A 51,348-nucleotide genomic window follows, 5' to 3' on the forward strand; every position below is an offset into this window, starting at 1 on the left:
TCTGGGCGTATTATTCTTCTTTTTCTTCTTTTTTTTCGTCTAATGCATACCCCATCAGTGCAGCAATGCTTATTCAATACCGCCAGCAGATGGAGACACTGGGGGATAATTTTCTAAGGATTTATACTGATTTTTCCTGTCTGAATTTGTCGCACAGAAAGTTGCAGGCCAAATATGTGTGACATTTCTGCGACTTTAGCTTCTAGAGCATTTTTACAACATTATACATAGGTGCTGAATACATAAAAAGCGACTGTTCAGCGACAGACAAGTCGCATCGGCTGAAAGTAGGCCAGAATGTCAGTCCATGTTGGAGCAGGTTTAGATACAGTCTAAAGCATAGATCTCAAAGTCTGTGCACAGAATTTAGCAAGGGCCTCGCACCTTCTGATGCATCAGGTAGGTGCACAATAGCATAGCCTAACCCTCTGTACTTTGGTCTATATTGATGCGGGACATAGACAGCCAGCTGATGACCAATCCATTAGTGCAATGGATGGCTGGAAGCATTTGTCTTTGCCTTTGCAATACCACAGAAGCAATGCATGGTCAATGTACAGCAATGACACACCTGTGTGAACAGCCAGGAGACCCCCCCCCCCCCCATGTTATGTTACATAGTTACATAGTTAGTACGGTCGAAAAAAGACATATGTCCATCACGTTCAACCAGGGAATTAAGGGGTAGGGGTGTGGCGCGATATTGGGGAAGGGATGAGATTTTATATTTCTTCATAAGCATTAATCTTATTTTGTCAATTAGGAACATTCAGCACCCACCCGCTATCAAGGCAGCTGCCTATCATGTCATGCCCTACCTGCACAGGTGTGCTGGCTACTCAAATGATCCAATTAAGGAGGCCATTTAGTCAGCAGCAGCAGAAGTCCTGTGCCTGGACGCTCCAACAGGGGCCAGACACAAGCAGAAGCAGAAGCAGCAGAAGCAGCAGCAGCACCACCTTTTGTTTTTTGGCTGCAGCAGCAGCAAGGCCCACAGGGCTGGCTAGCTGGCTAGCCAGCAAGCAGGTAGCAATGAAAGTAGGAATCTTTCTTTTTAACCCTGTAAGGGGGTGGTGCACTGTACCCGAAGATACTGCCATATCGGGTCAATGCATAGGGCGACGGAAGCAAGCTTCGAAATCGGCCCCCGTTCTCAAAAATCCATTTAATATATGGTCCCCAGATAGGGGACGTATCAGATATTAAACTGATAAGAACAGATACTACACTTGATCTTAGCCAAAAGGCCGAGAAGCGATAACCGTGAAAGGGGCGGGCCCAACAAGGTCCCCTTCATGGGCACTATCACTGCTTGCTGTCAGGGAGGCTGCCAGACAATTTTCCATGCACACTCTGGGCTGGGGGGCAGTCAACCACCAGTACACACAGCAGAACCTAAACCCATACCATTATTGCTAAGCAGCAAGACAGGGGCCCATTGCACTCCCACGGGGCCTTTTTAAATGCAATCCATAACCCGGATTTGCCAGGAACCCTTCTTACTCCTCCTACTTGCATGTGACACTGGGCTTAGGATCTGCATAGGAAACACACACACAAGCACACACCTACCTTTGTTGCCTGCAGATGCCTCCTTGGCTGTCCCCAAACGGTATCAAACCAACACCCACGGGAAGCTGTAAGCATAGAGGACATGCCTGCACCCCATTGGACTTACCTGTGTGGGTTAAATCCGGGTTATTTGACAACCTATGGCGGTGATGGTTCTGCTCAGGCAGAGCAGTGCTGATGCTCCTCATAAAGCTGTCGCTGCTGTGAAGGTTCTAGGTGACATCACAAATCCCTTTGGTTACATACACAACAAAGCTGGGTTGTTGTTGTTTACACTCTGCAAGGCCTGTGGAAGTGAGTGACATCATAGCACTGTAGTTCTGAGGGTTCAAGATGGATGCAACAATCTCCTGTTGCTTCTATGAAGGCCGTAATAGACGACATCACCAAACAGCTCCATAGTCACATACACAGCAAAGGAGAGATGTTGTTTACACCTAGTGATGTCAGTGGTATTGAGTGACATCACAGCACAGTGCTAAGGCTCCTGGGCCTGGACACAGCAGCGGCTGCAATATCTCAACGGAGAATACGTTTATATCTATGTGTGTGTGTGCGCATATATATATATATATATATATATATATATATATATATATATTTCTCCGCCGAAATCACTTTTAAACCCATTTCCACCTTTTTTTCCCTTCTCTTCCTCTTACTTTTTTTTCACGTTTTTTTACGTTTTTCTCCTTTTCGCCTCTTTTCTGGGCGTATTATTCTTCTTTTTCTTCTTTTTTTTCGTCTAATGCATACCCCATCAGTGCAGCAATGCTTATTCAATACCGCCAGCAGATGGAGACACTGGGGGATAATTTTCTAAGGATTTATACTGATTTTTCCTGTCTGAATTTGTCGCACAGAAAGTTGCAGGCCAAATATGTGTGACATTTCTGCGACTTTAGCTTCTAGAGCATTTTTACAACATTATACATAGGTGCTGAATACATAAAAAGCGACTGTTCAGCGACAGACAAGTCGCATCGGCTGAAAGTAGGCCAGAATGTCAGTCCATGTTGGAGCAGGTTTAGATACAGTCTAAAGCATAGATCTCAAAGTCTGTGCACAGAATTTAGCAAGGGCCTCGCACCTTCTGATGCATCAGGTAGGTGCACAATAGCATAGCCTAACCCTCTGTACTTTGGTCTATATTGATGCGGGACATAGACAGCCAGCTGATGACCAATCCATTAGTGCAATGGATGGCTGGAAGCATTTGTCTTTGCCTTTGCAATACCACAGAAGCAATGCATGGTCAATGTACAGCAATGACACACCTGTGTGAACAGCCAGGAGACCCCCCCCCCCCCCCCCCATGTTATGTTACATAGTTACATAGTTAGTACGGTCGAAAAAAGACATATGTCCATCACGTTCAACCAGGGAATTAAGGGGTAGGGGTGTGGCGCGATATTGGGGAAGGGATGAGATTTTATATTTCTTCATAAGCATTAATCTTATTTTGTCAATTAGGAACATTCAGCACCCACCCGCTATCAAGGCAGCTGCCTATCATGTCATGCCCTACCTGCACAGGTGTGCTGGCTACTCAAATGATCCAATTAAGGAGGCCATTTAGTCAGCAGCAGCAGAAGTCCTGTGCCTGGACGCTCCAACAGGGGCCAGACACAAGCAGAAGCAGAAGCAGCAGAAGCAGCAGCAGCACCACCTTTTGTTTTTTGGCTGCAGCAGCAGCAAGGCCCACAGGGCTGGCTAGCTGGCTAGCCAGCAAGCAGGTAGCAATGAAAGTAGGAATCTTTCTTTTTAACCCTGTAAGGGGGTGGTGCACTGTACCCGAAGATACTGCCATATCGGGTCAATGCATAGGGCGACGGAAGCAAGCTTCGAAATCGGCCCCCGTTCTCAAAAATCCATTTAATATATGGTCCCCAGATAGGGGACGTATCAGATATTAAACTGATAAGAACAGATACTACACTTGATCTTAGCCAAAAGGCCGAGAAGCGATAACCGTGAAAGGGGCGGGCCCAACAAGGTCCCCTTCATGGGCACTATCACTGCTTGCTGTCAGGGAGGCTGCCAGACAATTTTCCATGCACACTCTGGGCTGGGGGGCAGTCAACCACCAGTACACACAGCAGAACCTAAACCCATACCATTATTGCTAAGCAGCAAGACAGGGGCCCATTGCACTCCCACGGGGCCTTTTTAAATGCAATCCATAACCCGGATTTGCCAGGAACCCTTCTTACTCCTCCTACTTGCATGTGACACTGGGCTTAGGATCTGCATAGGAAACACACACACAAGCACACACCTACCTTTGTTGCCTGCAGATGCCTCCTTGGCTGTCCCCAAACGGTATCAAACCAACACCCACGGGAAGCTGTAAGCATAGAGGACATGCCTGCACCCCATTGGACTTACCTGTGTGGGTTAAATCCGGGTTATTTGACAACCTATGGCGGTGATGGTTCTGCTCAGGCAGAGCAGTGCTGATGCTCCTCATAAAGCTGTCGCTGCTGTGAAGGTTCTAGGTGACATCACAAATCCCTTTGGTTACATACACAACAAAGCTGGGTTGTTGTTGTTTACACTCTGCAAGGCCTGTGGAAGTGAGTGACATCATAGCACTGTAGTTCTGAGGGTTCAAGATGGATGCAACAATCTCCTGTTGCTTCTATGAAGGCCGTAATAGACGACATCACCAAACAGCTCCATAGTCACATACACAGCAAAGGAGAGATGTTGTTTACACCTAGTGATGTCAGTGGTATTGAGTGACATCACAGCACAGTGCTAAGGCTCCTGGGCCTGGACACAGCAGCGGCTGCAATATCTCAACGGAGAATACGTTTATATCTATGTGTGTGTGTGCGCATATATATATATATATATATATATATATATATATATATATATATATTCTCCGCCGAAATCACTTTTAAACCCATTTCCACCTTTTTTTCCCTTCTCTTCCTCTTACTTTTTTTTCACGTTTTTTTACGTTTTTCTCCTTTTCGCCTCTTTTCTGGGCGTATTATTCTTCTTTTTCTTCTTTTTTTTCGTCTAATGCATACCCCATCAGTGCAGCAATGCTTATTCAATACCGCCAGCAGATGGAGACACTGGGGGATAATTTTCTAAGGATTTATACTGATTTTTCCTGTCTGAATTTGTCGCACAGAAAGTTGCAGGCCAAATATGTGTGACATTTCTGCGACTTTAGCTTCTAGAGCATTTTTACAACATTATACATAGGTGCTGAATACATAAAAAGCGACTGTTCAGCGACAGACAAGTCGCATCGGCTGAAAGTAGGCCAGAATGTCAGTCCATGTTGGAGCAGGTTTAGATACAGTCTAAAGCATAGATCTCAAAGTCTGTGCACAGAATTTAGCAAGGGCCTCGCACCTTCTGATGCATCAGGTAGGTGCACAATAGCATAGCCTAACCCTCTGTACTTTGGTCTATATTGATGCGGGACATAGACAGCCAGCTGATGACCAATCCATTAGTGCAATGGATGGCTGGAAGCATTTGTCTTTGCCTTTGCAATACCACAGAAGCAATGCATGGTCAATGTACAGCAATGACACACCTGTGTGAACAGCCAGGAGACCCCCCCCCCCCCCCCCCATGTTATGTTACATAGTTACATAGTTAGTACGGTCGAAAAAAGACATATGTCCATCACGTTCAACCAGGGAATTAAGGGGTAGGGGTGTGGCGCGATATTGGGGAAGGGATGAGATTTTATATTTCTTCATAAGCATTAATCTTATTTTGTCAATTAGGAACATTCAGCACCCACCCGCTATCAAGGCAGCTGCCTATCATGTCATGCCCTACCTGCACAGGTGTGCTGGCTACTCAAATGATCCAATTAAGGAGGCCATTTAGTCAGCAGCAGCAGAAGTCCTGTGCCTGGACGCTCCAACAGGGGCCAGACACAAGCAGAAGCAGAAGCAGCAGAAGCAGCAGCAGCAGAAGCAGCAGCAGCACCACCTTTTGTTTTTTGGCTGCAGCAGCAGCAAGGCCCACAGGGCTGGCTAGCTGGCTAGCCAGCAAGCAGGTAGCAATGAAAGTAGGAATCTTTCTTTTTAACCCTGTAAGGGGGTGGTGCACTGTACCCGAAGATACTGCCATATCGGGTCAATGCATAGGGCGACGGAAGCAAGCTTCGAAATCGGCCCCCGTTCTCAAAAATCCATTTAATATATGGTCCCCAGATAGGGGACGTATCAGATATTAAACTGATAAGAACAGATACTACACTTGATCTTAGCCAAAAGGCCGAGAAGCGATAACCGTGAAAGGGGCGGGCCCAACAAGGTCCCCTTCATGGGCACTATCACTGCTTGCTGTCAGGGAGGCTGCCAGACAATTTTCCATGCACACTCTGGGCTGGGGGGCAGTCAACCACCAGTACACACAGCAGAACCTAAACCCATACCATTATTGCTAAGCAGCAAGACAGGGGCCCATTGCACTCCCACGGGGCCTTTTTAAATGCAATCCATAACCCGGATTTGCCAGGAACCCTTCTTACTCCTCCTACTTGCATGTGACACTGGGCTTAGGATCTGCATAGGAAACACACACACAAGCACACACCTACCTTTGTTGCCTGCAGATGCCTCCTTGGCTGTCCCCAAACGGTATCAAACCAACACCCACGGGAAGCTGTAAGCATAGAGGACATGCCTGCACCCCATTGGACTTACCTGTGTGGGTTAAATCCGGGTTATTTGACAACCTATGGCGGTGATGGTTCTGCTCAGGCAGAGCAGTGCTGATGCTCCTCATAAAGCTGTCGCTGCTGTGAAGGTTCTAGGTGACATCACAAATCCCTTTGGTTACATACACAACAAAGCTGGGTTGTTGTTGTTTACACTCTGCAAGGCCTGTGGAAGTGAGTGACATCATAGCACTGTAGTTCTGAGGGTTCAAGATGGATGCAACAATCTCCTGTTGCTTCTATGAAGGCCGTAATAGACGACATCACCAAACAGCTCCATAGTCACATACACAGCAAAGGAGAGATGTTGTTTACACCTAGTGATGTCAGTGGTATTGAGTGACATCACAGCACAGTGCTAAGGCTCCTGGGCCTGGACACAGCAGCGGCTGCAATATCTCAACGGAGAATACGTTTATATCTATGTGTGTGTGTGCGCATATATATATATATATATATATATATATATATATATATATATATATATTTCTCCGCCGAAATCACTTTTAAACCCATTTCCACCTTTTTTTCCCTTCTCTTCCTCTTACTTTTTTTTCACGTTTTTTTACGTTTTTCTCCTTTTCGCCTCTTTTCTGGGCGTATTATTCTTCTTTTTCTTCTTTTTTTTCGTCTAATGCATACCCCATCAGTGCAGCAATGCTTATTCAATACCGCCAGCAGATGGAGACACTGGGGGATAATTTTCTAAGGATTTATACTGATTTTTCCTGTCTGAATTTGTCGCACAGAAAGTTGCAGGCCAAATATGTGTGACATTTCTGCGACTTTAGCTTCTAGAGCATTTTTACAACATTATACATAGGTGCTGAATACATAAAAAGCGACTGTTCAGCGACAGACAAGTCGCATCGGCTGAAAGTAGGCCAGAATGTCAGTCCATGTTGGAGCAGGTTTAGATACAGTCTAAAGCATAGATCTCAAAGTCTGTGCACAGAATTTAGCAAGGGCCTCGCACCTTCTGATGCATCAGGTAGGTGCACAATAGCATAGCCTAACCCTCTGTACTTTGGTCTATATTGATGCGGGACATAGACAGCCAGCTGATGACCAATCCATTAGTGCAATGGATGGCTGGAAGCATTTGTCTTTGCCTTTGCAATACCACAGAAGCAATGCATGGTCAATGTACAGCAATGACACACCTGTGTGAACAGCCAGGAGACCCCCCCCCCCCCCCCATGTTATGTTACATAGTTACATAGTTAGTACGGTCGAAAAAAGACATATGTCCATCACGTTCAACCAGGGAATTAAGGGGTAGGGGTGTGGCGCGATATTGGGGAAGGGATGAGATTTTATATTTCTTCATAAGCATTAATCTTATTTTGTCAATTAGGAACATTCAGCACCCACCCGCTATCAAGGCAGCTGCCTATCATGTCATGCCCTACCTGCACAGGTGTGCTGGCTACTCAAATGATCCAATTAAGGAGGCCATTTAGTCAGCAGCAGCAGAAGTCCTGTGCCTGGACGCTCCAACAGGGGCCAGACACAAGCAGAAGCAGAAGCAGCAGAAGCAGCAGCAGCAGAAGCAGCAGCAGCACCACCTTTTGTTTTTTGGCTGCAGCAGCAGCAAGGCCCACAGGGCTGGCTAGCTGGCTAGCCAGCAAGCAGGTAGCAATGAAAGTAGGAATCTTTCTTTTTAACCCTGTAAGGGGGTGGTGCACTGTACCCGAAGATACTGCCATATCGGGTCAATGCATAGGGCGACGGAAGCAAGCTTCGAAATCGGCCCCCGTTCTCAAAAATCCATTTAATATATGGTCCCCAGATAGGGGACGTATCAGATATTAAACTGATAAGAACAGATACTACACTTGATCTTAGCCAAAAGGCCGAGAAGCGATAACCGTGAAAGGGGCGGGCCCAACAAGGTCCCCTTCATGGGCACTATCACTGCTTGCTGTCAGGGAGGCTGCCAGACAATTTTCCATGCACACTCTGGGCTGGGGGGCAGTCAACCACCAGTACACACAGCAGAACCTAAACCCATACCATTATTGCTAAGCAGCAAGACAGGGGCCCATTGCACTCCCACGGGGCCTTTTTAAATGCAATCCATAACCCGGATTTGCCAGGAACCCTTCTTACTCCTCCTACTTGCATGTGACACTGGGCTTAGGATCTGCATAGGAAACACACACACAAGCACACACCTACCTTTGTTGCCTGCAGATGCCTCCTTGGCTGTCCCCAAACGGTATCAAACCAACACCCACGGGAAGCTGTAAGCATAGAGGACATGCCTGCACCCCATTGGACTTACCTGTGTGGGTTAAATCCGGGTTATTTGACAACCTATGGCGGTGATGGTTCTGCTCAGGCAGAGCAGTGCTGATGCTCCTCATAAAGCTGTCGCTGCTGTGAAGGTTCTAGGTGACATCACAAATCCCTTTGGTTACATACACAACAAAGCTGGGTTGTTGTTGTTTACACTCTGCAAGGCCTGTGGAAGTGAGTGACATCATAGCACTGTAGTTCTGAGGGTTCAAGATGGATGCAACAATCTCCTGTTGCTTCTATGAAGGCCGTAATAGACGACATCACCAAACAGCTCCATAGTCACATACACAGCAAAGGAGAGATGTTGTTTACACCTAGTGATGTCAGTGGTATTGAGTGACATCACAGCACAGTGCTAAGGCTCCTGGGCCTGGACACAGCAGCGGCTGCAATATCTCAACGGAGAATACGTTTATATCTATGTGTGTGTGTGCGCATATATATATATATATATATATATATATATATATATATATATATATATATATATTCTCCGCCGAAATCACTTTTAAACCCATTTCCACCTTTTTTTCCCTTCTCTTCCTCTTACTTTTTTTTCACGTTTTTTTACGTTTTTCTCCTTTTCGCCTCTTTTCTGGGCGTATTATTCTTCTTTTTCTTCTTTTTTTTCGTCTAATGCATACCCCATCAGTGCAGCAATGCTTATTCAATACCGCCAGCAGATGGAGACACTGGGGGATAATTTTCTAAGGATTTATACTGATTTTTCCTGTCTGAATTTGTCGCACAGAAAGTTGCAGGCCAAATATGTGTGACATTTCTGCGACTTTAGCTTCTAGAGCATTTTTACAACATTATACATAGGTGCTGAATACATAAAAAGCGACTGTTCAGCGACAGACAAGTCGCATCGGCTGAAAGTAGGCCAGAATGTCAGTCCATGTTGGAGCAGGTTTAGATACAGTCTAAAGCATAGATCTCAAAGTCTGTGCACAGAATTTAGCAAGGGCCTCGCACCTTCTGATGCATCAGGTAGGTGCACAATAGCATAGCCTAACCCTCTGTACTTTGGTCTATATTGATGCGGCACATAGACAGCCAGCTGATGACCAATCCATTAGTGCAATGGATGGCTGGAAGCATTTGTCTTTGCCTTTGCAATACCACAGAAGCAATGCATGGTCAATGTACAGCAATGACACACCTGTGTGAACAGCCAGGAGACCCCCCCCCCATGTTATGTTACATAGTTACATAGTTAGTACGGTCGAAAAAAGACATATGTCCATCACGTTCAACCAGGGAATTAAGGGGTAGGGGTGTGGCGCGATATTGGGGAAGGGATGAGATTTTATATTTCTTCATAAGCATTAATCTTATTTTGTCAATTAGGAACATTCAGCACCCACCCGCTATCAAGGCAGCTGCCTATCATGTCATGCCCTACCTGCACAGGTGTGCTGGCTACTCAAATGATCCAATTAAGGAGGCCATTTAGTCAGCAGCAGCAGAAGTCCTGTGCCTGGACGCTCCAACAGGGGCCAGACACAAGCAGAAGCAGAAGCAGCAGAAGCAGCAGCAGCAGAAGCAGCAGCAGCACCACCTTTTGTTTTTTGGCTGCAGCAGCAGCAAGGCCCACAGGGCTGGCTAGCTGGCTAGCCAGCAAGCAGGTAGCAATGAAAGTAGGAATCTTTCTTTTTAACCCTGTAAGGGGGTGGTGCACTGTACCCGAAGATACTGCCATATCGGGTCAATGCATAGGGCGACGGAAGCAAGCTTCGAAATCGGCCCCCGTTCTCAAAAATCCATTTAATATATGGTCCCCAGATAGGGGACGTATCAGATATTAAACTGATAAGAACAGATACTACACTTGATCTTAGCCAAAAGGCCGAGAAGCGATAACCGTGAAAGGGGCGGGCCCAACAAGGTCCCCTTCATGGGCACTATCACTGCTTGCTGTCAGGGAGGCTGCCAGACAATTTTCCATGCACACTCTGGGCTGGGGGGCAGTCAACCACCAGTACACACAGCAGAACCTAAACCCATACCATTATTGCTAAGCAGCAAGACAGGGGCCCATTGCACTCCCACGGGGCCTTTTTAAATGCAATCCATAACCCGGATTTGCCAGGAACCCTTCTTACTCCTCCTACTTGCATGTGACACTGGGCTTAGGATCTGCATAGGAAACACACACACAAGCACACACCTACCTTTGTTGCCTGCAGATGCCTCCTTGGCTGTCCCCAAACGGTATCAAACCAACACCCACGGGAAGCTGTAAGCATAGAGGACATGCCTGCACCCCATTGGACTTACCTGTGTGGGTTAAATCCGGGTTATTTGACAACCTATGGCGGTGATGGTTCTGCTCAGGCAGAGCAGTGCTGATGCTCCTCATAAAGCTGTCGCTGCTGTGAAGGTTCTAGGTGACATCACAAATCCCTTTGGTTACATACACAACAAAGCTGGGTTGTTGTTGTTTACACTCTGCAAGGCCTGTGGAAGTGAGTGACATCATAGCACTGTAGTTCTGAGGGTTCAAGATGGATGCAACAATCTCCTGTTGCTTCTATGAAGGCCGTAATAGACGACATCACCAAACAGCTCCATAGTCACATACACAGCAAAGGAGAGATGTTGTTTACACCTAGTGATGTCAGTGGTATTGAGTGACATCACAGCACAGTGCTAAGGCTCCTGGGCCTGGACACAGCAGCGGCTGCAATATCTCAACGGAGAATACGTTTATATCTATGTGTGTGTGTGCGCATATATATATATATATATATATATATATATATATATATATATATATATATATATTTCTCCGCCGAAATCACTTTTAAACCCATTTCCACCTTTTTTTCCCTTCTCTTCCTCTTACTTTTTTTTCACGTTTTTTTACGTTTTTCTCCTTTTCGCCTCTTTTCTGGGCGTATTATTCTTCTTTTTCTTCTTTTTTTTCGTCTAATGCATACCCCATCAGTGCAGCAATGCTTATTCAATACCGCCAGCAGATGGAGACACTGGGGGATAATTTTCTAAGGATTTATACTGATTTTTCCTGTCTGAATTTGTCGCACAGAAAGTTGCAGGCCAAATATGTGTGACATTTCTGCGACTTTAGCTTCTAGAGCATTTTTACAACATTATACATAGGTGCTGAATACATAAAAAGCGACTGTTCAGCGACAGACAAGTCGCATCGGCTGAAAGTAGGCCAGAATGTCAGTCCATGTTGGAGCAGGTTTAGATACAGTCTAAAGCATAGATCTCAAAGTCTGTGCACAGAATTTAGCAAGGGCCTCGCACCTTCTGATGCATCAGGTAGGTGCACAATAGCATAGCCTAACCCTCTGTACTTTGGTCTATATTGATGCGGGACATAGACAGCCAGCTGATGACCAATCCATTAGTGCAATGGATGGCTGGAAGCATTTGTCTTTGCCTTTGCAATACCACAGAAGCAATGCATGGTCAATGTACAGCAATGACACACCTGTGTGAACAGCCAGGAGACCCCCCCCCCATGTTATGTTACATAGTTACATAGTTAGTACGGTCGAAAAAAGACATATGTCCATCACGTTCAACCAGGGAATTAAGGGGTAGGGGTGTGGCGCGATATTGGGGAAGGGATGAGATTTTATATTTCTTCATAAGCATTAATCTTATTTTGTCAATTAGGAACATTCAGCACCCACCCGCTATCAAGGCAGCTGCCTATCATGTCATGCCCTACCTGCACAGGTGTGCTGGCTACTCAAATGATCCAATTAAGGAGGCCATTTAGTCAGCAGCAGCAGAAGTCCTGTGCCTGGACGCTCCAACAGGGGCCAGACACAAGCAGAAGCAGAAGCAGCAGAAGCAGCAGCAGCACCACCTTTTGTTTTTTGGCTGCAGCAGCAGCAAGGCCCACAGGGCTGGCTAGCTGGCTAGCCAGCAAGCAGGTAGCAATGAAAGTAGGAATCTTTCTTTTTAACCCTGTAAGGGGGTGGTGCACTGTACCCGAAGATACTGCCATATCGGGTCAATGCATAGGGCGACGGAAGCAAGCTTCGAAATCGGCCCCCGTTCTCAAAAATCCATTTAATATATGGTCCCCAGATAGGGGACGTATCAGATATTAAACTGATAAGAACAGATACTACACTTGATCTTAGCCAAAAGGCCGAGAAGCGATAACCATGAAAGGGGCGGGCCCAACAAGGTCCCCTTCATGGGCACTATCACTGCTTGCTGTCAGGGAGGCTGCCAGACAATTTTCCATGCACACTCTGGGCTGGGGGGCAGTCAACCACCAGTACACACAGCAGAACCTAAACCCGTACCATTATTGCTAAGCAGCAAGACAGGGGCCCATTGCACTCCCACGGGGCCTTTTTAAATGCAATCCATAACCCGGATTTGCCAGGAACCCTTCTTACTCCTCCTACTTGCATGTGACACTGGGCTTAGGATCTGCATAGGAAACACACACACAAGCACACACCTACCTTTGTTGCCTGCAGATGCCTCCTTGGCTGTCCCCAAACGGTATCAAACCAACACCCACGGGAAGCTGTAAGCATAGAGGACATGCCTGCACCCCATTGGACTTACCTGTGTGGGTTAAATCCGGGTTATTTGACAACCTATGGCGGTGATGGTTCTGCTCAGGCAGAGCAGTGCTGATGCTCCTCATAAAGCTGTCGCTGCTGTGAAGGTTCTAGGTGACATCACAAATCCCTTTGGTTACATACACAACAAAGCTGGGTTGTTGTTGTTTACACTCTGCAAGGCCTGTGGAAGTGAGTGACATCATAGCACTGTAGTTCTGAGGGTTCAAGATGGATGCAACAATCTCCTGTTGCTTCTATGAAGGCCGTAATAGACGACATCACCAAACAGCTCCATAGTCACATACACAGCAAAGGAGAGATGTTGTTTACACCTAGTGATGTCAGTGGTATTGAGTGACATCACAGCACAGTGCTAAGGCTCCTGGGCCTGGACACAGCAGCGGCTGCAATATCTCAACGGAGAATACGTTTATATCTATGTGTGTGTGTGCGCATATATATATATATATATATATATATATATATATATATATATATATATATTTCTCCGCCGAAATCACTTTTAAACCCATTTCCACCTTTTTTTCCCTTCTCTTCCTCTTACTTTTTTTTCACGTTTTTTTACGTTTTTCTCCTTTTCGCCTCTTTTCTGGGCGTATTATTCTTCTTTTTTTTCGTCTAATGCATACCCCATCAGTGCAGCAATGCTTATTCAATACCGCCAGCAGATGGAGACACTGGGGGATAATTTTCTAAGGATTTATACTGATTTTTCCTGTCTGAATTTGTCGCACAGAAAGTTGCAGGCCAAATATGTGTGACATTTCTGCGACTTTAGCTTCTAGAGCATTTTTACAACATTATACATAGGTGCTGAATACATAAAAAGCGACTGTTCAGCGACAGACAAGTCGCATCGGCTGAAAGTAGGCCAGAATGTCAGTCCATGTTGGAGCAGGTTTAGATACAGTCTAAAGCATAGATCTCAAAGTCTGTGCACAGAATTTAGCAAGGGCCTCGCACCTTCTGATGCATCAGGTAGGTGCACAATAGCATAGCCTAACCCTCTGTACTTTGGTCTATATTGATGCGGGACATAGACAGCCAGCTGATGACCAATCCATTAGTGCAATGGATGGCTGGAAGCATTTGTCTTTGCCTTTGCAATACCACAGAAGCAATGCATGGTCAATGTACAGCAATGACACACCTGTGTGAACAGCCAGGAGACCCCCCCCCCCCCCCCCCCCCATGTTATGTTACATAGTTACATAGTTAGTACGGTCGAAAAAAGACATATGTCCATCACGTTCAACCAGGGAATTAAGGGGTAGGGGTGTGGCGCGATATTGGGGAAGGGATGAGATTTTATATTTCTTCATAAGCATTAATCTTATTTTGTCAATTAGGAACATTCAGCACCCACCCGCTATCAAGGCAGCTGCCTATCATGTCATGCCCTACCTGCACAGGTGTGCTGGCTACTCAAATGATCCAATTAAGGAGGCCATTTAGTCAGCAGCAGCAGAAGTCCTGTGCCTGGACGCTCCAACAGGGGCCAGACACAAGCAGAAGCAGAAGCAGCAGAAGCAGCAGCAGCACCACCTTTTGTTTTTTGGCTGCAGCAGCAGCAAGGCCCACAGGGCTGGCTAGCTGGCTAGCCAGCAAGCAGGTAGCAATGAAAGTAGGAATCTTTCTTTTTAACCCTGTAAGGGGGTGGTGCACTGTACCCGAAGATACTGCCATATCGGGTCAATGCATAGGGCGACGGAAGCAAGCTTCGAAATCGGCCCCCGTTCTCAAAAATCCATTTAATATATGGTCCCCAGATAGGGGACGTATCAGATATTAAACTGATAAGAACAGATACTACACTTGATCTTAGCCAAAAGGCCGAGAAGCGATAACCGTGAAAGGGGCGGGCCCAACAAGGTCCCCTTCATGGGCACTATCACTGCTTGCTGTCAGGGAGGCTGCCAGACAATTTTCCATGCACACTCTGGGCTGGGGGGCAGTCAACCACCAGTACACACAGCAGAACCTAAACCCATACCATTATTGCTAAGCAGCAAGACAGGGGCCCATTGCACTCCCACGGGGCCTTTTTAAATGCAATCCATAACCCGGATTTGCCAGGAACCCTTCTTACTCCTCCTACTTGCATGTGACACTGGGCTTAGGATCTGCATAGGAAACACACACACAAGCACACACCTACCTTTGTTGCCTGCAGATGCCTCCTTGGCTGTCCCCAAACGGTATCAAACCAACACCCACGGGAAGCTGTAAGCATAGAGGACATGCCTGCACCCCATTGGACTTACCTGTGTGGGTTAAATCCGGGTTATTTGACAACCTATGGCGGTGATGGTTCTGCTCAGGCAGAGCAGTGCTGATGCTCCTCATAAAGCTGTCGCTGCTGTGAAGGTTCTAGGTGACATCACAAATCCCTTTGGTTACATACACAACAAAGCTGGGTTGTTGTTGTTTACACTCTGCAAGGCCTGTGGAAGTGAGTGACATCATAGCACTGTAGTTCTGAGGGTTCAAGATGGATGCAACAATCTCCTGTTGCTTCTATGAAGGCCGTAATAGACGACATCACCAAACAGCTCCATAGTCACATACACAGCAAAGGAGAGATGTTGTTTACACCTAGTGATGTCAGTGGTATTGAGTGACATCACAGCACAGTGCTAAGGCTCCTGGGCCTGGACACAGCAGCGGCTGCAATATCTCAACGGAGAATACGTTTATATCTATGTGTGTGTGTGCGCATATATATATATATATATATATATATATATATATATATATATATCTCCGCCGAAATCACTTTTAAACCCATTTCCACCTTTTTTTCCCTTCTCTTCCTCTTACTTTTTTTTCACGTTTTTTTACGTTTTTCTCCTTTTCGCCTCTTTTCTGGGCGTATTATTCTTCTTTTTCTTCTTTTTTTTCGTCTAATGCATACCCCATCAGTGCAGCAATGCTTATTCAATACCGCCAGCAGATGGAGACACTGGGGGATAATTTTCTAAGGATTTATACTGATTTTTCCTGTCTGAATTTGTCGCACAGAAAGTTGCAGGCCAAATATGTGTGACATTTCTGCGACTTTAGCTTCTAGAGCATTTTTACAACATTATACATAGGTGCTGAATACATAAAAAGCGACTGTTCAGCGACAGACAAGTCGCATCGGCTGAAAGTAGGCCAGAATGTCAGTCCATGTTGGAGCAGGTTTAGATACAGTCTAAAGCATAGATCTCAAAGTCTGTGCACAGAATTTAGCAAGGGCCTCGCACCTTCTGATGCATCAGGTAGGTGCACAATAGCATAGCCTAACCCTCTGTACTTTGGTCTATATTGATGCGGGACATAGACAGCCAGCTGATGACCAATCCATTAGTGCAATGGATGGCTGGAAGCATTTGTCTTTGCCTTTGCAATACCACAGAAGCAATGCATGGTCAATGTACAGCAATGACACACCTGTGTGAACAGCCAGGAGACCCCCCCCCCCCCCCCCCCATGTTATGTTACATAGTTACATAGTTAGTACGGTCGAAAAAAGACATATGTCCATCACGTTCAACCAGGGAATTAAGGGGTAGGGGTGTGGCGCGATATTGGGGAAGGGATGAGATTTTATATTTCTTCATAAGCATTAATCTTATTTTGTCAATTAGGAACATTCAGCACCCACCCGCTATCAAGGCAGCTGCCTATCATGTCATGCCCTACCTGCACAGGTGTGCTGGCTACTCAAATGATCCAATTAAGGAGGCCATTTAGTCAGCAGCAGCAGAAGTCCTGTGCCTGGACGCTCCAACAGGGGCCAGACACAAGCAGAAGCAGAAGCAGCAGAAGCAGCAGCAGCACCACCTTTTGTTTTTTGGCTGCAGCAGCAGCAAGGCCCACAGGGCTGGCTAGCTGGCTAGCCAGCAAGCAGGTAGCAATGAAAGTAGGAATCTTTCTTTTTAACCCTGTAAGGGGGTGGTGCACTGTACCCGAAGATACTGCCATATCGGGTCAATGCATAGGGCGACGGAAGCAAGCTTCGAAATCGGCCCCCGTTCTCAAAAATCCATTTAATATATGGTCCCCAGATAGGGGACGTATCAGATATTAAACTGATAAGAACAGATACTACACTTGATCTTAGCCAAAAGGCCGAGAAGCGATAACCGTGAAAGGGGCGGGCCCAACAAGGTCCCCTTCATGGGCACTATCACTGCTTGCTGTCAGGGAGGCTGCCAGACAATTTTCCATGCACACTCTGGGCTGGGGGGCAGTCAACCACCAGTACACACAGCAGAACCTAAACCCATACCATTATTGCTAAGCAGCAAGACAGGGGCCCATTGCACTCCCACGGGGCCTTTTTAAATGCAATCCATAACCCGGATTTGCCAGGAACCCTTCTTACTCCTCCTACTTGCATGTGACACTGGGCTTAGGATCTGCATAGGAAACACACACACAAGCACACACCTACCTTTGTTGCCTGCAGATGCCTCCTTGGCTGTCCCCAAACGGTATCAAACCAACACCCACGGGAAGCTGTAAGCATAGAGGACATGCCTGCACCCCATTGGACTTACCTGTGTGGGTTAAATCCGGGTTATTTGACAACCTATGGCGGTGATGGTTCTGCTCAGGCAGAGCAGTGCTGATGCTCCTCATAAAGCTGTCGCTGCTGTGAAGGTTCTAGGTGACATCACAAATCCCTTTGGTTACATACACAACAAAGCTGGGTTGTTGTTGTTTACACTCTGCAAGGCCTGTGGAAGTGAGTGACATCATAGCACTGTAGTTCTGAGGGTTCAAGATGGATGCAACAATCTCCTGTTGCTTCTATGAAGGCCGTAATAGACGACATCACCAAACAGCTCCATAGTCACATACACAGCAAAGGAGAGATGTTGTTTACACCTAGTGATGTCAGTGGTATTGAGTGACATCACAGCACAGTGCTAAGGCTCCTGGGCCTGGACACAGCAGCGGCTGCAATATCTCAACGGAGAATACGTTTATATCTATGTGTGTGTGTGCGCATATATATATATATATATATATATATATATATATATATATATATATATATTTCTCCGCCGAAATCACTTTTAAACCCATTTCCACCTTTTTTTCCCTTCTCTTCCTCTTACTTTTTTTTCACGTTTTTTTACGTTTTTCTCCTTTTCGCCTCTTTTCTGGGCGTATTATTCTTCTTTTTCTTCTTTTTTTTCGTCTAATGCATACCCCATCAGTGCAGCAATGCTTATTCAATACCGCCAGCAGATGGAGACACTGGGGGATAATTTTCTAAGGATTTATACTGATTTTTCCTGTCTGAATTTGTCGCACAGAAAGTTGCAGGCCAAATATGTGTGACATTTCTGCGACTTTAGCTTCTAGAGCATTTTTACAACATTATACATAGGTGCTGAATACATAAAAAGCGACTGTTCAGCGACAGACAAGTCGCATCGGCTGAAAGTAGGCCAGAATGTCAGTCCATGTTGGAGCAGGTTTAGATACAGTCTAAAGCATAGATCTCAAAGTCTGTGCACAGAATTTAGCAAGGGCCTCGCACCTTCTGATGCATCAGGTAGGTGCACAATAGCATAGCCTAACCCTCTGTACTTTGGTCTATATTGATGCGGGACATAGACAGCCAGCTGATGACCAATCCATTAGTGCAATGGATGGCTGGAAGCATTTGTCTTTGCCTTTGCAATACCACAGAAGCAATGCATGGTCAATGTACAGCAATGACACACCTGTGTGAACAGCCAGGAGACCCCCCCCCCCCCCCCCCCATGTTATGTTACATAGTTACATAGTTAGTACGGTCGAAAAAAGACATATGTCCATCACGTTCAACCAGGGAATTAAGGGGTAGGGGTGTGGCGCGATATTGGGGAAGGGATGAGATTTTATATTTCTTCATAAGCATTAATCTTATTTTGTCAATTAGGAACATTCAGCACCCACCCGCTATCAAGGCAGCTGCCTATCATGTCATGCCCTACCTGCACAGGTGTGCTGGCTACTCAAATGATCCAATTAAGGAGGCCATTTAGTCAGCAGCAGCAGAAGTCCTGTGCCTGGACGCTCCAACAGGGGCCAGACACAAGCAGAAGCAGAAGCAGCAGAAGCAGCAGCAGCACCACCTTTTGTTTTTTGGCTGCAGCAGCAGCAAGGCCCACAGGGCTGGCTAGCTGGCTAGCCAGCAAGCAGGTAGCAATGAAAGTAGGAATCTTTCTTTTTAACCCTGTAAGGGGGTGGTGCACTGTACCCGAAGATACTGCCATATCGGGTCAATGCATAGGGCGACGGAAGCAAGCTTCGAAATCGGCCCCCGTTCTCAAAAATCCATTTAATATATGGTCCCCAGATAGGGGACGTATCAGATATTAAACTGATAAGAACAGATACTACACTTGATCTTAGCCAAAAGGCCGAGAAGCGATAACCGTGAAAGGGGCGGGCCCAACAAGGTCCCCTTCATGGGCACTATCACTGCTTGCTGTCAGGGAGGCTGCCAGACAATTTTCCATGCACACTTTGGGCTGGGGGGCAGTCAACCACCAGTACACACAGCAGAACCTAAACCCATACCATTATTGCTAAGCAGCAAGACAGGGGCCCATTGCACTCCCACGGGGCCTTTTTAAATGCAATCCATAACCCGGATTTGCCAGGAACCCTTCTTACTCCTCCTACTTGCATGTGACACTGGGCTTAGGATCTGCATAGGAAACACACACACAAGCACACACCTACCTTTGTTGCCTGCAGATGCCTCCTTGGCTGTCCCCAAACGGTATCAAACCAACACCCACGGGAAGCTGTAAGCATAGAGGACATGCCTGCACCCCATTGGACTTACCTGTGTGGGTTAAATCCGGGTTATTTGACAACCTATGGCGGTGATGGTTCTGCTCAGGCAGAGCAGTGCTGATGCTCCTCATAAAGCTGTCGCTGCTGTGAAGGTTCTAGGTGACATCACAAATCCCTTTGGTTACATACACAACAAAGCTGGGTTGTTGTTGTTTACACTCTGCAAGGCCTGTGGAAGTGAGTGACATCATAGCACTGTAGTTCTGAGGGTTCAAGATGGATGCAACAATCTCCTGTTGCTTCTATGAAGGCCGTAATAGACGACATCACCAAACAGCTCCATAGTCACATACACAGCAAAGGAGAGATGTTGTTTACACCTAGTGATGTCAGTGGTATTGAGTGACATCACAGCACAGTGCTAAGGCTCCTGGGCCTGGACACAGCAGCGGCTGCAATATCTCAACGGAGAATACGTTTATATCTATGTGTGTGTGTGCGCATATATATATATATATATATATATATATATATATATATATATTTCTCCGCCGAAATCACTTTTAAACCCATTTCCACCTTTTTTTCCCTTCTCTTCCTCTTACTTTTTTTTCACGTTTTTTTACGTTTTTCTCCTTTTCGCCTCTTTTCTGGGCGTATTATTCTTCTTTTTCTTCTTTTTTTTCGTCTAATGCATACCCCATCAGTGCAGCAATGCTTATTCAATACCGCCAGCAGATGGAGACACTGGGGGATAATTTTCTAAGGATTTATACTGATTTTTCCTGTCTGAATTTGTCGCACAGAAAGTTGCAGGCCAAATATGTGTGACATTTCTGCGACTTTAGCTTCTAGAGCATTTTTACAACATTATACATAGGTGCTGAATACATAAAAAGCGACTGTTCAGCGACAGACAAGTCGCATCGGCTGAAAGTAGGCCAGAATGTCAGTCCATGTTGGAGCAGGTTTAGATACAGTCTAAAGCATAGATCTCAAAGTCTGTGCACAGAATTTAGCAAGGGCCTCGCACCTTCTGATGCATCAGGTAGGTGCACAATAGCATAGCCTAACCCTCTGTACTTTGGTCTATATTGATGCGGGACATAGACAGCCAGCTGATGACCAATCCATTAGTGCAATGGATGGCTGGAAGCATTTGTCTTTGCCTTTGCAATACCACAGAAGCAATGCATGGTCAATGTACAGCAATGACACACCTGTGTGAACAGCCAGGAGACCCCCCCCCCCCCCCCCCCATGTTATGTTACATAGTTACATAGTTAGTACGGTCGAAAAAAGACATATGTCCATCACGTTCAACCAGGGAATTAAGGGGTAGGGGTGTGGCGCGATATTGGGGAAGGGATGAGATTTTATATTTCTTCATAAGCATTAATCTTATTTTGTCAATTAGGAACATTCAGCACCCACCCGCTATCAAGGCAGCTGCCTATCATGTCATGCCCTACCTGCACAGGTGTGCTGGCTACTCAAATGATCCAATTAAGGAGGCCATTTAGTCAGCAGCAGCAGAAGTCCTGTGCCTGGACGCTCCAACAGGGGCCAGACACAAGCAGAAGCAGAAGCAGCAGAAGCAGCAGCAGCACCACCTTTTGTTTTTTGGCTGCAGCAGCAGCAAGGCCCACAGGGCTGGCTAGCTGGCTAGCCAGCAAGCAGGTAGCAATGAAAGTAGGAATCTTTCTTTTTAACCCTGTAAGGGGGTGGTGCACTGTACCCGAAGATACTGCCATATCGGGTCAATGCATAGGGCGACGGAAGCAAGCTTCGAAATCGGCCCCCGTTCTCAAAAATCCATTTAATATATGGTCCCCAGATAGGGGACGTATCAGATATTAAACTGATAAGAACAGATTTTTTTTTACGTTTTTATTAGTAAAGTGCAAAAACAAGAAATACATACAAGTAAACTTTCACTACTATTCAAAATGCATCATATTACATATCACATTATTGCATTCCAAAGACTAAAGTGCCAAAGTGAATTAGCTTTCTGGGCCCCCAGTCTCTTTTTGTCCAATAAATAGTAGACAAAAAGATCACTCAGTGCAAGTTTAAAACAGTCACTTTCACTAATCAAGTCTTTCTGGAAAACCAAAATATTGCGAGACTTCCATAAGGCATTCTTGACGGTATTCACAACAGTCCATATCACTCTCTCTGTATCTTTATTTTGACTCGTAAAATTCCCGAATAAAACAACTTCATGATTAAAAGTCTTTAGACCGGTAAGAAACATTAAAAGACTCGCCACACTTTTCCACACCTCTTGAGCATAAAAACAGTTCCAAAACACATGTAAGACTGTCTCTTCTCCTCCACAGCTTCCTCTTGGACATCTTGAAGTATTGCACAATCCCCGTCTGTGCTGAAAGTGTCTGGTAGGTACACACTCATGTGCTATTGACCATGCAAGATCTTTATTGCAATTCTCCAGATACGGTGCATTAACCATCCTCCACACTCTGTCACATTTTGTTTTAGAGAAGTTTAAAATCCCAGAGGTTTGCTCCGATCTCCTGAGCTCCATCTCTATTCTTTTGGGATGCTTGAGAATCTCAATGTCCATGTCTTTCAAGTTATACAGACGAATCACTTTCTCTAAAACCATATAGTGCTTTGGAGGTATGATTAAAACAGGGGATGTCTGAGGTAGGTGAATCCATTTTCTTTTTCTAAATATATCACCAGCAGCATACTTTAGATAAAATGTCCATTGTTTAGAGGATAAAACAGTCTTAAAACACATGCTAAAAAACTTCAGGTATAAAAAATTTTTAAGATTAGGAACGTTTTTACCTCCATTTTTGTGCAGCTTGTACATAATGTCTCTCTTGAGTTTTTCCATCCTTGAACTCCAGATAAAATGAAAAAATTGTTTTTGCAGGTTTTTAAGAACAGTCTCTGATGGAGGAAACACTGTGTTAAGGTACAATAAAACAGGTAAAAGCAAGGAACGTATAATTAAAAGCTTCCCTTCAATTGATAGTTTCCTAAGCTTCCAAAAGTCAATTTTTTTCTGTACCTTTTCTTTAATAATGTTCCAACTCTCCTCTCCATCATTTTTTGCATTAAAAACCACTCCTAAAACCTTTATTTTCTCACTCTGGATCTTTAGTTGGGGGATGTCTGTATTTGACCACTTCCCAATCCCCAAACATTCACATTTAGCAATATTTAGTTTAAAAGCAGATGCTTGGCAAAAAAATTCAGTCTTCATCAAGGCTCTTCTGACAGATACTTCTGAGTCACATAAAATGGTCACATCATCCATATATGCAAGGGTTTTCGTAAACTGTCCATTACCCCCTGGTATGGGGACCCCTCTGATCACCTTGTCCTTTCTCAGCATAGCCAGTAGGGGTTCTATTGCACATATAAATAGCAGCGGTGACAAAGGGCATCCTTGCTTAACGCCCGAACTCAGTAAAACATCTTCAGATAAAAACCCATTGACTAAAATTTTGCTAAAGCAGTCATTGTATAAAAGTGCAACATGCTTGATAAAACTCTCTGGAAAACCCATCTTTTTTAAAACAGTCCATAAATGCTGGTGGGAAACTCTGTCATATGCTTTCATAAAATCAAGAGATAACACTGCAAGCTTCTGTTGGCGCTCCTGCTGGTACCAGATGGCATCTCTGATGACATTGAGATGCTCCCACACTGCATGCCCTGGGACACCACATACTTGGTCAGGGTGGATCACCGTCTCAATCACTAGCTTCATGCGGTTGACCAAGATTTTTGCAAAAATTTTATAGTCCACATTGAGTAGAGTGATTGGTCTCCAATTTTCTAGCTTTGTCTTGTCTCCTTTCTTGTACAACAAAGTCACCACACCACTCCTCCAGGACTCAGGCAGCTTCTCACAGTTAAAAACCTCTTTAAGAACAGCATAAAAATCAGACTTTAAAATTTCCCAAAAAGACAGGTAAAATTCTATTTGTAATCCATCAGATCCAGGAGTTTTCCCTTTTAAAAAACTCTTTACTGCACTTTCCACTTCAGCCATATTCACACTATTGCACAAAACATCTTTGTCCTGATCACTCAGACAATATTGCACAGAGTCCATTACTTCGGGTAAAAAGTCAGAGTCAATGTGTTTTTCACTAAAAAGATCATGATAAAAACTGTGTGCTTTATTTAAAAGTCCATCTTTAGTAGTCTCACCATCAAGATTTTTTATTAATTCTTTCTTTTCAACAAGTTTCTTTAAAAAGAAGCGTGAGCAAGTCTCATTTTTTTCCATATGTTCCACTTTTGCATTATAAATAATTTCTTTACCTTTTCCTTCCACAGCTTTCTTTATCTCCTCTTTCACCTTTACAATTGTATCATCCATGTTCACACCAATGCTCCTCAGCTGGTAACAGGTTTGCAGTTTTGTGTTTAGTCTTTTAAACCACCTTTGCTTCTCCTTGGCTTTGTTCACACCAGCACGCATAAAAAATTCTTTTATTTTGGCCTTTGCATGCTCCCACCAGTCCAGCATTGATGCAAACCGCTGTTGGAGATTTTTTAGTTTTTTATAATAAATAACAAAGTCTCTCTTTATGATTTCATCTTCTAGGAGCTGTGAGTTCAGTCTCCAAACACCTTTCCCTTTGATGACATCAGGTAAGTAAATTTCCACAGAGAGAAGTTTGTGGTCAGACAAGACATTATCTGTGAGTTTAGCATTATTTATTTTTATATTTTCAGAAATAAGGACAAAGTCAATTCTGGATTTATAGATGTTACTTTCCCAGGTGTAACCAGGGTCAGATGGGTTTTGACTTCTCCAGGCATCTTGCAATCTGTTGTCCTGAATTAGATTCTTCAGCTGCACTTCAGTCTTGTCTTTTCTCACAGACCCAGAGACTCTCCTCTCATCAGGCAACACACAGTTAAAATCTCCTCCCAAGACAAGAGAGGTAGCTCCATGCAAATACAACTGCACAATCTCTAGGAGGGAGGATCTTTCTTCTTTAACAGGGGAGGCATAGATGTTAATAATCCTCAACTCCACTCCATTATATTGTACATTCACAAGCAATGCCCTCCCAGGCACAATTTCCACAAAGGACATGATGTTAAAGTCCTGGCCCTTAAAAAGTATTCCAACTCCAGAGTTCTTGTTTGAGTTGTCACCTGACCAGATAGATGGGCCATATATCCAGTCAGTTCTCAGGTATTCATAATTCATGTGATGATAAATTCCACATTCTTGAATTAGAAAAATTCTTGCATTCAAAGTTGACAAAAATGAAAAAAAAGCAGCCCTCCTTGCAGGACTCTTTATTCCTCTCGCATTAAGCGAGGCAATGCTGATGGTAGCCATTTAACCCTTTTCAGGAGTTGCTGCCTCAGACTCAGGAGATGTAAGTTCCTGGATTACTTGAGATGGTGCAACCAGTAACCGTTTTGTTTGGCCACTGTTCACATCTGAGACAACAGGATCTTTCTTTCTCTTTTTTTTCAAGTCTTCAACCTCCATTTCCTCTGACCAGTCTCTTGCAAGTGTAGCCACAGATGATCCCTGCTCCATATCTGACTCGGCAAAGTCCGACTCAGTGACAGCGACCACCGACTCCACCGCCCCCATGGTGACAGCAGGGACAGCACGGGGTTCACTGCCACCAACTTTCCGCTGGATAACATCTGGCTTTACAGCAGCAGGTTTTACAGTCTCTTTCTTTTTAACTGCAGAGACTGCAGTCTGAACAGACCCAACAGTAACAGCAACAGGAACAGGATCCGCAGTCTGAATAGTGTCCACAGGTTTGGATCCAGCCTCGGGTGTGGCAGCAATAGCAGCAGCAGCAGCAGCAGCCTGGTCACAAGATGATGCAGCGACCTCCGCCCAAGTTCTGGACCTGTACAGACAGTCTTTGAACACATGTCCACGTTGCCCGCAGAGATTGCACACCACCTCCTCCGTGCAACCTCCTGAGGTATGTCCAGCTTTGCCGCAGCGACCACAGAACTGCACAGATGGTGAAGTGCAAGCATCCTGTCTGTGGCCAAAGCTCCTGCATTTTCTGCAAAATTCCGGCATGTTGTTATAAAACAGGTAGCCTCTGTCTCTGCCAATTGTAAAGCTGGAGGGCGGATGTTGCATGCCCTCAATTCCATCAGGATCAGCTCTAAACTTCACACGGAACTTGTATTTACCAGTCCAGAGATCCTCTGTATTGAAGATTTTCTCTCCTCCTTTCACCTCAGAGCAATATCTCTGGAGAAAGCGCCCAATGTCAGCCAGATTCACATACGGATTGTACATGAACACCACCAGGTTTGTCTCTCCTGCAGTGTATAACACAGTGAAGGTAAGTCCATCCAGCTCAGGTGAATTCAGCTTGGACTTTAATTGGTAGTGCAGATTCTGACAGGCGCTGTGAGATTCAAGCACAAGGACATATGAAGCTCTCCCATGCTGCTGCAGACATAGAATATCCTGCTTTTTCACCAGCAAGGTCTTTAGGAAGATGTTCTTCACAAGATGTTCCAAGCTGAACTTGTCCAATGCACTTTCAAGGATATCCACACGAAATCCATTCTTTATCCTGGTCTCTCCATCTTTCAGGTAATTAATTCGGCTCTGGAAAGCCATTATCGCACAATTCACAGTAGCCCCCGCAAGGGATAGCTCCTGCAATCCACCTCGCACCTCTTGATCTTAGCCAAAAGGCCGAGAAGCGATAACCGTGAAAGGGGCGGGCCCAACAAGGTCCCCTTCATGGGCACTATCACTGCTTGCTGTCAGGGAGGCTGCCAGACAATTTTCCATGCACACTCTGGGCTGGGGGGCAGTCAACCACCAGTACACACAGCAGAACCTAAACCCATACCATTATTGCTAAGCAGCAAGACAGGGGCCCATTGCACTCCCACGGGGCCTTTTTAAATGCAATCCATAACCCGGATTTGCCAGGAACCCTTCTTACTCCTCCTACTTGCATGTGACACTGGGCTTAGGATCTGCATAGGAAACACACACACAAGCACACACCTACCTTTGTTGCCTGCAGATGCCTCCTTGGCTGTCCCCAAACGGTATCAAACTAACACCCACGGGAAGCTGTAAGCATAGAGGACATGCCTGCACCCCATTGGACTTACCTGTGTGGGTTAAATCCGGGTTATTTGACAACCTATGGCGGTGATGGTTCTGCTCAGGCAGAGCAGTGCTGATGCTCCTCATAAAGCTGTCGCTGCTGTGAAGGTTCTAGGTGACATCACAAATCCCTTTGGTTACATACACAACAAAGCTGGGTTGTTGTTGTTTACACTCTGCAAGGCCTGTGGAAGTGAGTGACATCATAGCACTGTAGTTCTGAGGGTTCAAGATGGATGCAACAATCTCCTGTTGCTTCTATGAAGGCCGTAATAGACGACATCACCAAACAGCTCCATAGTCACATACACAGCAAAGGAGAGATGTTGTTTACACCTAGTGATGTCAGTGGTATTGAGTGACATCACAGCACAGTGCTAAGGCTCCTGGGCCTGGACACAGCAGCGGCTGCAATATCTCAACGGAGAATACGTTTATATCTATGTGTGTGTGTGCGCATATATATATATATATATATATATATATATATATATATATATATTTCTCCGCCGAAATCACTTTTAAACCCATTTCCACCTTTTTTTCCCTTCTCTTCCTCTTACTTTTTTTTCACGTTTTTTTACGTTTTTCTCCTTTTCGCCTCTTTTCTGGGCGTATTATTCTTCTTTTTCTTCTTTTTTTTCGTCTAATGCATACCCCATCAGTGCAGCAATGCTTATTCAATACCGCCAGCAGATGGAGACACTGGGGGATAATTTTCTAAGGATTTATACTGATTTTTCCTGTCTGAATTTGTCGCACAGAAAGTTGCAGGCCAAATATGTGTGACATTTCTGCGACTTTAGCTTCTAGAGCATTTTTACAACATTATACATAGGTGCTGAATACATAAAAAGCGACTGTTCAGCGACAGACAAGTCGCATCGGCTGAAAGTAGGCCAGAATGTCAGTCCATGTTGGAGCAGGTTTAGATACAGTCTAAAGCATAGATCTCAAAGTCTGTGCACAGAATTTAGCAAGGGCCTCGCACCTTCTGATGCATCAGGTAGGTGCACAATAGCATAGCCTAACCCTCTGTACTTTGGTCTATATTGATGCGGGACATAGACAGCCAGCTGATGACCAATCCATTAGTGCAATGGATGGCTGGAAGCATTTGTCTTTGCCTTTGCAATACCACAGAAGCAATGCATGGTCAATGTACAGCAATGACACACCTGTGTGAACAGCCAGGAGACCCCCCCCCCCCCCCCCCCATGTTATGTTACATAGTTACATAGTTAGTACGGTCGAAAAAAGACATATGTCCATCACGTTCAACCAGGGAATTAAGGGGTAGGGGTGTGGCGCGATATTGGGGAAGGGATGAGATTTTATATTTCTTCATAAGCATTAATCTTATTTTGTCAATTAGGAACATTCAGCACCCACCCGCTATCAAGGCAGCTGCCTATCATGTCATGCCCTACCTGCACAGGTGTGCTGGCTACTCAAATGATCCAATTAAGGAGGCCATTTAGTCAGCAGCAGCAGAAGTCCTGTGCCTGGACGCTCCAACAGGGGCCAGACACAAGCAGAAGCAGAAGCAGCAGAAGCAGCAAGCAGAAGCAGCAGCAGCACCACCTTTTGTTTTTTGGCTGCAGCAGCAGCAAGGCCCACAGGGCTGGCTAGCTGGCTAGCCAGCAAGCAGGTAGCAATGAAAGTAGGAATCTTTCTTTTTAACCCTGTAAGGGGGTGGTGCACTGTACCCGAAGATACTGCCATATCGGGTCAATGCATAGGGCGACGGAAGCAAGCTTCGAAATCGGCCCCCGTTCTCAAAAATCCATTTAATATATGGTCCCCAGATAGGGGACGTATCAGATATTAAACTGATAAGAACAGATACTACACTTGATCTTAGCCAAAAGGCCGAGAAGCGATAACCGTGAAAGGGGCGGGCCCAACAAGGTCCCCTTCATGGGCACTATCACTGCTTGCTGTCAGGGAGGCTGCCAGACAATTTTCCATGCACACTCTGGGCTGGGGGGCAGTCAACCACCAGTACACACAGCAGAACCTAAACCCATACCATTATTGCTAAGCAGCAAGACAGGGGCCCATTGCACTCCCACGGGGCCTTTTTAAATGCAATCCATAACCCGGATTTGCCAGGAACCCTTCTTACTCCTCCTACTTGCATGTGACACTGGGCTTAGGATCTGCATAGGAAACACACACACAAGCACACACCTACCTTTGTTGCCTGCAGATGCCTCCTTGGCTGTCCCCAAACGGTATCAAACCAACACCCACGGGAAGCTGTAAGCATAGAGGACATGCCTGCACCCCATTGGACTTACCTGTGTGGGTTAAATCCGGGTTATTTGACAACCTATGGCGGTGATGGTTCTGCTCAGGCAGAGCAGTGCTGATGCTCCTCATAAAGCTGTCGCTGCTGTGAAGGTTCTAGGTGACATCACAAATCCCTTTGGTTACATACACAACAAAGCTGGGTTGTTGTTGTTTACACTCTGCAAGGCCTGTGGAAGTGAGTGACATCATAGCACTGTAGTTCTGAGGGTTCAAGATGGATGCAACAATCTCCTGTTGCTTCTATGAAGGCCGTAATAGACGACATCACCAAACAGCTCCATAGTCACATACACAGCAAAGGAGAGATGTTGTTTACACCTAGTGATGTCAGTGGTATTGAGTGACATCACAGCACAGTGCTAAGGCTCCTGGGCCTGGACACAGCAGCGGCTGCAATATCTCAACGGAGAATACGTTTATATCTATGTGTGTGTGTGCGCATATATATATATATATATATATATATATATATATATATATATATTCTCCGCCGAAATCACTTTTAAACCCATTTCCACCTTTTTTTCCCTTCTCTTCCTCTTACTTTTTTTTCACGTTTTTTTACGTTTTTCTCCTTTTCGCCTCTTTTCTGGGCGTATTATTCTTCTTTTTCTTCTTTTTTTTCGTCTAATGCATACCCCATCAGTGCAGCAATGCTTATTCAATACCGCCAGCAGATGAGACACTGGGGGATAATTTTCTAAGGATTTATACTGATTTTTCCTGTCTGAATTTGTCGCACAGAAAGTTGCAGGCCAAATATGTGTGACATTTCTGCGACTTTAGCTTCTAGAGCATTTTTACAACATTATACATAGGTGCTGAATACATAAAAAGCGACTGTTCAGCGACAGACAAGTCGCATCGGCTGAAAGTAGGCCAGAATGTCAGTCCATGTTGGAGCAGGTTTAGATACAGTCTAAAGCATAGATCTCAAAGTCTGTGCACAGAATTTAGCAAGGGCCTCGCACCTTCTGATGCATCAGGTAGGTGCACAATAGCATAGCCTAACCCTCTGTACTTTGGTCTATATTGATGCGGGACATAGACAGCCAGCTGATGACCAATCCATTAGTGCAATGGATGGCTGGAAGCATTTGTCTTTGCCTTTGCAATACCACAGAAGCAATGCATGGTCAATGTACAGCAATGACACACCTGTGTGAACAGCCAGGAGACCCCCCCCCCCCCCCCATGTTATGTTACATAGTTACATAGTTAGTACGGTCGAAAAAAGACATATGTCCATCACGTTCAACCAGGGAATTAAGGGGTAGGGGTGTGGCGCGATATTGGGGAAGGGATGAGATTTTATATTTCTTCATAAGCATTAATCTTATTTTGTCAATTAGGAACATTCAGCACCCACCCGCTATCAAGGCAGCTGCCTATCATGTCATGCCCTACCTGCACAGGTGTGCTGGCTACTCAAATGATCCAATTAAGGAGGCCATTTAGTCAGCAGCAGCAGAAGTCCTGTGCCTGGACGCTCCAACAGGGGCCAGACACAAGCAGAAGCAGAAGCAGCAGAAGCAGCAGAAGCAGCAGCAGCACCACCTTTTGTTTTTTGGCTGCAGCAGCAGCAAGGCCCACAGGGCTGGCTAGCTGGCTAGCCAGCAAGCAGGTAGCAATGAAAGTAGGAATCTTTCTTTTTAACCCTGTAAGGGGGTGGTGCACTGTACCCGAAGATACTGCCATATCGGGTCAATGCATAGGGCGACGGAAGCAAGCTTCGAAATCGGCCCCCGTTCTCAAAAATCCATTTAATATATGGTCCCCAGATAGGGGACGTATCAGATATTAAACTGATAAGAACAGATACTACACTTGATCTTAGCCAAAAGGCCGAGAAGCGATAACCGTGAAAGGGGCGGGCCCAACAAGGTCCCCTTCATGGGCACTATCACTGCTTGCTGTCAGGGAGGCTGCCAGACAATTTTCCATGCACACTCTGGGCTGGGGGGCAGTCAACCACCAGTACACACAGCAGAACCTAAACCCATACCATTATTGCTAAGCAGCAAGACAGGGGCCCATTGCACTCCCACGGGGCCTTTTTAAATGCAATCCATAACCCGGATTTGCCAGGAACCCTTCTTACTCCTCCTACTTGCATGTGACACTGGGCTTAGGATCTGCATAGGAAACACACACACAAGCACACACCTACCTTTGTTGCCTGCAGATGCCTCCTTGGCTGTCCCCAAACGGTATCAAACCAACACCCACGGGAAGCTGTAAGCATAGAGGACATGCCTGCACCCCATTGGACTTACCTGTGTGGGTTAAATCCGGGTTATTTGACAACCTATGGCGGTGATGGTTCTGCTCAGGCAGAGCAGTGCTGATGCTCCTCATAAAGCTGTCGCTGCTGTGAAGGTTCTAGGTGACATCACAAATCCCTTTGGTTACATACACAACAAAGCTGGGTTGTTGTTGTTTACACTCTGCAAGGCCTGTGGAAGTGAGTGACATCATAGCACTGTAGTTCTGAGGGTTCAAGATGGATGCAACAATCTCCTGTTGCTTCTATGAAGGCCGTAATAGACGACATCACCAAACAGCTCCATAGTCACATACACAGCAAAGGAGAGATGTTGTTTACACCTAGTGATGTCAGTGGTATTGAGTGACATCACAGCACAGTGCTAAGGCTCCTGGGCCTGGACACAGCAGCGGCTGCAATATCTCAACGGAGAATACGTTTATATCTATGTGTGTGTGTGCGCATATATATATATATATATATATATATATATATATATATATATTTCTCCGCCGAAATCACTTTTAAACCCATTTCCACCTTTTTTTCCCTTCTCTTCCTCTTACTTTTTTTTCACGTTTTTTTACGTTTTTCTCCTTTTCGCCTCTTTTCTGGGCGTATTATTCTTCTTTTTCTTCTTTTTTTTCGTCTAATGCATACCCCATCAGTGCAGCAATGCTTATTCAATACCGCCAGCAGATGGAGACACTGGGGGATAATTTTCTAAGGATTTATACTGATTTTTCCTGTCTGAATTTGTCGCACAGAAAGTTGCAGGCCAAATATGTGTGACATTTCTGCGACTTTAGCTTCTAGAGCATTTTTACAACATTATACATAGGTGCTGAATACATAAAAAGCGACTGTTCAGCGACAGACAAGTCGCATCGGCTGAAAGTAGGCCAGAATGTCAGTCCATGTTGGAGCAGGTTTAGATACAGTCTAAAGCATAGATCTCAAAGTCTGTGCACAGAATTTAGCAAGGGCCTCGCACCTTCTGATGCATCAGGTAGGTGCACAATAGCATAGCCTAACCCTCTGTACTTTGGTCTATATTGATGCGGGACATAGACAGCCAGCTGATGACCAATCCATTAGTGCAATGGATGGCTGGAAGCATTTGTCTTTGCCTTTGCAATACCACAGAAGCAATGCATGGTCAATGTACAGCAATGACACACCTGTGTGAACAGCCAGGAGACCCCCCCCCCCCCCCCATGTTATGTTACATAGTTACATAGTTAGTACGGTCGAAAAAAGACATATGTCCATCACGTTCAACCAGGGAATTAAGGGGTAGGGGTGTGGCGCGATATTGGGGAAGGGATGAGATTTTATATTTCTTCATAAGCATTAATCTTATTTTGTCAATTAGGAACATTCAGCACCCACCCGCTATCAAGGCAGCTGCCTATCATGTCATGCCCTACCTGCACAGGTGTGCTGGCTACTCAAATGATCCAATTAAGGAGGCCATTTAGTCAGCAGCAGCAGAAGTCCTGTGCCTGGACGCTCCAACAGGGGCCAGACACAAGCAGAAGCAGAAGCAGCAGAAGCAGCAGCAGCACCACCTTTTGTTTTTTGGCTGCAGCAGCAGCAAGGCCCACAGGGCTGGCTAGCTGGCTAGCCAGCAAGCAGGTAGCAATGAAAGTAGGAATCTTTCTTTTTAACCCTGTAAGGGGGTGGTGCACTGTACCCGAAGATACTGCCATATCGGGTCAATGCATAGGGCGACGGAAGCAAGCTTCGAAATCGGCCCCCGTTCTCAAAAATCCATTTAATATATGGTCCCCAGATAGGGGACGTATCAGATATTAAACTGATAAGAACAGATACTACACTTGATCTTAGCCAAAAGGCCGAGAAGCGATAACCGTGAAAGGGGCGGGCCCAACAAGGTCCCCTTCATGGGCACTATCACTGCTTGCTGTCAGGGAGGCTGCCAGACAATTTTCCATGCACACTCTGGGCTGGGGGGCAGTCAACCACCAGTACACACAGCAGAACCTAAACCCATACCATTATTGCTAAGCAGCAAGACAGGGGCCCATTGCACTCCCACGGGGCCTTTTTAAATGCAATCCATAACCCGGATTTGCCAGGAACCCTTCTTACTCCTCCTACTTGCATGTGACACTGGGCTTAGGATCTGCATAGGAAACACACACACAAGCACACACCTACCTTTGTTGCCTGCAGATGCCTCCTTGGCTGTCCCCAAACGGTATCAAACCAACACCCACGGGAAGCTGTAAGCATAGAGGACATGCCTGCACCCCATTGGACTTACCTGTGTGGGTTAAATCCGGGTTATTTGACAACCTATGGCGGTGATGGTTCTGCTCAGGCAGAGCAGTGCTGATGCTCCTCATAAAGCTGTCGCTGCTGTGAAGGTTCTAGGTGACATCACAAATCCCTTTGGTTACATACACAACAAAGCTGGGTTGTTGTTGTTTACACTCTGCAAGGCCTGTGGAAGTGAGTGACATCATAGCACTGTAGTTCTGAGGGTTCAAGATGGATGCAACAATCTCCTGTTGCTTCTATGAAGGCCGTAATAGACGACATCACCAAACAGCTCCATAGTCACATACACAGCAAAGGAGAGATGTTGTTTACACCTAGTGATGTCAGTGGTATTGAGTGACATCACAGCACAGTGCTAAGGCTCCTGGGCCTGGACACAGCAGCGGCTGCAATATCTCAACGGAGAATACGTTTATATCTATGTGTGTGTGTGCGCATATATATATATATATATATATATATATATATATATATATATTTCTCCGCCGAAATCACTTTTAAACCCATTTCCACCTTTTTTTCCCTTCTCTTCCTCTTACTTTTTTTTCACGTTTTTTTACGTTTTTCTCCTTTTCGCCTCTTTTCTGGGCGTATTATTCTTCTTTTTCTTCTTTTTTTTCGTCTAATGCATACCCCATCAGTGCAGCAATGCTTATTCAATACCGCCAGCAGATGGAGACACTGGGGGATAATTTTCTAAGGATTTATACTGATTTTTCCTGTCTGAATTTGTCGCACAGAAAGTTGCAGGCCAAATATGTGTGACATTTCTGCGACTTTAGCTTCTAGAGCATTTTTACAACATTATACATAGGTGCTGAATACATAAAAAGCGACTGTTCAGCGACAGACAAGTCGCATCGGCTGAAAGTAGGCCAGAATGTCAGTCCATGTTGGAGCAGGTTTAGATACAGTCTAAAGCATAGATCTCAAAGTCTGTGCACAGAATTTAGCAAGGGCCTCGCACCTTCTGATGCATCAGGTAGGTGCACAATAGCATAGCCTAACCCTCTGTACTTTGGTCTATATTGATGCGGGACATAGACAGCCAGCTGATGACCAATCCATTAGTGCAATGGATGGCTGGAAGCATTTGTCTTTGCCTTTGCAATACCACAGAAGCAATGCATGGTCAATGTACAGCAATGACACACCTGTGTGAACAGCCAGGAGACCCCCCCCCCCCCCCCCCCATGTTATGTTACATAGTTACATAGTTAGTACGGTCGAAAAAAGACATATGTCCATCACGTTCAACCAGGGAATTAAGGGGTAGGGGTGTGGCGCGATATTGGGGAAGGATGAGATTTTATATTTCTTCATAAGCATTAATCTTATTTTGTCAATAGGAACATTCAGCCACACCGCTATCAAGGCAGCTGCTATCATGTCATGCCCTACCTTACAGGTCATGCACCAACCCTCATCAGTGTCTTCATGCTCCTATCCTCCATCTAAGGATTGCCATTAGTCAGCAGCAGCAGAAGTCCTGTGCCTGGACGCTCCAACAGGGGCCAGACACAAGCAGAAGCAGAAGCAGCAGAAGCAGCAGCAGCACCACCTTTTGTTTTTTGGCTGCAGCAGCAGCAAGGCCCACAGGGCTGGCTAGCTGGCTAGCCAGCAAGCAGGTAGCAATGAAAGTAGGAATCTTTCTTTTTAACCCTGTAAGGGGGTGGTGCACTGTCCCTGAAGATACTGCCATATCGGGTCAATGCATAGGGCGACGGAAGCAAGCTTCGAAATCGGCCCCCGTTCTCAAAAATCCATTTAATATATGGTCCCCAGATAGGGGACGTATCAGATATTAAACTGATAAGAACAGATACTACACTTGATCTTAGCCAAAAGGCCGAGAAGCGATAACCGTGAAAGGGGCGGGCCCAACAAGGTCCCCTTCATGGGCACTATCACTGCTTGCTGTCAGGGAGGCTGCCAGACAATTTTCCATGCACACTCTGGGCTGGGGGGCAGTCAACCACCAGTACACACAGCAGAACCTAAACCCATACCATTATTGCTAAGCAGCAAGACAGGGGCCCATTGCACTCCCACGGGGCCTTTTTAAATGCAATCCATAACCCGGATTTGCCAGGAACCCTTCTTACTCCTCCTACTTGCATGTGACACTGGGCTTAGGATCTGCATAGGAAACACACACACAAGCACACACCTACCTTTGTTGCCTGCAGATGCCTCCTTGGCTGTCCCCAAACGGTATCAAACCAACACCCACGGGAAGCTGTAAGCATAGAGGACATGCCTGCACCCCATTGGACTTACCTGTGTGGGTTAAATCCGGGTTATTTGACAACCTATGGCGGTGATGGTTCTGCTCAGGCAGAGCAGTGCTGATGCTCCTCATAAAGCTGTCGCTGCTGTGAAGGTTCTAGGTGACATCACAAATCCCTTTGGTTACATACACAACAAAGCTGGGTTGTTGTTGTTTACACTCTGCAAGGCCTGTGGAAGTGAGTGACATCATAGCACTGTAGTTCTGAGGGTTCAAGATGGATGCAACAATCTCCTGTTGCTTCTATGAAGGCCGTAATAGACGACATCACCAAACAGCTCCATAGTCACATACACAGCAAAGGAGAGATGTTGTTTACACCTAGTGATGTCAGTGGTATTGAGTGACATCACAGCACAGTGCTAAGGCTCCTGGGCCTGGACACAGCAGCGGCTGCAATATCTCAACGGAGAATACGTTTATATCTATGTGTGTGTGTGCGCATATATATATATATATATATATATATATATATATATATATATATATATTTCTCCGCCGAAATCACTTTTAAACCCATTTCCACCTTTTTTTCCCTTCTCTTCCTCTTACTTTTTTTTCACGTTTTTTTACGTTTTTCTCCTTTTCGCCTCTTTTCTGGGCGTATTATTCTTCTTTTTCTTCTTTTTTTTCGTCTAATGCATACCCCATCAGTGCAGCAATGCTTATTCAATACCGCCAGCAGATGGAGACACTGGGGGATAATTTTCTAAGGATTTATACTGATTTTTCCTGTCTGAATTTGTCGCACAGAAAGTTGCAGGCCAAATATGTGTGACATTTCTGCGACTTTAGCTTCTAGAGCATTTTTACAACATTATACATAGGTGCTGAATACATAAAAAGCGACTGTTCAGCGACAGACAAGTCGCATCGGCTGAAAGTAGGCCAGAATGTCAGTCCATGTTGGAGCAGGTTTAGATACAGTCTAAAGCATAGATCTCAAAGTCTGTGCACAGAATTTAGCAAGGGCCTCGCACCTTCTGATGCATCAGGTAGGTGCACAATAGCATAGCCTAACCCTCTGTACTTTGGTCTATATTGATGCGGGACATAGACAGCCAGCTGATGACCAATCCATTAGTGCAATGGATGGCTGGAAGCATTTGTCTTTGCCTTTGCAATACCACAGAAGCAATGCATGGTCAATGTACAGCAATGACACACCTGTGTGAACAGCCAGGAGACCCCCCCCCCCCCCCCCATGTTATGTTACATAGTTACATAGTTAGTACGGTCGAAAAAAGACATATGTCCATCACGTTCAACCAGGGAATTAAGGGGTAGGGGTGTGGCGCGATATTGGGGAAGGGATGAGATTTTATATTTCTTCATAAGCATTAATCTTATTTTGTCAATTAGGAACATTCAGCACCCACCCGCTATCAAGGCAGCTGCCTATCATGTCATGCCCTACCTGCACAGGTGTGCTGGCTACTCAAATGATCCAATTAAGGAGGCCATTTAGTCAGCAGCAGCAGAAGTCCTGTGCCTGGACGCTCCAACAGGGGCCAGACACAAGCAGAAGCAGAAGCAGCAGAAGCAGCAGCAGCACCACCTTTTGTTTTTTGGCTGCAGCAGCAGCAAGGCCCACAGGGCTGGCTAGCTGGCTAGCCAGCAAGCAGGTAGCAATGAAAGTAGGAATCTTTCTTTTTAACCCTGTAAGGGGGTGGTGCACTGTACCCGAAGATACTGCCATATCGGGTCAATGCATAGGGCGACGGAAGCAAGCTTCGAAATCGGCCCCCGTTCTCAAAAATCCATTTAATATATGGTCCCCAGATAGGGGACGTATCAGATATTAAACTGATAAGAACAGATACTACACTTGATCTTAGCCAAAAGGCCGAGAAGCAATAACCGTGAAAGGGGCGGGCCCAACAAGGTCCCCTTCATGGGCACTATCACTGCTTGCTGTCAGGGAGGCTGCCAGACAATTTTCCATGCACACTCTGGGCTGGGGGGCAGTCAACCACCAGTACACACAGCAGAACCTAAACCCATACCATTATTGCTAAGCAGCAAGACAGGGGCCCATTGCACTCCCACGGGGCCTTTTTAAATGCAATCCATAACCCGGATTTGCCAGGAACCCTTCTTACTCCTCCTACTTGCATGTGACACTGGGCTTAGGATCTGCATAGGAAACACACACACAAGCACACACCTACCTTTGTTGCCTGCAGATGCCTCCTTGGCTGTCCCCAAACGGTATCAAACCAACACCCACGGGAAGCTGTAAGCATAGAGGACATGCCTGCACCCCATTGGACTTACCTGTGTGGGTTAAATCCGGGTTATTTGACAACCTATGGCGGTGATGGTTCTGCTCAGGCAGAGCAGTGCTGATGCTCCTCATAAAGCTGTCGCTGCTGTGAAGGTTCTAGGTGACATCACAAATCCCTTTGGTTACATACACAACAAAGCTGGGTTGTTGTTGTTTACACTCTGCAAGGCCTGTGGAAGTGAGTGACATCATAGCACTGTAGTTCTGAGGGTTCAAGATGGATGCAACAATCTCCTGTTGCTTCTATGAAGGCCGTAATAGACGACATCACCAAACAGCTCCATAGTCACATACACAGCAAAGGAGAGATGTTGTTTACACCTAGTGATGTCAGTGGTATTGAGTGACATCACAGCACAGTGCTAAGGCTCCTGGGCCTGGACACAGCAGCGGCTGCAATATCTCAACGGAGAATACGTTTATATCTATGTGTGTGTGTGCGCATATATATATATATATATATATATATATATATATATATATATATATATTTCTCCGCCGAAATCACTTTTAAACCCATTTCCACCTTTTTTTCCCTTCTCTTCCTCTTACTTTTTTTTCACGTTTTTTTACGTTTTTCTCCTTTTCGCCTCTTTTCTGGGCGTATTATTCTTCTTTTTCTTCTTTTTTTTCGTCTAATGCATACCCCATCAGTGCAGCAATGCTTATTCAATACCGCCAGCAGATGGAGACACTGGGGGATAATTTTCTAAGGATTTATACTGATTTTTCCTGTCTGAATTTGTCGCACAGAAAGTTGCAGGCCAAATATGTGTGACATTTCTGCGACTTTAGCTTCTAGAGCATTTTTACAACATTATACATAGGTGCTGAATACATAAAAAGCGACTGTTCAGCGACAGACAAGTCGCATCGGCTGAAAGTAGGCCAGAATGTCAGTCCATGTTGGAGCAGGTTTAGATACAGTCTAAAGCATAGATCTCAAAGTCTGTGCACAGAATTTAGCAAGGGCCTCGCACCTTCTGATGCATCAGGTAGGTGCACAATAGCATAGCCTAACCCTCTGTACTTTGGTCTATATTGATGCGGGACATAGACAGCCAGCTGATGACCAATCCATTAGTGCAATGGATGGCTGGAAGCATTTGTCTTTGCCTTTGCAATACCACAGAAGCAATGCATGGTCAATGTACAGCAATGACACACCTGTGTGAACAGCCAGGAGACCCCCCCCCCCCCCCCATGTTATGTTACATAGTTACATAGTTAGTACGGTCGAAAAAAGACATATGTCCATCACGTTCAACCAGGGAATTAAGGGGTAGGGGTGTGGCGCGATATTGGGGAAGGGATGAGATTTTATATTTCTTCATAAGCATTAATCTTATTTTGTCAATTAGGAACATTCAGCACCCACCCGCTATCAAGGCAGCTGCCTATCATGTCATGCCCTACCTGCACAGGTGTGCTGGCTACTCAAATGATCCAATTAAGGAGGCCATTTAGTCAGCAGCAGCAGAAGTCCTGTGCCTGGACGCTCCAACAGGGGCCAGACACAAGCAGAAGCAGAAGCAGCAGAAGCAGCAGCAGCACCACCTTTTGTTTTTTGGCTGCAGCAGCAGCAAGGCCCACAGGGCTGGCTAGCTGGCTAGCCAGCAAGCAGGTAGCAATGAAAGTAGGAATCTTTCTTTTTAACCCTGTAAGGGGGTGGTGCACTGTACCCGAAGATACTGCCATATCGGGTCAATGCATAGGGCGACGGAAGCAAGCTTCGAAATCGGCCCCCGTTCTCAAAAATCCATTTAATATATGGTCCCCAGATAGGGGACGTATCAGATATTAAACTGATAAGAACAGATACTACACTTGATCTTAGCCAAAAGGCCGAGAAGCGATAACCGTGAAAGGGGCGGGCCCAACAAGGTCCCCTTCATGGGCACTATCACTGCTTGCTGTCAGGGAGGCTGCCAGACAATTTTCCATGCACACTCTGGGCTGGGGGGCAGTCAACCACCAGTACACACAGCAGAACCTAAACCCATACCATTATTGCTAAGCAGCAAGACAGGGGCCCATTGCACTCCCACGGGGCCTTTTTAAATGCAATCCATAACCCGGATTTGCCAGGAACCCTTCTTACTCCTCCTACTTGCATGTGACACTGGGCTTAGGATCTGCATAGCAAGCACACACCTACCTTTGTTGCCTGCAGATGCCTCCTTGGCTGTCCCCAAACGGTATCAAACCAACACCCACGGGAAGCTGTAAGCATAGAGGACATGCCTGCACCCCATTGGACTTACCTGTGTGGGTTAAATCCGGGTTATTTGACAACCTATGGCGGTGATGGTTCTGCTCAGGCAGAGCAGTGCTGATGCTCCTCATAAAGCTGTCGCTGCTGTGAAGGTTCTAGGTGACATCACAAATCCCTTTGGTTACATACACAACAAAGCTGGGTTGTTGTTGTTTACACTCTGCAAGGCCTGTGGAAGTGAGTGACATCATAGCACTGTAGTTCTGAGGGTTCAAGATGGATGCAACAATCTCCTGTTGCTTCTATGAAGGCCGTAATAGACGACATCACCAAACAGCTCCATAGTCACATACACAGCAAAGGAGAGATGTTGTTTACACCTAGTGATGTCAGTGGTATTGAGTGACATCACAGCACAGTGCTAAGGCTCCTGGGCCTGGACACAGCAGCGGCTGCAATATCTCAACGGAGAATACGTTTATATCTATGTGTGTGTGTGCGCATATATATATATATATATATATATATATATATATATATATATTTCTCCGCCAAAATCACTTTTAAACCCATTTCCACCTTTTTTTCCCTTCTCTTCCTCTTACTTTTTTTTCACGTTTTTTTACGTTTTTCTCCTTTTCGCCTCTTTTCTGGGCGTATTATTCTTCTTTTTCTTCTTTTTTTTCGTCTAATGCATACCCCATCAGTGCAGCAATGCTTATTCAATACCGCCAGCAGATGGAGACACTGGGGGATAATTTTCTAAGGATTTATACTGATTTTTCCTGTCTGAATTTGTCGCACAGAAAGTTGCAGGCCAAATATGTGTGACATTTCTGCGACTTTAGCTTCTAGAGCATTTTTACAACATTATACATAGGTGCTGAATACATAAAAAGCGACTGTTCAGCGACAGACAAGTCGCATCGGCTGAAAGTAGGCCAGAATGTCAGTCCATGTTGGAGCAGGTTTAGATACAGTCTAAAGCATAGATCTCAAAGTCTGTGCACAGAATTTAGCAAGGGCCTCGCACCTTCTGATGCATCAGGTAGGTGCACAATAGCATAGCCTAACCCTCTGTACTTTGGTCTATATTGATGCGGGACATAGACAGCCAGCTGATGACCAATCCATTAGTGCAATGGATGGCTGGAAGCATTTGTCTTTGCCTTTGCAATACCACAGAAGCAATGCATGGTCAATGTACAGCAATGACACACCTGTGTGAACAGCCAGGAGACCCCCCCCCCCCCCCCCATGTTATGTTACATAGTTACATAGTTAGTACGGTCGAAAAAAGACATATGTCCATCACGTTCAACCAGGGAATTAAGGGGTAGGGGTGTGGCGCGATATTGGGGAAGGGATGAGATTTTATATTTCTTCATAAGCATTAATCTTATTTTGTCAATTAGGAACATTCAGCACCCACCCGCTATCAAGGCAGCTGCCTATCATGTCATGCCCTACCTGCACAGGTGTGCTGGCTACTCAAATGATCCAATTAAGGAGGCCATTTAGTCAGCAGCAGCAGAAGTCCTGTGCCTGGACGCTCCAACAGGGGCCAGACACAAGCAGAAGCAGAAGCAGCAGAAGCAGCAGCAGCACCACCTTTTGTTTTTTGGCTGCAGCAGCAGCAAGGCCCACAGGGCTGGCTAGCTAGCTAGCCAGCAAGCAGGTAGCAATGAAAGTAGGAATCTTTCTTTTTAACCCTGTAAGGGGGTGGTGCACTGTACCCGAAGATACTGCCATATCGGGTCAATGCATAGGGCGACGGAAGCAAGCTTCGAAATCGGCCCCCGTTCTCAAAAATCCATTTAATATATGGTCCCCAGATAGGGGACGTATCAGATATTAAACTGATAAGAACAGATACTACACTTGATCTTAGCCAAAAGGCCGAGAAGCGATAACCGTGAAAGGGGCGGGCCCAACAAGGTCCCCTTCATGGGCACTATCACTGCTTGCTGTCAGGGAGGCTGCCAGACAATTTTCCATGCACACTCTGGGCTGGGGGGCAGTCAACCACCAGTACACACAGCAGAACCTAAACCCATACCATTATTGCTAAGCAGCAAGACAGGGGCCCATTGCACTCCCACGGGGCCTTTTTAAATGCAATCCATAACCCGGATTTGCCAGGAACCCTTCTTACTCCTCCTACTTGCATGTGACACTGGGCTTAGGATCTGCATAGGAAACACACACACAAGCACACACCTACCTTTGTTGCCTGCAGATGCCTCCTTGGCTGTCCCCAAACGGTATCAAACCAACACCCACGGGAAGCTGTAAGCATAGAGGACATGCCTGCACCCCATTGGACTTACCTGTGTGGGTTAAATCCGGGTTATTTGACAACCTATGGCGGTGATGGTTCTGCTCAGGCAGAGCAGTGCTGATGCTCCTCATAAAGCTGTCGCTGCTGTGAAGGTTCTAGGTGACATCACAAATCCCTTTGGTTACATACACAACAAAGCTGGGTTGTTGTTGTTTACACTCTGCAAGGCCTGTGGAAGTGAGTGACATCATAGCACTGTAGTTCTGAGGGTTCAAGATGGATGCAACAATCTCCTGTTGCTTCTATGAAGGCCGTAATAGACGACATCACCAAACAGCTCCATAGTCACATACACAGCAAAGGAGAGATGTTGTTTACACCTAGTGATGTCAGTGGTATTGAGTGACATCACAGCACAGTGCTAAGGCTCCTGGGCCTGGACACAGCAGCGGCTGCAATATCTCAACGGAGAATACGTTTATATCTATGTGTGTGTGTGCGCATATATATATATATATATATATATATATATATATATATATATATATATTTCTCCGCCGAAATCACTTTTAAACCCATTTCCACCTTTTTTTCCCTTCTCTTCCTCTTACTTTTTTTTCACGTTTTTTTACGTTTTTCTCCTTTTCGCCTCTTTTCTGGGCGTATTATTCTTCTTTTTCTTCTTTTTTTTCGTCTAATGCATACCCCATCAGTGCAGCAATGCTTATTCAATACCGCCAGCAGATGGAGACACTGGGGGATAATTTTCTAAGGATTTATACTGATTTTTCCTGTCTGAATTTGTCGCACAGAAAGTTGCAGGCCAAATATGTGTGACATTTCTGCGACTTTAGCTTCTAGAGCATTTTTACAACATTATACATAGGTGCTGAATACATAAAAAGCGACTGTTCAGCGACAGACAAGTCGCATCGGCTGAAAGTAGGCCAGAATGTCAGTCCATGTTGGAGCAGGTTTAGATACAGTCTAAAGCATAGATCTCAAAGTCTGTGCACAGAATTTAGCAAGGGCCTCGCACCTTCTGATGCATCAGGTAGGTGCACAATAGCATAGCCTAACCCTCTGTACTTTGGTCTATATTGATGCGGGACATAGACAGCCAGCTGATGACCAATCCATTAGTGCAATGGATGGCTGGAAGCATTTGTCTTTGCCTTTGCAATACCACAGAAGCAATGCATGGTCAATGTACAGCAATGACACACCTGTGTGAACAGCCAGGAGACCCCCCCCCCCCCCCCCCCCATGTTATGTTACATAGTTACATAGTTAGTACGGTCGAAAAAAGACATATGTCCATCACGTTCAACCAGGGAATTAAGGGGTAGGGGTGTGGCGCGATATTGGGGAAGGGATGAGATTTTATATTTCTTCATAAGCATTAATCTTATTTTGTCAATTAGGAACATTCAGCACCCACCCGCTATCAAGGCAGCTGCCTATCATGTCATGCCCTACCTGCACAGGTGTGCTGGCTACTCAAATGATCCAATTAAGGAGGCCATTTAGTCAGCAGCAGCAGAAGTCCTGTGCCTGGACGCTCCAACAGGGGCCAGACACAAGCAGAAGCAGAAGCAGCAGAAGCAGCAGCAGCACCACCTTTTGTTTTTTGGCTGCAGCAGCAGCAAGGCCCACAGGGCTGGCTAGCTGGCTAGCCAGCAAGCAGGTAGCAATGAAAGTAGGAATCTTTCTTTTTAACCCTGTAAGGGGGTGGTGCACTGTACCCGAAGATACTGCCATATCGGGTCAATGCATAGGGCGACGGAAGCAAGCTTCGAAATCGGCCCCCGTTCTCAAAAATCCATTTAATATATGGTCCCCAGATAGGGGACGTATCAGATATTAAACTGATAAGAACAGATACTACACTTGATCTTAGCCAAAAGGCCGAGAAGCGATAACCGTGAAAGGGGCGGGCCCAACAAGGTCCCCTTCATGGGCACTATCACTGCTTGCTGTCAGGGAGGCTGCCAGACAATTTTCCATGCACACTCTGGGCTGGGGGGCAGTCAACCACCAGTACACACAGCAGAACCTAAACCCATACCATTATTGCTAAGCAGCAAGACAGGGGCCCATTGCACTCCCACGGGGCCTTTTTAAATGCAATCCATAACCCGGATTTGCCAGGAACCCTTCTTACTCCTCCTACTTGCATGTGACACTGGGCTTAGGATCTGCATAGGAAACACACACACAAGCACACACCTACCTTTGTTGCCTGCAGATGCCTCCTTGGCTGTCCCCAAACGGTATCAAACCAACACCCACGGGAAGCTGTAAGCATAGAGGACATGCCTGCACCCCATTGGACTTACCTGTGTGGGTTAAATCCGGGTTATTTGACAACCTATGGCGGTGATGGTTCTGCTCAGGCAGAGCAGTGCTGATGCTCCTCATAAAGCTGTCGCTGCTGTGAAGGTTCTAGGTGACATCACAAATCCCTTTGGTTACATACACAACAAAGCTGGGTTGTTGTTGTTTACACTCTGCAAGGCCTGTGGAAGTGAGTGACATCATAGCACTGTAGTTCTGAGGGTTCAAGATGGATGCAACAATCTCCTGTTGCTTCTATGAAGGCCGTAATAGACGACATCACCAAACAGCTCCATAGTCACATACACAGCAAAGGAGAGATGTTGTTTACACCTAGTGATGTCAGTGGTATTGAGTGACATCACAGCACAGTGCTAAGGCTCCTGGGCCTGGACACAGCAGCGGCTGCAATATCTCAACGGAGAATACGTTTATATCTATGTGTGTGTGTGCGCATATATATATATATATATATATATATATATATATATATATATATTTCTCCGCCGAAATCACTTTTAAACCCATTTCCACCTTTTTTTCCCTTCTCTTCCTCTTACTTTTTTTTCACGTTTTTTTACGTTTTTCTCCTTTTCGCCTCTTTTCTGGGCGTATTATTCTTCTTTTTCTTCTTTTTTTTCGTCTAATGCATACCCCATCAGTGCAGCAATGCTTATTCAATACCGCCAGCAGATGGAGACACTGGGGGATAATTTTCTAAGGATTTATACTGATTTTTCCTGTCTGAATTTGTCGCACAGAAAGTTGCAGGCCAAATATGTGTGACATTTCTGCGACTTTAGCTTCTAGAGCATTTTTACAACATTATACATAGGTGCTGAATACATAAAAAGCGACTGTTCAGCGACAGACAAGTCGCATCGGCTGAAAGTAGGCCAGAATGTCAGTCCATGTTGGAGCAGGTTTAGATACAGTCTAAAGCATAGATCTCAAAGTCTGTGCACAGAATTTAGCAAGGGCCTCGCACCTTCTGATGCATCAGGTAGGTGCACAATAGCATAGCCTAACCCTCTGTACTTTGGTCTATATTGATGCGGGACATAGACAGCCAGCTGATGACCAATCCATTAGTGCAATGGATGGCTGGAAGCATTTGTCTTTGCCTTTGCAATACCACAGAAGCAATGCATGGTCAATGTACAGCAATGACACACCTGTGTGAACAGCCAGGAGACCCCCCCCCCCCCCCCCCCATGTTATGTTACATAGTTACATAGTTAGTACGGTCGAAAAAAGACATATGTCCATCACGTTCAACCAGGGAATTAAGGGGTAGGGGTGTGGCGCGATATTGGGGAAGGGATGAGATTTTATATTTCTTCATAAGCATTAATCTTATTTTGTCAATTAGGAACATTCAGCACCCACCCGCTATCAAGGCAGCTGCCTATCATGTCATGCCCTACCTGCACAGGTGTGCTGGCTACTCAAATGATCCAATTAAGGAGGCCATTTAGTCAGCAGCAGCAGAAGTCCTGTGCCTGGACGCTCCAACAGGGGCCAGACACAAGCAGAAGCAGAAGCAGCAGAAGCAGCAGCAGCACCACCTTTTGTTTTTTGGCTGCAGCAGCAGCAAGGCCCACAGGGCTGGCTAGCTGGCTAGCCAGCAAGCAGGTAGCAATGAAAGTAGGAATCTTTCTTTTTAACCCTGTAAGGGGGTGGTGCACTGTACCCGAAGATACTGCCATATCGGGTCAATGCATAGGGCGACGGAAGCAAGCTTCGAAATCGGCCCCCGTTCTCAAAAATCCATTTAATATATGGTCCCCAGATAGGGGACGTATCAGATATTAAACTGATAAGAACAGATACTACACTTGATCTTAGCCAAAAGGCCGAGAAGCGATAACCGTGAAAGGGGCGGGCCCAACAAGGTCCCCTTCATGGGCACTATCACTGCTTGCTATCAGGGAGGCTGCCAGACAATTTTCCATGCACACTCTGGGCTGGGGGGCAGTCAACCACCAGTACACACAGCAGAACCTAAACCCATACCATTATTGCTAAGCAGCAAGACAGGGGCCCATTGCACTCCCACGGGGCCTTTTTAAATGCAATCCATAACCCGGATTTGCCAGGAACCCTTCTTACTCCTCCTACTTGCATGTGACACTGGGCTTAGGATCTGCATAGGAAACACACACACAAGCACACACCTACCTTTGTTGCCTGCAGATGCCTCCTTGGCTGTCCCCAAACGGTATCAAACCAACACCCACGGGAAGCTGTAAGCATAGAGGACATGCCTGCACCCCATTGGACTTACCTGTGTGGGTTAAATCCGGGTTATTTGACAACCTATGGCGGTGATGGTTCTGCTCAGGCAGAGCAGTGCTGATGCTCCTCATAAAGCTGTCGCTGCTGTGAAGGTTCTAGGTGACATCACAAATCCCTTTGGTTACATACACAACAAAGCTGGGTTGTTGTTGTTTACACTCTGCAAGGCCTGTGGAAGTGAGTGACATCATAGCACTGTAGTTCTGAGGGTTCAAGATGGATGCAACAATCTCCTGTTGCTTCTATGAAGGCCGTAATAGACGACATCACCAAACAGCTCCATAGTCACATACACAGCAAAGGAGAGATGTTGTTTACACCTAGTGATGTCAGTGGTATTGAGTGACATCACAGCACAGTGCTAAGGCTCCTGGGCCTGGACACAGCAGCGGCTGCAATATCTCAACGGAGAATACGTTTATATCTATGTGTGTGTGTGCGCATATATATATATATATATATATATATATATATATATATATATTTCTCCGCCGAAATCACTTTTAAACCCATTTCCACCTTTTTTTCCCTTCTCTTCCTCTTACTTTTTTTTCACGTTTTTTTACGTTTTTCTCCTTTTCGCCTCTTTTCTGGGCGTATTATTCTTCTTTTTCTTCTTTTTTTTCGTCTAATGCATACCCCATCAGTGCAGCAATGCTTATTCAATACCGCCAGCAGATGGAGACACTGGGGGATAATTTTCTAAGGATTTATACTGATTTTTCCTGTCTGAATTTGTCGCACAGAAAGTTGCAGGCCAAATATGTGTGACATTTCTGCGACTTTAGCTTCTAGAGCATTTTTACAACATTATACATAGGTGCTGAATACATAAAAAGCGACTGTTCAGCGACAGACAAGTCGCATCGGCTGAAAGTAGGCCAGAATGTCAGTCCATGTTGGAGCAGGTTTAGATACAGTCTAAAGCATAGATCTCAAAGTCTGTGCACAGAATTTAGCAAGGGCCTCGCACCTTCTGATGCATCAGGTAGGTGCACAATAGCATAGCCTAACCCTCTGTACTTTGGTCTATATTGATGCGGGACATAGACAGCCAGCTGATGACCAATCCATTAGTGCAATGGATGGCTGGAAGCATTTGTCTTTGCCTTTGCAATACCACAGAAGCAATGCATGGTCAATGTACAGCAATGACACACCTGTGTGAACAGCCAGGAGACCCCCCCCCCCCCCCCCATGTTATGTTACATAGTTACAATAGTTAGTACGGTCGAAAAAAGACATATGTCCATCACGTTCAACCAGGGAATTAAGGGGTAGGGGTGTGGCGCGATATTGGGGAAGGGATGAGATTTTATATTTCTTCATAAGCATTAATCTTATTTTGTCAATTAGGAACATTCAGCACCCACCCGCTATCAAGGCAGCTGCCTATCATGTCATGCCCTACCTGCACAGGTGTGCTGGCTACTCAAATGATCCAATTAAGGAGGCCATTTAGTCAGCAGCAGCAGAAGTCCTGTGCCTGGACGCTCCAACAGGGGCCAGACACAAGCAGAAGCAGAAGCAGCAGAAGCAGCAGCAGCACCACCTTTTGTTTTTTGGCTGCAGCAGCAGCAAGGCCCACAGGGCTGGCTAGCTAGCTAGCCAGCAAGCAGGTAGCAATGAAAGTAGGAATCTTTCTTTTTAACCCTGTAAGGGGGTGGTGCACTGTACCCGAAGATACTGCCATATCGGGTCAATGCATAGGGCGACGGAAGCAAGCTTCGAAATCGGCCCCCGTTCTCAAAAATCCATTTAATATATGGTCCCCAGATAGGGGACGTATCAGATATTAAACTGATAAGAACAGATACTACACTTGATCTTAGCCAAAAGGCCGAGAAGCGATAACCGTGAAAGGGGCGGGCCCAACAAGGTCCCCTTCATGGGCACTATCACTGCTTGCTGTCAGGGAGGCTGCCAGACAATTTTCCATGCACACTCTGGGCTGGGGGGCAGTCAACCACCAGTACACACAGCAGAACCTAAACCCATACCATTATTGCTAAGCAGCAAGACAGGGGCCCATTGCACTCCCACGGGGCCTTTTTAAATGCAATCCATAACCCGGATTTGCCAGGAACCCTTCTTACTCCTCCTACTTGCATGTGACACTGGGCTTAGGATCTGCATAGGAAACACACACACAAGCACACACCTACCTTTGTTGCCTGCAGATGCCTCCTTGGCTGTCCCCAAACGGTATCAAACCAACACCCACGGGAAGCTGTAAGCATAGAGGACATGCCTGCACCCCATTGGACTTACCTGTGTGGGTTAAATCCGGGTTATTTGACAACCTATGGCGGTGATGGTTCTGCTCAGGCAGAGCAGTGCTGATGCTCCTCATAAAGCTGTCGCTGCTGTGAAGGTTCTAGGTGACATCACAAATCCCTTTGGTTACATACACAACAAAGCTGGGTTGTTGTTGTTTACACTCTGCAAGGCCTGTGGAAGTGAGTGACATCATAGCACTGTAGTTCTGAGGGTTCAAGATGGATGCAACAATCTCCTGTTGCTTCTATGAAGGCCGTAATAGACGACATCACCAAACAGCTCCATAGTCACATACACAGCAAAGGAGAGATGTTGTTTACACCTAGTGATGTCAGTGGTATTGAGTGACATCACAGCACAGTGCTAAGGCTCCTGGGCCTGGACACAGCAGCGGCTGCAATATCTCAACGGAGAATACGTTTATATCTATGTGTGTGTGTGCGCATATATATATATATATATATATATATATATATATATATATATTTCTCCGCCGAAATCACTTTTAAACCCATTTCCACCTTTTTTTCCCTTCTCTTCCTCTTACTTTTTTTTCACGTTTTTTTACGTTTTTCTCCTTTTCGCCTCTTTTCTGGGCGTATTATTCTTCTTTTTCTTCTTTTTTTTCGTCTAATGCATACCCCATCAGTGCAGCAATGCTTATTCAATACCGCCAGCAGATGGAGACACTGGGGGATAATTTTCTAAGGATTTATACTGATTTTTCCTGTCTGAATTTGTCGCACAGAAAGTTGCAGGCCAAATATGTGTGACATTTCTGCGACTTTAGCTTCTAGAGCATTTTTACAACATTATACATAGGTGCTGAATACATAAAAAGCGACTGTTCAGCGACAGACAAGTCGCATCGGCTGAAAGTAGGCCAGAATGTCAGTCCATGTTGGAGCAGGTTTAGATACAGTCTAAAGCATAGATCTCAAAGTCTGTGCACAGAATTTAGCAAGGGCCTCGCACCTTCTGATGCATCAGGTAGGTGCACAATAGCATAGCCTAACCCTCTGTACTTTGGTCTATATTGATGCGGGACATAGACAGCCAGCTGATGACCAATCCATTAGTGCAATGGATGGCTGGAAGCATTTGTCTTTGCCTTTGCAATACCACAGAAGCAATGCATGGTCAATGTACAGCAATGACACACCTGTGTGAACAGCCAGGAGACCCCCCCCCCCCCCCCCCATGTTATGTTACATAGTTACATAGTTAGTACGGTCGAAAAAAGACATATGTCCATCACGTTCAACCAGGGAATTAAGGGGTAGGGGTGTGGCGCGATATTGGGGAAGGGATGAGATTTTATATTTCTTCATAAGCATTAATCTTATTTTGTCAATTAGGAACATTCAGCACCCACCCGCTATCAAGGCAGCT

The 51,348-nt window shown here is 45.7% G+C and overlaps 20 non-coding genes across 20 annotated transcripts; all 20 read right to left on the bottom strand.

Moving 5' to 3' along the window:
* Positions 1-1,068: 1,068 nt before the first annotated feature.
* On the bottom strand, positions 1,069-1,259 carry LOC130349657 (U2 spliceosomal RNA). The gene has a single exon (XR_008886937.1). It is a non-coding gene; the product is annotated as a U2 spliceosomal RNA (small nuclear RNA).
* A 2,091-nt stretch (positions 1,260-3,350) lies between these two features.
* On the bottom strand, positions 3,351-3,541 carry LOC130349669 (U2 spliceosomal RNA). The gene has a single exon (XR_008886948.1). It is a non-coding gene; the product is annotated as a U2 spliceosomal RNA (small nuclear RNA).
* Positions 3,542-5,650: 2,109 nt separating this feature from the next.
* LOC130349682 (U2 spliceosomal RNA) lies at positions 5,651-5,841 on the bottom strand. The gene has a single exon (XR_008886959.1). It is a non-coding gene; the product is annotated as a U2 spliceosomal RNA (small nuclear RNA).
* Positions 5,842-7,951: 2,110 nt separating this feature from the next.
* On the bottom strand, positions 7,952-8,142 carry LOC130349634 (U2 spliceosomal RNA). Its single transcript, XR_008886916.1, has one exon. It is a non-coding gene; the product is annotated as a U2 spliceosomal RNA (small nuclear RNA).
* A 2,109-nt stretch (positions 8,143-10,251) lies between these two features.
* On the bottom strand, positions 10,252-10,442 carry LOC130349635 (U2 spliceosomal RNA). The gene has a single exon (XR_008886917.1). It is a non-coding gene; the product is annotated as a U2 spliceosomal RNA (small nuclear RNA).
* A 2,095-nt stretch (positions 10,443-12,537) lies between these two features.
* LOC130349636 (U2 spliceosomal RNA) lies at positions 12,538-12,728 on the bottom strand. The gene has a single exon (XR_008886918.1). It is a non-coding gene; the product is annotated as a U2 spliceosomal RNA (small nuclear RNA).
* A 2,093-nt stretch (positions 12,729-14,821) lies between these two features.
* LOC130349638 (U2 spliceosomal RNA) lies at positions 14,822-15,012 on the bottom strand. The gene has a single exon (XR_008886919.1). It is a non-coding gene; the product is annotated as a U2 spliceosomal RNA (small nuclear RNA).
* A 2,092-nt stretch (positions 15,013-17,104) lies between these two features.
* On the bottom strand, positions 17,105-17,295 carry LOC130349639 (U2 spliceosomal RNA). Its single transcript, XR_008886920.1, has one exon. It is a non-coding gene; the product is annotated as a U2 spliceosomal RNA (small nuclear RNA).
* Positions 17,296-19,395: 2,100 nt separating this feature from the next.
* Positions 19,396-19,586, bottom strand: LOC130349640 (U2 spliceosomal RNA). The gene has a single exon (XR_008886921.1). It is a non-coding gene; the product is annotated as a U2 spliceosomal RNA (small nuclear RNA).
* A 2,092-nt stretch (positions 19,587-21,678) lies between these two features.
* LOC130349685 (U2 spliceosomal RNA) lies at positions 21,679-21,874 on the bottom strand. Its single transcript, XR_008886962.1, has one exon. It is a non-coding gene; the product is annotated as a U2 spliceosomal RNA (small nuclear RNA).
* Positions 21,875-28,772: 6,898 nt separating this feature from the next.
* LOC130349641 (U2 spliceosomal RNA) lies at positions 28,773-28,963 on the bottom strand. Its single transcript, XR_008886922.1, has one exon. It is a non-coding gene; the product is annotated as a U2 spliceosomal RNA (small nuclear RNA).
* Positions 28,964-31,061: 2,098 nt separating this feature from the next.
* On the bottom strand, positions 31,062-31,252 carry LOC130349642 (U2 spliceosomal RNA). Its single transcript, XR_008886923.1, has one exon. It is a non-coding gene; the product is annotated as a U2 spliceosomal RNA (small nuclear RNA).
* A 2,089-nt stretch (positions 31,253-33,341) lies between these two features.
* LOC130349643 (U2 spliceosomal RNA) lies at positions 33,342-33,532 on the bottom strand. The gene has a single exon (XR_008886924.1). It is a non-coding gene; the product is annotated as a U2 spliceosomal RNA (small nuclear RNA).
* Positions 33,533-35,638: 2,106 nt separating this feature from the next.
* On the bottom strand, positions 35,639-35,829 carry LOC130349679 (U2 spliceosomal RNA). Its single transcript, XR_008886957.1, has one exon. It is a non-coding gene; the product is annotated as a U2 spliceosomal RNA (small nuclear RNA).
* A 2,096-nt stretch (positions 35,830-37,925) lies between these two features.
* On the bottom strand, positions 37,926-38,116 carry LOC130349676 (U2 spliceosomal RNA). The gene has a single exon (XR_008886954.1). It is a non-coding gene; the product is annotated as a U2 spliceosomal RNA (small nuclear RNA).
* Positions 38,117-40,211: 2,095 nt separating this feature from the next.
* On the bottom strand, positions 40,212-40,402 carry LOC130349644 (U2 spliceosomal RNA). Its single transcript, XR_008886925.1, has one exon. It is a non-coding gene; the product is annotated as a U2 spliceosomal RNA (small nuclear RNA).
* A 2,078-nt stretch (positions 40,403-42,480) lies between these two features.
* Positions 42,481-42,671, bottom strand: LOC130349646 (U2 spliceosomal RNA). Its single transcript, XR_008886927.1, has one exon. It is a non-coding gene; the product is annotated as a U2 spliceosomal RNA (small nuclear RNA).
* Positions 42,672-44,770: 2,099 nt separating this feature from the next.
* Positions 44,771-44,961, bottom strand: LOC130349647 (U2 spliceosomal RNA). Its single transcript, XR_008886928.1, has one exon. It is a non-coding gene; the product is annotated as a U2 spliceosomal RNA (small nuclear RNA).
* Positions 44,962-47,055: 2,094 nt separating this feature from the next.
* Positions 47,056-47,246, bottom strand: LOC130349649 (U2 spliceosomal RNA). Its single transcript, XR_008886929.1, has one exon. It is a non-coding gene; the product is annotated as a U2 spliceosomal RNA (small nuclear RNA).
* Positions 47,247-49,337: 2,091 nt separating this feature from the next.
* Positions 49,338-49,528, bottom strand: LOC130349650 (U2 spliceosomal RNA). The gene has a single exon (XR_008886930.1). It is a non-coding gene; the product is annotated as a U2 spliceosomal RNA (small nuclear RNA).
* Between the last annotated feature and the right edge of the window lie 1,820 nt (positions 49,529-51,348).

This window comes from Hyla sarda, unplaced genomic scaffold, assembly GCF_029499605.1.
Source record: "Hyla sarda isolate aHylSar1 unplaced genomic scaffold, aHylSar1.hap1 scaffold_920, whole genome shotgun sequence".
In the NCBI taxonomy this organism is placed as follows: domain Eukaryota; kingdom Metazoa; phylum Chordata; class Amphibia; order Anura; family Hylidae; genus Hyla; species Hyla sarda.